The sequence below is a fragment of the Nymphaea colorata genome, chromosome 7 (assembly GCF_008831285.2).
Source record: "Nymphaea colorata isolate Beijing-Zhang1983 chromosome 7, ASM883128v2, whole genome shotgun sequence".
Lineage (NCBI taxonomy): Eukaryota > Viridiplantae > Streptophyta > Magnoliopsida > Nymphaeales > Nymphaeaceae > Nymphaea > Nymphaea colorata.
Window position 1 is genome coordinate 1,501,421 of NC_045144.1, and position 72,089 is coordinate 1,573,509.

The window sequence follows — 72,089 nt, forward strand, 5'->3', positions numbered from 1 at the left end:
TCTGCTTGAACAACGGTTGATACATCTAATTTTATATCCTTTATCATCCTTCAATAAAAAACCACCAAAATTCTAATTAACTCCAGTTCAAATATCTAGAAAAACGGATTTTGGTATTCCAGATACTCATTTTACAGATACTTTTTTTTACATTGCATTTATCGCACTTATTCTCATGAATCCACATTTATCACAAACAACAATAGTGTCACCTTTATACCATCTGCATTCTACATTAAGATTTTCTTTCCAACCGTAGCAGCATCCATGTGAATAGTGAATGGAACCAAATGATGCAAGAAGGATTAAGAACGAATCTTAACCCGTCTGCACTCACAACTAAACTAAAACTATGCTTAAATAACTAAAACTCAAGCAAATAACTAAACGATCAAGAATAATAGAGAAAATTAAGAAAACTTGCTTTTCATTTCTTTCAACTGATTGACTGTCATTACAAAATGAACCAATGTCCCTTTATATAGAGAAAGCGATGGATTGCAGATTTGGAACCATTTACAAGTACAAAAAATCTAACTAGATGCAATTACAAGATTTGGTTATGCTTTCATCTTGCATTAGGCTCCCCTAGTTGGAAAAGAGTCATCCTCGATGAGTTTAAATCTTTCATTTTGCCAAAATGATTTTTCACCTTAAAGGGCTAGGAGGTTTCACCGATCGCCTATGTATGTTAAAGTGGTAGCAATCACAGCTATATGCCACCTATCGCGGTGGTTGTTGTCACCGCTATATGTGCCTATAGCGGTGGATTTGGTCACTGCTATAGTTCTGTACAATTGGTAGCAATCACAGCTATATGCCACCTATCGCGGTGGTTGTTGTCACCGCTATATGTGCCTATAGCGGTGGTTTTTGTCACGGCTATACGCATATAGCGGTGTTTTTTGTCACCGCTATACGTTAATTTCACGGTACCTATAGCGTTGTTTTTTTTCGCCGCTATATGTAACTCTGACAAAAACCCACCACACACGTTATCAGGTCATTTGAGGCAAATGCCTCTTGTGCGCCCATTTCACTTGTCGCTCAGGGGTCTCTTTTTCTAGAATTTAACTAATGCTGGATAAAATCGGCCCATTTTCGATTGATCAGTATGTTGAATTAAACTGTGGAATTTACTAGATGGTTAAAATGGTAGAATTGTTGAACCTGTATGAAATATATACTCCCAAAATATATTATTTAAATTTAAGAAAGATATGCTTTTCCACCATTTGCATACTTATGAGGTAATAAATGCTTCATAATTTTCATTATAAAAGTTAATAAATTTTAAGATAATCGGAGTCATGGGTTTAACTAGAATATTTATGCTATTCGAGGCCCATTCAAATGTCAACGGATGTATTTATGGGAACACTTTTGGAAACAGGACATTTGCAAGGAAAATAACTCTCGGTGTAACAAACAACACAAGCAAAAAAAAGAAATAATTTTCTCCTTGATCACACTTTCTCAATAAACCTAAAAATTAGAATTCCATGCAATCAACAAGGATCACTTGCTTCTATTTTTCACAAATCTCATGTATTAGGAAATCTCGGTAAAAACGCATATCCTACATTCACCATATTTTCATGACATTTTCACGATTTTTTTGATGATCTTTTTACTTTTTATTAGTTTATCATTTATTTTATCCTTTTATATATTTTCGCATTTTTTATTTTTAAAAATTTCCAAGATTTTTCTGTAAATTTTCCTAGAAAATTTTGATTAAAAACCTAAAAAACATGCCTATATTTCCGACATTGATATATGTGACTAATGTGCAAGAAAAATTTGACAATATACTAGTTATACTTCAATGAGGTGAGGGTTGTCATGGCACTCAAATCATGTTGATATCATGAAACCATGCAGCTGCCGTCATGCCTAGAAAGAAAAAGAAAATTGTAAGTATATTTAACCAATATGAATGAGAGAGAGAGAGATTGAGAGAGAACAAATCCTGAAAATTGAGCCAGAGCAGGCATGCTTCCTGATTCCCTGAACATTAGCGGCTGACGAAGGTATGCTTGAACAATGAATGAACTCACGAATTCTTTCCCTACTGTGAAAAGATGTTACCTCCTGAAAAACTGCAACAGAAAAAAATAGAATGAACTTTTATCAGAAATAATTATCTAATGAAACCGAGGTTCATCTCCATTAGCAAATTCATAAGCTCACAACCAAATGTCAAGTAGCATGATCTATCAAGAAAGGGTAATTTTAAATGGAAATAAGTCATTGTTCAAGAAGACACTACCCCACTACACAATCCAGAATTATGTATTTAAAATCAGGACCATATCCAATGGCTTATATAACAAGAAACTAACTTAAGGTGAACACATAAAGTCATGGTAAAATCGATATTATATCCAATTCCTTGTATAACAAGAAACTGACTTGAGCTGCACACAGAAAATCATGGTAACAATATCGTCTAGATTTGCTAATGACCAACAAAGTGGTTGCAAATACTCAATTTTGGGTTCTTCAAGACCTAAATATCTAACTCAGCAAAAAATAGTTTCACATAACCAAGTCCCCGATGAAAGAGAAAGAACTGTACAAAACAGTACAAAAGTTCACTTGAAAAAGTGAGGACATTCATTGGAACTTTCTTGACGTTCACAAAATTTCTCTTCTACAAATTCCACAAGACAGAGAGTTGACCGACTTGACTACAAAACTCATGTATGTCTAATTGTATTTGTCCTCATCAGGAACCGCCTTCGGCCATCGTGAATTTTGCATTCACAAACATCCTTAAGTGATCTTATTCTTCAGACACCATACGATTTGTCTCAAAAGACCAATTTGTTTCATGAATGTTTTTGCTATTAGGCATTAAAGATGGTTATATGAGTTATCACCAATATGAACTAATTCCCAAATAGATACACTAACGTGCATATAAAGGCAGAAACATAAACAAAACTCCTTCAAGAAAAAATTGTTTACATCAAGTACAAAACAACAGCCCATCTACTTCCATTCTTTCAAAGCCAATTGCCTTTCTAATTGCAATGGCTTACCAAAATAAAACTCTGCCAAGTCACCTCTTCGGATAATTAATGCTCTCAAGGATGCCATGACTTTGACAGATGTTTTAAAAGATAGATATGCACTTGGTTTGCAAAAAAAATATATAGACTACAGAAGTGATGACTATAAAATGAGAGATAACTCAAACAGTAAACAAAAGAAAAGGTAATAATCATCATCACAACGCCATTAACAGCGCTTCAGTTACGGTCTAAAACCCATGTAAGTTTGCAAAAGCGTACCTGTGGTACAAGACCACCAACTAGGGTTGTAAGATTTGCACCCGCTTCAGTTAAAAAACAAAAAGCAAGCATAGCCGCCGTTATACCTTTTCATAAAAATTAAAAGATAAGAATAATAAGCATAAAAAGATGCATATTATCCAGCAATAAAAACAAGCAAAAGAATTCAATTCAATTAAAATATTTGCCTACATTCCTGCAGTGGACTGCTTAGTGCAAGTTGGGCGCCATAGTATACAACTCTTCCATATTCCATCAAAGTAAAACCTTATGTGCAAAAAGCAAATAGGAGAACATTGGGGAAAATAACTTTTTGTAATATCTTTAAAGGTGCATAAAATAGAAATCAAAAGCTAAAAAGTATAAAAAAATATAAATGACAAAGAAGCATAAAACCATATTAATACAAAGAAAAAAAAGAAAATTATTTCTGAATGAAGAGTGATCACCTGATCGTGATCGTTTTTCTCACTTTTTTGTAACAGCTGATTGCTCATTGATCTATTCTTTGAATGTTCATTACATATTTTTGTTTTGCATCTTTTTTTTGTTTCGTTTGTAGGTTTTTTTATGGGATTACACTTATGAAGTATTAACGTTTATTTTTTTGTTTTATCATTTTTGAGAATTTAAAAATTTACCATAACCACAATTTTCAAAATCGTCGTAACTGTACCGGTACCGTCAGTGTTGTACATATCGTACGATATGTACCGTATCATTTTAAAATTACGGTACGATACACCCCTGTATTGTAAATAGGGGGTGTATCGTTCATGTATCGCACGTATCGTGCGATACAGGGGCCGTATCGTACGATACGGGGCGATACACCCCTTATCGTACGATACATGATGATTTCGTAAAAGGGGGCCATAAACCTGCTTATTCGACTTCTTTTTAAAAAAAACCCTCAGTTCTTCATTTCTCACGCACAGATACTACAGTCAAAATTGGGCGATCGTCCATTTTCACCATCAAAAAGTTGATTTTCACCGTGAAATCAAAGATTAAAGGGTCGATTTGTGCGTGGGTGGTTGATTTTCGTTGGGAGGAAAGAGGTTTTCTTGATTTCTTCTCTATAAGGTATCAAATCTCTTATTTTACCATATATTCACATATTTTTATCGTAGATTGAAAGATTTTGATTGTTTTTCATTAAGTTTATCGTGGAATTTCGTTTTTTACTTTTCTTTGTGAAGATATGGATCCCACATGGCAACCGTGTGAAAGGGTCAAGAAGAATAACCAGTTAAAACTCAAATGCAACTTTTGTGAGAATACATTTTCAAGAGGGATTATTAGAATGAAATACCATTTGGGAGGGACCTCCAAAGATGTGGTTCAATGTGTTAGAAAACTAAACAAACCTTTGCCTCCATTTGTGCGTCAACAATGTGTAGATATGCTTAATGTTTTACGTCAACGGAAGAAACAAAAAAAAATGGAGGCACAGGAAGAAACTTATGAAAATGTTGATGATGAAGAAGATGATAGCAGTCTAAAAACAGATTTGGAGAGCTCAAGAGGTAGACATCGTAGAGGGAAAGGAATCACGTATGAAGGAGGTCGATCTGACATAATGGGAAGGAAGAGAAGAGGCACACCAGATATTAGGGCCAGCCGTGGTATGCGACCACCTAGTGGTAGAGTTCCTACTGGTAGGTATAGTGTTGATTCTATTAAGAGATTTTTCCCTTCATATACTGGTCCAGGTGGTCAGCCGCAGATTCGTACTACTATGACATCTAAAGATATGTTACTTCATGCACAAAGGATGGTAGGGAAATGGTTTTATGATGCATGTATTCCATTTAATGCAGCTAATTCTTTTCAGTTCTAAGCCAGGGCAGATGCAATTGCTTCTATAGGCCTGGATTCAAAATGTCATGATATCATCAGTTGAGGGGAAAAATTCTGCAGGATACAGTGACATAAGTGTCTGAACATTGCGATAAGTTGAAATTATGTTGGAAGGGAACATGTTGCTTCATTATGTCAAATGGATCGATTGATACAAGGTCAAGAACACTTGTAAATTTTCTTGTTTATTGGCTTAAAGGTACAATGTTCTTGAAATCTCTTGATTTGTCTGATGTTCCTAAAACTGCTGAGATTTTGTTCAATATTTTTTATAATGTCATACAAGAAGTTGAACCTGAAAACATTGTACAGTTTATTACTGACAATGCTGTAAATTATAAAGCTGCAAGGGATATGTTATTTCAAAAGTATAGAACATTTTATTGGAGTCCATGTATCACTCATTGTGTTAATCTAATGTTTCAAGATCTTAATGAGATGCATGATATGAAATCAGTTGTTAACCAATGCCAAAAGGTAACAAAATTTATCTATAATCATGCATATGTATTGAGTTTGATGAGCAAATTTACAAAAAGATATGAATTAATACGACCTGCACAAACTAGATTTGCCACTAATGTATTGACTGTGCAGAGTGTGGTGAAACAAAGAACACCTTTGAGGCAGATGTTCGCTAGTGAAGAATGGGCTGCATATCCACATGCTCATAAAAGAAATGCTTCTTTAGTTGTAGATATTATATTTAATAATGAATTTTGGGAATCATGTGTGAAGCTATTGAAGGTCTGTGTTCCATTAGTTAAAGTTCTCAGGTTAGTTGACAGTGAAGATAGACCTTCCATAGGGTACTTATACAAGGCTATGGATAAAGCAAAAGAGACAATTCGAGGCAACTAGAAAGGAAAGAAAAAGTTATATATGCCCATATGGAAGATTATAGATAAAAGGTGGACTAGACAACTTCATGAACCTCTTCATGCAACAGCTTACTATCTAAATCCTGCAATTAGATTTTCTCCTACATTTAAGAAGGATAGAGAAGTCATGCATCGTTTGTTGAATTGTATTAAAGTGTTAGTGACAGATTCTAGAGAACAAGATGTTGTGCACAATGAGTTGGATCTATATGATCCTTGTTTTCGGGACATGGGAGAAGATGGCGTTGTTCGAGCCAGGACAACCATGCGTCCAGGTAAATACATAAAATTTTTTAATTTACTTTGCATTTGTAACATTTGATTCTTTTAGAACTTTCACATTGATTTGTTATATGTTTGTTTAGATTTGTGGTGGAATAGGTTTGAGATTGGTTGTCCAAACCTAGCACATTTTGCAATCAAAGTCCTCAGCCAGACATGCAGTGCTAGTGGATGCGAAAGGAACTGGAGTGTACTCCAACATATCCATAGCAAAAAAAGGAATAGGCTCGAACATAAAAGGTTGAATGACCTTGTCTTTATTCGATATAATATGAGGTTGAGACAAAGGTAATAATAATATAGTTTTATATTTACATTTTTTGTACAATATATTTATATGTAATTATATATTAACAAGTTTTCTCTTATTTAACGTAGAGAATTACAAAAAAAATCAGCAAGGAAGCACACATTTCAGTTCGATCCTATCAGCTTGGAAAACTTTGATGATCTAGAGTCATGGATTGAGGAAGAACCAGCTACAGTATTTGATGATGAAAATCTTCAATGCTTCAACCTTGAAGCTAAAGCAATAGAAGGATTTGTTTATGAAGGAGATTCTGCTGGTGGTGAATATGTTAGTGAGGATCTTCAAATTCTAAACAATGAAGATAAAGAAGATGAAGATGAAGATTATGAATCAAGAATGACAAAATGAGAGTCAAGTCAAGAGTGCTTTCATTTTTTATGTATCGAACGACTTTTGAATGTGAATCTATGGTTGTTGAATGTTTTCACTTTCTGGCTTCTGCTTTGTAGAATGATATTGTTATAATGTTATGAATTTTGATGTCTATGAATGAAGAACTCGTAATTTTATAGCAATAATAAGTCTATAATTATCTAAAACATGTTTTCTATGAAGAACTTATTATTTTTTATTTTTACTGATTTTTTATGAATTTTTTCGTTTTTTTGTTTTCAAATTTTCCTGATTTATTATATTTTTTTAAAATATGATACAATTACGATACAATATGATCTTTTACGATACAGCGTAACATAAAGCCCGACCGATACGGCTTGCGATACGCTTTTTACAACATTGGGTACCGTAGGCACATCCATGTGACATAGATACTCTTCATAGGCCCACAATAGGTGTGTTTCATGGTGATATAGAGCAAGATTAACAAAGTTAATTAGAACACTGCAAGACAAAAAATAAAAATAAAATATGTAGTATATTACTAATTAGTAAACTTTCTAGGGATGTAGACGGTTTAGATTTAGGTTGGATCTAGCACTAGCTGAGGGCAACTTAAAGTCTCAATCAGCTTCTATGTAATTAAATTTGGATTCAAATTCTTAAAAATACAAATTTGGATGTAACTAGCAAACGATATCAACCATGCCACAGTGGTACATGGGTTATGCCCACGTACCAAGACCAGTACAGCGGTACGCCAATACTGGTGCAGTGGTATGGCAAGCAATGGTAAGTTTAGATCAGTTCTGGGTCAGAACTGAGCCAAACCATATTTTTTTAATTTTCCTTACATTGTAACCATATTTTTGTTAGTTTATTTATGTTTTATGAGATTATATGTAGAAATTATAAAAGGAACTAATAAAAATTATCTTATTGATGTGATGTGTATGTACACACACTCTTTTTTTGGTTGTACTTCTGTACTAAGATTTCTAAAATTGCCATACTTGCTTCCCCATACCTAGACCCGAACACATACCCGTACCTATGTGACATAAGATCTAACATTTATATGTAACCAGGTCGGATCTTTATTTGAACCCAATTGGATATCACTGAAATTCTAATAAATCCAAATCTGCTTAGGAGATTGATCTAGAATTCTTTGAATCCAAATAAATGGCTCCAAAATCAGATCAGTGATTAGATATGTCCCATATTCCCAACCGTTAATATACCATGTTTCATCGAGATTCATCTATTTGGTTGCATCTTTTGCATGTATGAAGCTGAATCATGTCACAGTAATATGTAATGGGCATCAACTATCAACCTTCCAACTAACTAATTCTCTCTCTTTCTCTCTCTAGCAGCGTGTATACATACAAGGGTGGGGAAAAACACACGTGGGCACATGTAGACACAAATGTGCATGCAGGCACAGGCACATAGACAGAGACAAGAAAGTAAAATGGTACTTGGGCATAGTAAACAACTTGCAGTTACATTAAGAAAAAGTAGGGTCCAAATACTACCTGTGGCGACACCACTGCCGTAGTACATAATTACCCTGAGTGCCGTTGACAGCAATAAGGTTTTCTTGGTATGTTATGTTCCCATACCAAGCACACCTGCTGTGACTGGAACATGCAAATGGAAAATATAGCCAGTGAATAAAATGTACAAAAGCTTTACTCTCTACATGAAAGAAATGTCATAACCATTTGCATACACATGGCGTCTACTGCAGAGTTATGTTGCAACAAAAACATAGACAAAATAGACGATTCAAGGGAAGCATCAAAAAGGGCAAACAAGTCTAGAAGAATCATAAATTCAGCCTCACTAGCACATCTGCATACCAATAATACTCTAATGAGGCTGTTCAAAAGTAGGAACCCAACCAACAGGCTAATAAAAAAACATTGAGGCAAGCAGATAAAGTCCATTTCTCAAAAGCCATTGATCAGAATCGCGCTTTTTGGTTGGTGAGTAAAGGGTTACGCAATGGAGCCAATAAATATCCATCCACTAATAAATTCCAATGTTAATGTAGTACATGAAAGTAGAAACATATGGCTTCCAAGGAACATAATTTTTTTTTGGTCCATTATCATAGAAATATTAAATTAAATGTTCCTTGCCCACAACAGCCGCACAAATTTAGTTTATTATTGTGTATTTTGATATATTTGATTGTTATACATACAAGTTCTCCAAACAAATTAAAAATATTGAATGAATGCCCGCACCAAAAAAGCTTCTGGCTCTGCTAGTGCTTGCTTGAGTTGCCAAGTTGCTCGGTTTCATCGCGCACATGGAAAGGCCATGAATAATGCTCCTAGGCAGAAGTAGTGATTGATAAGCAAAAGTAAAAAATTAAGATTTTGCCAGATGCGATAACTCTATGAGGTAGTGTGGTACTTGAATCATTTGAACTTGTTTGGTGGATCCAAATGTCAAACATAACAAAGCGAGATAACGCAGAATCTGGGAAAAGGTAGACAAGTGTTTGGTGCCAATAACTCAAATATGGAGTAACCTGTGCTTAAAAATATAGTAAATAAAATTTGCAACTATTAGCATGCCTACAGGCAATGCTATCTGTGTCGTACGATACAGACGCGTATCGTAAGATACGTATCGTATAGGTCGAAAAAACCTATACTAAACTAAAACTATGCTAAACTAAACCTATACTAAACCTATCGTGAGAATGAATCTTAACCCGTCTGCACTCACAACTAAACTAAAACTATGCTTAAATAACTAAAACTCAAGCAAATAACTAAACGATCAAGAATAATAGAGAAAATTAAGAAAACTTGCTTTTCATTTCTTTCAACTGACTGTCATTACAAAATGAACCAATGTCCCTTTATATAGAGAAAGCGATAGATTGCAGATTTGGATCCATTTACAAGTACAAAAAATCTAACTAGATGCAATTACAAGATTTGGTTACGCTTTCATCTTGCATTAGGCTCCCCTAGTTGGAAAAGAGTCATCCTCGACGAGTTTAAATCTTTCATTTTGCCAAAATGATTTTTCACCTTAGAGGGCTAGGATTTGATGAACAAAAGGTTTCACCGATCGCCTACGTATGTTAAAGTGGTAGCCCGCTCATTGCCCGAGGTCAAGTTTTGGGGGAGGCTTTTGACAAGGAACTTGAGCTTGGACTTGGTTCTGGAGCGATCCCGCACCAGATCCAGTTAAAGAAACTAGAAAAAGTGGGTTTGGGTCCGGATCCAGACCCTTGAATCTGGAGACCGGGCGATATAGGTCTGAACCGGGTCTGAAACCCGTTTCTGTTTGAAACAGTCACATAAAGGACCGGCCCGAACCATCGGGTACCCTGTTTCTCCCTTCCGCCTCAAGCAAAAGGGAGAAACAGGTGAGGAAGGGGCAGGCGTCCACCATCGCCCACCCAACACTTTTGCAGTGAGAAGGCGGCGGAGGGTGACCGACCATCGCATTCGGTCCACCGGCAGGCAGCAGTCCAGCAGGCTGAGCTGGTTCAAGTGGTAGGACCACAAGGTAAGTAATTCTAGCTTGTTCTCATCTATTTTTGCTTACATCCATGGGAGGGTTTTATCTTCATTCTTATTCCTAGCTAGGAATGATGTGCTGCTAGGGAGAGCTATGATCAAATGTACATTTTAATTCATGATGCATGCATCAATCGGTTTTTCTAAGGAAGAACCTAAGAATCAAGTTTTCAAAAGAGCCCGAAGGCCATGTTCCTTTCAAAATAGCTAGCTTAAATCTATTTTAAATTCCCCACCATGAGAGGAATCTGGGTTGTGGTGGCAGCCACCTCAGCCTAATTTCTAAAATTTAAATCAATTTTAAATCCATGTTAGCATCTAACTGGACCTATCTTATCCTATCAGATCAAAAGAGGGCAAATTGCTCAAGCATTGGGTGTGTTCCAAGGGAGGTAGATACAGCCACCTCCTCTCCTTCCTCATTCAATTCCATCTGTATATAAACTCACCTTGTGAGTGAAGGTATGGGGACAAAAATTTGGGATTTCTCTAACACCTTCTTTTAGTTGCAGCCCAGAGAAGGAGCAGCCAAGTACAGCCAAAACCAGCAAAAGGAAGAATAAGATAAGAAGCTAAGGAGAAGAAGTCGTTCAAACCTTCTCCCTTTCTCTATTTCGCTCTTTCTCGTTTCCTAGCATAGGGGAGAGGCCTCGGAGTGAAATAACTACTCACCTTTAATTATTAAAAAAAGTTATCCGTTGTCATCAAACCCCAAGACTGCTGGACTCGATGTGTGTCAAACCCAAATTTATTAAAAAAAAGTAATCCATGGTAATCAAACTCCAAACCTTATAGGCTCGATGCGCATCAAACCCGAATGGTCAATTTCAAACTCATTTAGCACATCGCACCGACAGTCATTTTGCAAATATGTCAAACTTAGAGGGTCATTGTCAATTTTCTCCTTACAATTCAAATAATTTGAGTGCGCTTCATCTGCATTTAAAAAAGAGTGGGGGTTGGGGGGAGGAGAGAGTGAGAGGGAGAGAGGGTTTGTCTACCTTCATCACATCTTTTTCATTCATCCCCCACGATATCAGAGATCCTCATGCGAGGAAGATGACGAGTAGCAGTATGTTTCCTTTCTGAATTCAATTTTCTTACTACCATTGTTTTCATTCAATTTGGTTGTGGCTATATTTCTCTCAAATAGAGGGAAACATTGCAGCATATTTGATGATTTATCAAGACAAGGATGATGAAAAGAAGGGTTCTCTAAGGAGAACTCTGGCCATTGATTTAGAGTAGTTTTACACTGGTTCATACTTTCTTTCATTTTTGCTAGTTTGGTTGGTGTTTAAATTAGTGTTACTTGAGATTCTTATTGGGTGAGAGAGATAGAGAGAGAAAGAGAGGACCCTTGTTTAGCTCTCGAATTTGCTAAGCTAGCATACTTTAGTGGACCCTTGTTTAGGTCGTATTTCAGTTTTTGAAGTAGACAATGGAGCTATTGAATCTGTTGCCTTAAACAACCATTTTTTTGTCGGCTTGTAGGTTATTTACATGTAAGGTATGTCCCACATCAAAGTTCAGCTGATTATGGAATTTTAACTTCCATTTCCTTTTTGTTTTTGGAGAAATGTAGAAGGAATTCGTTGTGGTTTATGGTTGTTAATTTACTTTAAGAGATTGCTTGCAAGGCAGAGCCAGAAATTTTTCATGAGAAGGGCCGAATTATAGTTTCTAAATTTTGACACATGCAATATCATTTTTCTAAATTTCTATATAGGACAATTATAATTTTCTAAAATATATATGTAAGTTTTTCTTAAAAAAGTTGAGGTAGGGCCAGGGCCCATGCGAGCCCCAGCCCCCGATTGCTTGCATTGCACTCATACAGTCATGTTTGAATGAGCTTGACCTCTAGTAATGTGGACGGGTGATATGACTAAGCTGGCTTATGCAGGGTGGAGATAGGGGTGGGCTAGCAGGGGCCAAGGCCCCCTTCAAGTCTAAAAAAAAAATTACATTAATTTTTAAAAAATTTCGTTCATGTTATATAAAAATTTGGAAAAATTATATTTTAACCCTTGTTAAAATTCAAAACTATAATTTGACCCATTAATAAAACATTTTTCGCTTGGCCATCCTAAAACATCTACATCTCTGCGGACATCGTCATATCGGCCATGAAGTTCACTCCTTTCCTCTAGGTAGTGTAGCTTTTGGTGTTCCCATCCACTTTTGCAACATTCTGAAGAGTTTGGTCCTCTCTTTCCTTAGAACCAACCTCATCATTCATTGTAGCTTCTACCACATCCACCTTTGCTCTGGAATTTGCTAAGCTAGGGTACTTTTGTAAACCCTTGTTTAAGATTTTGGTGGTAAGGAACCCTCTTCATCTCTAGCTTTACTAAACTCAAATCCAAGCAAGGATTATGGCTTATCATTGGTTGATCTAGAGAACAAGCATCTAGCACTAAGGTTGACCATAAGGTCGGTAATTCTAGCTTGTTCACATCTATTTTTGCTTACATCCATGGGAGGGTTTTATCTTCATTCTTATTAATAGCTAGGAATGATGTGCAGCTAGGGAAAGCTATGACCAAATGTACATTTTAATTTATGATGCATGCATCAATCGGTTTTTCTAAGGAAGAACCTAAGAATCAAGTTTTCAAAAGGGCCCCAAGGCCACGTCCCTTTCAAAATAGCTAGCCGAAACCATTTTAAATTCCCCACTATGAGAGGAATCTGGGTTGTGGTGGCAGCCACCTCAGTCTATTTTCTAAAATTTAAATCAATTTTAAATCCAACTTGGCATGTATCTGGACCTATCTTATTCTATCAGATCAAAGAGGGGCAAATTCCTCAAGCCCTAGGCATGTTCTGATGTTGAAAAAAAAATGGCATGGGCCAGTTCTTAAGGACCATGAGACAATGAGATCTTCAATGACCAATCCAATGCCTTATATAATAAGAAAATAACTTAAGGTGAACACAAAAAATCATGGTAACAAGAACTGCTAAACTTGCTGTTGACCCACAAAATGGTTGCAAATACTCGATTTTGGGTTTCTGAAGACCCAAAATGACTAACTCAGCAATAAACAGTTTCACATTAACAAGTCCTCGATGAAAGAGAAAGGACAATATAAAGTACTATAAACGTTCACTTGACAAAGTGAGGACATTAATTGGAACTTTTCGGAAGTTCATGAAATTTCTCTTCTACAAATTCCATACAATAGACAGTTGACTAACTTGACCACAATGTCTAATTATATTTGCCATCTGCCTTCGGCCATCATGAATTTTGCATTCACAAACATCATTCACATAATGTGATCTTATTCTTCAAGAACCATATGATTTGTCCCAAAAGGCCAATGTGTTGCATGAATGTGTTTGCTAATAGCACATTAAAGTTGGTTATATGAGTTATCACCAATATAAACTAATTCCCAAATAAAAATATTAACATGCATATGAAGGCAGGAACATAAACATAACTCCTTTATGAAAAATTTGTTTACAAGTACAAAACAACAGCTCATCTCCATCCATTCTTCCAAGGCCAATTTCCTTTTTAATTTCCACAACCCAGAAACCTCATGCTCCAATGCATTCATAGCTACATATTGCAATGACTGGCATCAATAAAACTCAGCCAAGTCACCCATTTCGGTACTTAGTGCTCTCAAGAATATTACAACCTCGACAAATGTTTTAAAAGATAGATGTGCACTTGTTTTGCAAAAAAGATATGTAAAGTATCGAAGTGATGCCTAGAAACTGAGAGATAACTCAAATAGTAAGCAAAAGAAAAGATAATAATCATCATCAAGTACGCCATTAACAGTGTTTCAATTACAGTCTTAAACCCATGTAAGTTTGCCAAGCATACCTGTGGTACAATACCACCAACTAGGGCTCTAAGATTTTCACCAGCTTCACTTTAAAAAAATGCAAGCATAGCAGTCACTTTTAATTAAAAATTTAAAAATAACAAAAATAAAGCATAAGAAGATGCATATTGTCTAGCAATAGAAACAAGCAAAAGAATTCAGTTCAATTAAAATGTTTTCCTACATTCCTGCAGTGGATGCCTAGTGCAAGGTAGGCGCCGTGCGCCATAGTATACGACTCCTGCGTATTTCATCAAAGTAAAACCTTAAGTGCAAAAGAATTCCAAGAACATGGGGAAAAAAACTTTTTCTAATTTCTTTAAAGGTGCACAAAAGAGAAATAAAAAGCTAAAAAGTATAAAAAATAGAAGTGATAAAGGATTACGAAACCATATTAATACCCAAAAAAAAATTATTATGGCTTTAGAAAATACCAATGGCGCTGGTGAGACCTCGACTAGGACTGCACAAGCTTGCTGCCGAATACCGGATATCCCTTACCAAGATCTCTTGGGGTAGGCACCGAGTAGGCTAAATAGAATTAGGCTATACAAAAACTCCCCTGCCAGACAACAACCCCAGCTAAATTTATCAAGTAGGACAGATGTACAAGTGGGCTTCCCGATACCCAAGTCACTCCTACTACAAATAATGCTAAGGGGCTCAAGGTTATTACAATTGCCAACGATACAAATGAGTACTCACCTCACTCAGCAAACATCCACCTACATCCAAACGATATATCCATCATCACACGCATGGCCTAAGGACACAAACCACATGCGTACACCCCTGGGTGGTCAAGTAGTACGGGAGTGTGTCGACGGCAAATGTGCCTAAGAGGACTCCCTGCTAGCTACAAGCCTCAAAGGCTGGCTCAAAAACAAGTGTACCCACCACGTGTCTATAGGGGGACAAGAAGGCTGGACTAGCTAGTCCAGGGACACTACCAAGGATGAAAACCAGTCAATAATCCTTGGCATTCAGCAATCTATCTCGTCCCACGCAGCTCGTTCCCACGCTCGCTAGCAAGCTGCTGTCTCGGTTTCTCCTTAGCACAAAACAGGAATGCGCACGTCACTGCTATAGAGATGAACAACAACCAAAACATGAAATTGGGAGAGAAATGCGTCACCGTGGAATGATTTGGCCCCTTGTATTTGATGTAAAGGGGGAGGCAGATGCCGGTCGGGTGCCAACGGTCACCCTTCTCCTCCAAAGTTCCCTGATCATTTCCCCAACCGATGCTTCTCAAATCTCAGCAACAGAGAACAACAAACAGATAACACGCAACTAGCCCGATCTATGCTAGGCTTCTCAGATGGCTGGGCGCTGGTTGCCCGAGTGCGTGACTCGCTCATGGTCCTCTCGCTGGGCTCGCTGAATAACCTCTATGATTTTTCCCGGATGCGCTAGGTGGCTTCTCGGCTATGGTAACCTCCCTAGAGAATACAGCGCCCAGGCGCTAGGTGGCTTCTCGGCTTCCAGGTGGCTTCTCGGCTTCTCGGCTGCTGTCTCAAGTGCTGCAATAGCGTCCTTGGAGATTTGTCCGTGTGCGCTGGCTGTTTCTCAGCCGCGATAACCTCCCTAGCTAAAGAAGGCCTCTTGCGTCTACGGCCGCATGCGCTAGTCGTCCCTTGGCACTAGTCGTCTGTCCTCGGCTGTGCCCGTCCGCATCACCCTCTCCCATCTGCGCGTCACGCTCAGCAGCATGCGACTGCTGTGTGTCACCTGGCATTGGCAGTGGTCGTCCTCCTGCAGCCACTCTACGTGCTGCCGCCCCGAGATCGGCCCTCGCTCGGCTGATTGCCATCCCTCCCTCGCCAAATTCGGCCAAGCACACGTCGTCCCTCTGTGGTCTCGGCACACCCTCACATAGCCTCTCTTGCTCAGTCGGCGATAGGGAATTCGCCCAACCGGGCATAGCGTCCACAGACATTGGACATGGGTGGTATTCGACAGCAGCCTTGACAAGCCTCGGCTTGGTTCCAAGAAGACTTGTATGAGATCTTCCCTTAGAACGAGCTTGTCCCCAAGGTTGACCTTGGCCTACCTTGTTCTCATTCTCACACTCGGCTGACCTACTTCGTCATTGAACCATAGTCCCGTGCTAACCATATGAGGAGAGACTTTTACTGTTTACATAGCCATCAGGACCCTTCAAATCATTGTCACAAAAGACGTGGACGGGTATAATACGGCGAGGAAAAAAACGAGTATAATACGGCGAAGAAAAAAATCTTGGGAATAAAACGGAAAAAAGACGGTAAATTTTTAAAAAATAAATAAATAAATCCTAATAATTATATAAAAATAAAATAAATGAAAAATTAAAAAAACATTAGAAAATGGCTAGATAAGCAACAAAAAATTTTAGGTACACCTCTGAAACAATTTGCCAACTTAAAAATTTATGCCAACTTAAAAATCTAGATAAATAAAGTTAATAAACTCTTCCGCTCAACCTGAACAACAAATCCCAAGGAAGCTGAGGGGGGAAAGGGAAAAATAAGAAAGCAGAGGGGGGGTGAAAGGGAATAATAAAAAGGAAAAAAGAGAGATTTTATCGAGAGACTAAGGAAAGGATTGCGGGAAGTTAACCCTCATTTTTCTTTTAAAAGACGTTTTTGCCATTAAAAGGAGCATTCAAGTTAAAAAAAACCAATTCTTTTACAAATATTATATGCGCGCCATCTTCAAAAAGACGTTTTTGCCATTAAAAGGAGCGTCTAAGTTAAAAAAAAACCAATTCTTTTACAAATATTACACACGTGCCATTTCTTTAAAAAACTCATTCTTTAAAAAAACGTGGAAAACGCGTATAAAACGCGTTTAATACGCGTTTTATACGCGTCTTTTATTTTTTACCGTTTTTTAAAAAAAAAACGCGTTATATTCCCGTTTTATACGGGGATGTCGTTTTTAACGTTTAATACACGTTATTTTTAAAATAACGCCGTTTTTTGTGCGTCTACGGCCGCATGCGCTAGTCGTCCCTTGGCACTAGTCGTCTGTCCTCGGCTGTTCCCATCCGCATCACCCTCTCCCATCTGCGCGTCACGCTCAGCAGCATGCGACTGCTGTGTGTCACCTGGCATTGGTAGTGGTCGTCCTCCTGCAGCAGCCAAATTTCAGCTCATTTGGATGCAAGGTCAATCCGCAGCAATCGATTGAGTGAGGACTGGTCTGGGCGACTTCTGCTGACTGTTACACAGCCTGAACCTGCCAGCAACCACCGTCTGAGGCGTCACTTTGATCCACTCCGAATTTTCCTGTGTTGATCGGATGCCAGTGCTTTTGGTGGCGTTGGAAAGCTACGGGTCTTAAGAAAATTTAGGCACCATTTTCGTGATTTTTGGACTCCGGAACAGTGAGATACAGATTTTTGAAGCGACAAAGGTCCCTGAAGCCAGCTTCAGCCCGTTTTCTGATTCACCAGCCTTGCAAGGAGAATACGCGTTCGCCGGCGCTTCCGGCGACTGCCACACCCCATCTGCATCTTCTCCTGGGGTTTACTCGTGCATCTGGTGACATTTTCAAGCACTTTCCATTACTTGCTCGTACTCATGAACTGTCTTTGATTGTGCTTGTATTCTTTTATTGGACTGAGCTGTGCGGGCAAGGAGCTACCCTTCCTCGACAACCTGTTTCCGAGGACCACACACCGTAGCTGAGGAGGAGGTCCAGCTAGCACTTGACTGGCCTGGACGTGGGAGAAGGAAGGGCGTTCGCTGGCGCCATTCCAGCGATTGCTTCCCCCTACACGACTGCACTTAGGGGTTTCTTTGTTCACGGTGACGTGCATCCCCTTCTCCCATTTTCTGTTGCTGTAAAACTTTTCGGTGACTACTCTTGCTCCCTTTGCTTGTCAAGGAGCTACACGCGGCTGCATTGCTTGGAGGCGCCACCCATCGAAGGAGCGAGGCTGCTGAATACGGGGGTGCAGCACGGCTGCTGGTTTTAGCCCCCGTAGCCAGGTTCCTTTCGCCTCACCCTATAGTTGCGAGGGTGGTTGTATTTGCTTTCATCCCTGCCACCGGCACCCCTGACTTGGGCTCCTCTTTGTGCACCTTGCACGGGACACAGCCCGGCAGTGGGAGGATTTACCCAAGGGCGCGAAGGGTGTGGTTTGTACGTTCTAGGCATGGATTGTTGAGTGAGATGGGAGAGATTTAAATCCATGTATCGAACGCATTTGTAATATTAAAGTCACCATACTCTTGAGAGTCCTTGTTGTGAGGTTGGGCTGGATCTTGTACTCCACCGGGCAAGCTAGGGCTTTGACATGCCGGGAAACACTTGTACTAGCCGTCCTTGTGAGGTAGGAGTAGCATCTCTGCATTTCCCGACAGTGGTCAGGCAGTGGACTTCGTCAGCCAGCCGTGACAGTGAGGGCGACGACCAGCTGGGCAGTTTTGGGCAGACGGCCACCAGGGCAGCGACAGCCGAGCAGCGCAGCGCCGCAGGCCGCGCGAGCGACGTCGGACGCCAGGGCGACGGTTATAGAAGGGAGACGACCAGGGATTAGCCGCAGGGCCGACGGACGACGCCAGACGAGTGGTGATAGTAGTGGACGACATCCAGCCGAGGCGCGGTAGGCAGGCCGCGAGACGCTCCCGGCCAGCGACAGCGGCGTGGGCGACGCGCGACGGTGACAGCGCGGACGGGCAGCAGGCCGACGTCCTGCCGAGTAGTGAGGTGTAGTCGGCCATTTCGGCCCGGCCACACGTGATAGGTGGGAGACGCTAGCCAAGAAGGGCAGCGTAGCTCGGGCGATTGGTCGGCCACAACGGGTAGCGAGCAGCCATTCTCACGCGATGGCTAAGGGCGCTAAAGATAAAGCGCCGATGGTTGCTGAGGACACCGAGGCGCATGAGGACGTGACGACCGTGGCGCGGCCGAGCGACAGCCACGAGGAGAGACGTACTCCTCCCGAGCGGCCAACACCGACTTGAATGTGTTGAGATCTGAGTTGAGCCAGCAATTTGAGACATTTGGTATGATGTTCCAAGATAACATCAACCAAATGATGAGCCGATTTGGAGCCGATATGGGAGCAGCCCTACGGCAAGTGCGAGAGAGGGTTGATCACTTGGAGGCCACCAGCCAATGGGCTAGGGACGACCCTAACCCCCACGGAAGAGGCATGACGCGAGGCCATTACGAGTTCGGGGAGCCCTCCCATAGGGACCCGAACATTGGGCAAAGATGGCCTCACGTTCCATCCCGAGGCCAAGACCGTCAAGGAGACTATTCGCTAGGGTGGCTAGCCGAGAGCCGGGGGGGAGCCATCACTTGACTCCCCCCGACCCTAAAAGTTGGGCCAACACGGACACCCCCGCGGATAAAGAAGAGAGGGGACGGTCACCCGGCGCTAGGAGTAACGAGGCCTATCAAACCGGCGGCATGCCGGCAAGAGCGTTCGAGAGGGGGGATTTCAGCCAGCGGGACCCCGGGCAGTTCGACCAGATGCCTTCCGAGCGACAGCCGCCGAGGTTGGGACAGCATGCGGGCAGAGGGGCCTTTAGGGGACACGGCCAAACGCGGGCAGAGAGGTGGCGGCAGAATGTTAGGGCCTTCGACGAGCTTCCTCCTCGATTCGGACCGGGTGCTCCACCCGAGCCAATGCAGGATTACCCCGGAGAGTTTGCTGGACTTGATTCACCTCGGGAGGCTCCTCCTCACCACGGTCACCGATGCCAGCCACTCTACGGGCGCGTCAACTTCAATCCCTTTATGGATGACCCGCGCGAAGAGCGGTTTCGCGCTATACCATGGATGCGTTTGGATTTTCCCAAGTTTGGTGGGCAAGACGCACAAGAGTGGACCTACAAGACCCACCAATATTTTATATGCCAGCAAGTGCCACGAGATCTATGGGTGTCAATAGCCGTATGCCACTTCGAAGGAGAGGCCATGAGGTGGTACAATTGGAACTATAGGGGTCTACCCGAGCCTCCTTGGGAAGAGTTGGTCCAAGAAGTCCTTGATCGCTTTGGAGAGTCCGCGTTTCATGACTACGAGATTGAGCTCAAGGCTTTATATCAAACGGGTTCCGTTAAGGACTACCAAGCCCGATTTGAAGATTTGTCTAGCATGGTGCACGCTTGGCCCGAGGGAGCCCTTATTTTGAGTTTTATTGGAGGCATTCGTGAGGACATCAAGCTGGAATTGATGACGGGCCGCCCTCAACGATTGAAAGAATGTTATAAGAAGGCGAATAAGATTGAGGAGAAGATCCGCCGGCTGGCCGCGTACCATCGGCCAGCCAGCCCGGGCACGCCTAGCCGAGGCCGGCCCTCGCTTTCACCTTCACGGCTACCCCAGCCGAGGCCTCGCACGCCCGAGCGCTATTCGCCGGCCAGCTCCCCGCGCAAGCCATTTACTCCACGGGTGAAAATTATCACACCGCAAGAGCGCGATGAGAGGATCAAACAGGGCATGTACTTCTATTGCCCTGAGAAGTATGTGAGAGGGCATAAGTGTCGGGCAAACATGATGTATCACGTGCTAGAGGATGAGGAGACTGCCGACAGCCCTAGAGGGGACCCTCCACCCGAGCATGACGACGCCGACAAGGGAGAGCCCACCGACCGACAGGCCTTGGTTCCACAGGCATATTTCTCTATCTCTCGGCCCCCTACGCCTAATTCTATGAGGATCGAAGGGACAGTTGGAGGCGTGAGGGTGATGGTCCTTGTAGATACCAGTGCGACGCACAACTTTATTAGTCGGCCGGTAGCTATATCTTCGAGTTGTAAGCTCAAGGCTTACCCTCCTTTTGAGGTAATGGTGGGGGACGGTGCCCGTATTCCTTGCCGTGAGGTGTGTGAAGACGTCAGTATCAGGATTCAGGACACGGACTTTCGGGTAGACCTTTTTGTCCTAGCTCAGTGTGGCACAGACATCATTCTTGGGGTTCAGTCGATCAAGATGCTTGACGAGATCACATTCAACTTCAAGGAAATGACCTTGAAGTTTCCCCGTGCCGACGGGCAGCATGCCACCTTGAGGGCTCTTGACGGACCGGTTCAGCCCAAGGAGGTCCTCCGAGCACTACAGGCCCAAGAGCCGGCCTACCTCCTTTTGTCTTGTGTGGACGAGCAGCCAGCCGTCCAAGGAGAGACGCCGCAGCCCGTTTCACTTCTTTTGGGGGAATTCACGGACGTCTTCCGAGAGCCCAAGGGGCTACCTCCGCCACGGGCTCACGACCACTACATACAGCTTGTCCCCAGTACCACAGCGGTTTGTGTTCGGCCTTACCGGTACGCCCACGCTCAGAAGAGCGAGTTAGAGAAGCAGGTTCGAGACATGTTGCGAGAGGGACTCATCTGACCCTCTTCGAGTGCCTTCTCTTCTCCGGTGCTTCTAGTGAAGAAGCACGACGGATCTTGGCGGTTTTGCGTGGACTACCGAGCCCTCAACGAGGCCACGCTCAAGGACAAGCATCCTATACCCGTGATTGACGAGCTCTTGGACGAGCTCTCGGGTGCACGATACTTCTCGAAGATTGATCTACGGTCCGGTTACTTTCAGATTCGGATGGCGTCTGAGGATATTTCCAAGACGGCCTTCCGCACCCACGACGGACACTTCGAGTTTTTGGTGATGCCATTCGGCTTGACCAATGCACCAGCCACCTTCCAATAGTGCATGAACGACATTTTCAGAGCCCACCTTCGCAAAGGGGTCCTTGTTTTCTTCGACGATGTCCTCATCTACAGCGCCACTCTTGAGGACCACACCAGACACCTTAGGACCGTGTTGGAGTTGCTCAGGGAGCACCAGTTGTATGCGAAGCAGACCAAGTGCAGCTTTGGTCAGTCTGAGGTCGCCTATCTTGGGCATATCGTCACGGTCGAGGGAGTCAAGGCCGACCCTGCGAAGATTGAGGCCATGTTGGAATGGCCTATACCTCGATCCCCTAGGGAGGTAAGGGGATTTCTTGGGCTTACGGGGTACTACCGTCGGTTCATCCGACGTTACGGGCACATAGCTTCTCCCCTCACCCGCTTGCTCCAGAAGGGTGGTTGGGAGTGGGCCAAGGACGCTAGAGGGGCGTTTGAGCAGCTCAAGGTGGCCATGACCACCACTCCCGTGCTATCCCTGCCAGACTTCTCCAAGACATTCGTGGTGGAGACAGATGCCTGCGAGGCTGGGATTAGGGCAGTACTGAGTCAGGATAGGCACCCCATTGCCTACATCAGCAAGGCCCTCAACCGACGCGCCAACCAGTTTTCTACGTACGAGAGGGAGATGTTGGCCATAGTCGTAGCCGTCGAGAAGTGGAGGCCCTACCTCCTTGGACAGTGCTTTGTGGTGAGGACTGACCACGTCAGCCTCAAGTACTTGTTAGCTCAGCGTATATCCACCCCCACTCAGCAGAGGTGGATAGCCCGACTCTTGTGCTATGATTTTTCGATTGAGTACAAGAGAGGAGTGGACAACTCTGCGGCCGACGCACTTTCACGAGCTCCTGAGGCGTTTTTCACCATGTCAGCCCCTACTACACGCCTATGGGACCGTATTCGAGCGGCTCAGAGGGAGGACGACACCTTACGGCTCCTCCTATCCTCCGTGCAGGCGAACCCGGGCAGCATCCCGCTGTACTCAGCCCGAGAGGGCCTTTTCTACCGAGAAGGCAAGGTCGTCATTCCGAAAGGGCATTCCTTATGCCAAGAGCTGATCCGTCACAACCATGACTTGCCTGCCATGGGCCACGAGGGGCGTGAGAAAACCCGAGCTAGGGTGGCCGCCGATTTTTGGTGGAAAGGGCTTAAAGCCGACGTTGCCCATTTTGTGAGGAGCTGCCCCATATGCCAGCGTGAAAAGTACGAGGCAGCCAAGACACCCGGGCACCTTTGCCCCTTGCCTATACCAGACCGGCCATGGGAGGACGTCTCCATGGATTTTATAGACGCCCTCCCTCGTTCAGATGGGAAGGAGGCTATACTTGTGGTGGTGGACCGGCTCACCAAGCACGGTCACTTTGCAGCATTACCGCATCTTTACTCGGCCCGTCTTGTCGCTGAGACCTACCAGGAGTGGATTGGGAGGCATCACGGCATGCCCCGCACGATGGTGTGCGACAGGGACAGTGTGTTCATCAGCGATTTTTGGAGAGAGTACACGCGGTTGGCTGGCACCAAGGTGCTCTTTAGTTCGGCCCACCACCCCCAGACCGACGGACAGACTGAGGTGGTGAACCGCACCATAGAGACCTATCTGAGGAGCTTTTCAGGGCACAGGCCGTCGACTTGGGCCAAGTACCTTTCGTGGTGCGAGTGGGCGTATAACACCAGCCCACACTCTTCGATAGGGATGACTCCCTTCCAGGCTGTTTATGGGCGACCCCCGCCCACGTTGAGGAGCTACGAGCCAGGTCTAGCAGGCGAGGACGACCTTGAGCGCAGCTTGTGTGACCGTGATGAGATACTGAGGGTGCTACGCACCAATCTGGAGAGGGCACGCAGCCGCATGCAGCAGCAGCACGATAAAGGCCGAGCAGAGCGCCAGTTTAGCGTTGGGGATTGGGCGTGGCTCAAACGCCTGCCCAGGGGGCAGAAGACCCTGTTCGGCCGACCGTACTCGAAGCTACTACCGAGGTACTTCGGGCCTTACCGGGTAGAGGCGCGCCACGGCAAGGCCGCCTACCGCCTAGCACTACCAGCAGACGCCCGAGTGCACCCAGTTTTTCACGTGGAAAGCCTCAAGCCGCACCACGGAGCCCCGCCCACGGACACTACTCAGACCCCGGATGAGCGCGCCCTGCCGCGGAGGCTGCTACGTAGCCGCAGGGTACGACGAGACGGCGAGCTTCACCGGGAGTATTTGGTGGAGTGGGACGGTCGCGAGGGAGGTCCCACTTGGGAGGACGCCAACGGTCTGGCCGAGACATACCCTGCTGTAGGAGCATGGGGACATGCTCCATCTAAGGGGGATGGATCTGATACGGGCCATCCCTCGGCGTCCACGAAGAGGGCCACAGCCGGCCACGCCAGGGCGCCGGGCCGTGCGCAGCCCACAGGCGGAGCAGGCCACGCGCCAGGAGGACGAGGTAGAGACCCCGAGTCAGCTAAGAGGGAGGTTACAGTTTGTGGCGGAGAGCATGACGTCGCCCAGGAGCAGCCGCGGGAAGCTAATCCCGCGGCTCGACAGAGGACACGGAAGACAGGGCAGGACGCGTCGGGAGGCTTGGCCTCCATCGCCCGGGCAGGGGCGCGGACAGGGGGCGCCGAGGATGGCGAGACGGCCGAGCAGGACCCGGCCGAGCAGCGGCCAGAGGCGGACGAGGCAGGCGGCAGCGGCGCTGGCTACTACCCAGTCTACCAGCAGACGCTCTCGGCGGGCTGGCCGACGGGCCTGCGGGCGACGCACCAGGCAGCCCGGCCACCGGCGGATGAGCGGGCGCAGCAGCGCCCGGCCGAGAGGTCCGGGCCCAGATAGGCAGTCAGGCGGCCAGAGAGAGCTCAGCGGGACACGCGTGTCCCTTTGACGGGACAAGCCCACCTTGTGACGCCTGACACCACGCTATAGGCGTGACACTGTATAGGGGGGACACGTTGGGAATAACCGGGCACGGATCCGGAGTTGTGAGGCGGGTCGGCCCGTCATTTTTGTAGACCCAGATCCATGCGTAGTCTAATGGATCCGGGCGCGGACTTTTCGGGGGATCCGGACAGGGGTCCGGACCCGCATTTCTTATCGTCTCAGTTTTAGACCCGGGTCTTTGAGGACCCGGGCGAGTCACCGCCCCCGACCCGGTTCGACAAGGATGTCGAACCGGGACGGTTTGGTCGGCCACCTCCCACCCGAGCGTGGGAGGCCATCGTCTTCCTCCTCTATACAAGGGGAGGAAGCCATTGTTGAGAGTATGCAAGAAGTGGATTCCCAAGAGGGCAGATTCCTGGAAGCTTTGCCCAGAAGGTCGCCGAATGTTCTTCCCGGCGGCAGCCCCCTTGGATCTCTTCCTTCTTCATCAATGAAATCGACATTTGCATCTTCTTCCTCTTCTCCCTGCTCTTCCCCATTTCCAGCAGCCATGGCCGCCGAGCTGGTGATCTCCATCGACTGACGCCCATTCCAGCGAAGGAGACTCCATCCGGAAGCCACCCACACGCATCCCGTCGATTCCTTCCATCCATCTGACGCCAAACCCACCGATCAATCCACCGCACGAGCCTCTATTAGCCTCCCATCCACCGGCGTTCATCCCTGCGTCTTCTGTTTTGAGCACAGGTTACTGTTCCATTGAAGAACTCCTCCCCCGTGCGAGATCTTGGCGATCAGCGACCACGAACGGCTGCCTACGGCATCCCTCTCGGCTTTGGGTCGCAACAAGTTGGTATCAGAGACATCCTCAACGAACTTACAATAGAGGTTGGTCATGCACTAGAGGGACTCTATATGTTGTGGGGAAAATGGGAGTGTGTCTTCGTGGCTGCCCAGCCCTGCACCGCCCACTCCGTGACAAACACGTCAGCAGACCCATTGTCATGGTTGGTAGAGGCATGTGCCTAATGGGAGTGCATGGGCCGAGCGAAGATGCTTCCCTGAAAATCGCCCTGTCGGCACGCACTCTAAATTGGCGACTTCATACTTTGTTTGGTGATTCTTTTGTTTTTGAACAAGGAGTTTGAATCTCATAAATGACGTTTGTTTACCTTAGGTATGAGATGCGAGGTGATTTGAGATGACTAAGGATTTTAGGTCCCAAGTTTTGAAGCTGGATCCCTCCCATTGGACGTGAAATGCGAGATTTTGACCATATAGTGAGTATCTCAAATCTTCCTTTTTGCATACCGGCAAAAAGTCGATGTTTGTTTACTCTGTAGGTCCTACATAAAAGAGATCTTAGATCAACCTCAGATTTGATATATGAAGCTATCAAATAAACCCATATCACAACTCTCAAAGTAAGAGTTTCAACAAAAGATTGTAACAAAAAATGCAGCATTTCTTTAAGAAATGAAGGTACAATAGTCTCATTAATTTTGTGACTATGAAAGAAAATTAAGTGCATTTACTTTTAGCATCTTTCTTACAAGGGTTGATATGCAGTAGAGATAAAAAGTATAAGGAATGTTTTTTCAGTAACATGTAATGCAGCAGCTGCAGGAATCACAAACTGTGCAATAGAACAGTTTAACGAGTAACAAAAAGATGTCCAATTTTTTGTGGTATAATAAAAAACCTAATTGAGTTTGGATGTATTTAGGTGGCCCTGAGCCCTATCCTTTTCTCTGTAACTGCAAAGGGATTATGCAGTTACGAAATTAAAACAGAAAATAAATTTATAAAATTAATGTTTTCGTTTACATTCTTACCATAAATCTCCATAACATAACTGTAGCTGGGATTGGGGACCTAGCTTCGGATTGGGGACCTAGCTTCTTTTCATCTAATGGTTGATCGTTGGGTAATCAACCTGCGCCTCTCAGAAGCAAACCCTAAAACAAATCTCTTTTGCTTCTTCCCTTTTTCTCTATGTTTGTCACAGGTGCTGTCTACTGACGCTGCTATTGAGACGTCGTGGGTGAGACGCTACTGCAATTTTTCTGTTGCTGCTGAGATTCTCAATTTCTAACAGTGGTATCAAAGCCACGGTTCTTTCAAGTAAGTACCTCGACAGTTATCAAGATAGCGTCTACTGAACATGAAAGCATGCTAGAATAAACAGTTCATTCTAGATTAAAAGCTAGAATAAACAATTCATGTTAGATTAAAAGTTTGAAGCATGCTAGTCTATACAGCTTGCAGTTTCGACAAGATTATAACCTGCGCTTATAGTTCCTGTTAATAGAGAACTAGTAAACACCTCCGGCATTAGAAGCAGAGCCTGCTCTCCTCGAACTATAGATAAAAACAAAGAGATAAAGAGATTTCTTCTGCTTTTTTTTTTCTTTATTTCCCTTTGACCTGATCGGACACCCATGCTTCCACTCTATTGAGGCCGTCTGTAGCCTTATCCACAGCCTGAACCTAGGGATCTGTCGTACGCCGGACGGAACCCAGCTGCCTCCCTGCTTTTCTTTTTCAGTCACTCGCTCCTTTTCGTTTCTCGTTCAGCCTCTCTGCCGGCCAGAGAACTGGAGGAACGCCGCCTACTTCCTTCCTCGGCATGCAGCAAGAAAAGAGGGAGGGACCCCGTCGGGTTCCTAGTTTTTCCAGCGGTAGAAAGAACGAAGGAAAGAAAGAAAGAAAGGGAGAGGTAGAGAGGGAAGAGCTTGAGAGGGAGAAGGGAATAACGAGAGAGACGCGTCGTCCTTGACCGGTTTTCGGTGGAATAACAGAGGACCAGTCGCCTGCGAACCGTCCTTTGTTTCTGTCGGCGTAGTGAGGTGCCAAATCTCTGCCGGAGTGCAGGAAGCAGGTCGCGGGTCGATCGAGTTAGCTGCCGCCAAGCTGGTTCCTTTTTTTTTTTCGGCACACCCGAAAGCCGCCACTGTCATCGGACACCTCTACCGCCGTCTGCTATGCAGCAGAAACAGAGGAGGGTGCCTTCCTCATGCGGGCGGTAGTGAACGGAAGGGGAAAGGGCAGCGGCGGCAGCGCGGCGGAAGCTCCACTGCCGGACGAAACTCCTTCTCGCGAGAAGAGAGAGGTGCTTTCCTGAGGAGAGAGAAAAAACCAGCGACAAATGAAAAAGGTATGGGGTTTGACTGAATTTATATGAAAATTACAAAATTACAAATTAGTCCACCATATTAGCAAAATTTTTGAAAAGGCAGTTACATGTTTCAGAAATTTATCCCGCAATGGTTTTGCTAAATACTTTTTCAAAAAGAGGCTTACGAAAGTTATTTTCAGTGAAAACCAGAGTTTTTCATACAAAATTGCATAGTGATACCCTTCAAGTTCGGCAGAAAACCAGGATGCTATGTACATTTGCCTCTTGGTACCCTTAAGTCTTGTTTAGAATTGCAGATAAAGGGTTCTGCATATAAATTTGAAAACAAAAGAGAAAATTCACCTTGTGTTGCTTCCTTACATGCCTTAGAAATTTATTGAGGATTTCCTAACATGATATTCATTGTGTTGCTTTTGTTTATTGTACTTTGCTTGCCATTATAAATTAATTTAGAAATGACTTCAAGAGTGGGAGCCTCTGAGTTGGCCAAGACTGAAAAACTCAGTGAAAATAATTTTCATGCATGAAAATGTAGGATCATGTTGGCCTTAACTCTAGAAAGGCTGATTTATGTGATCAACAAGCTCTTTCCCACTTTAAAAGACAAACTTATTAATGAGGAAATGAAGGAATATGAGGCTTTTGAGATTGATGACTTGATGGCCAAAACTATCATGTTAACATTCATGGAAGATGATCAAGTGTTTGAAGACTGTCCAACAGCCAAAGATACGTTAGATAGCATTTCATCCAAATTCAACACCACTACTACTATGCATGTTCAATTATTGTTAGAACAGTATAACTCGTATAAAATGAAGGAGTCAGATAGAGTTGTTGACCAAGTTAACAAAACGTTGGTTATGACTAAGGACCTAGCAGTAGTGGAAAATGTAATATCTGATAACATGTCCATACAATTAGCTATTCAGCAAGAACGTTTGACCAAGAGAAATGATGCAAAACTTATGACTGTTCAAGAAAAACCAACTAATATTCTTGCTCCTATAAGGACCAGAGATTTTAAAAAGAGAAGCAATGACAAGTTCAAAGACAATTTTGCAGAAACTCCAAGAACCTAAGGAACTATAGTGAAATGCTACAAATGTGGGATGCCTAGACATAACCCTTGGGTTGATTACCCCCGGTAAAGGCGCCGGGAATCAAAAAGATGTTTAAGTTAAAACGAAATGCATCAATGATAAACATAACCCTTGGGTTGATTACCCCCGGTAAAGGCGCCGGGAACGGTCGATCATCGTACCGACGGGCGAGTCCCTTTCTTTCCTCTTTCAAAACAAAAACCTCATTTTTCTGGAGCACTCCAAAACCAACCAATATTTTGGGATGCAAACACTATATATATATATTATATTATAGTTCGTTGGGTTTGGCCCGCCCCTGAAAAAGATCCTGGCTCCACCCCTGATGTCGGGAAAAGAGGAAAGAAACATAATTTTTTTTTTTGGTGAATGCAACTTATTAGATGTTTTTTGTGGTCTAAATACTATAGATAATATATGTGGATTCTATTTCTCAGCTTCGAAAGAAGAAAATTGCCTATTGTTTGCATTCTTTGATCAAAGCTGGTATTGGATGGCCTTAGAGGTGAAGTCTTCCCTTGGATCCATGCAGAACCTGGTAGCTGATATCTTTGCCTTGAAATGAAGACATGTGGAGAACTTTGGACTTCTTTGAGGCCCGCACACACAATTCAAGAAATTTCAAAGACTTAAGGCAGGCTATTTATTAAGCTTTTGCCCCTGCTACAACATAATGGGCAAGAATTAATGGCTTAATATACATTTTAACGACAAATCTGTGCACAATGTCATTCCAGGGAAACTTCCTTTCTTTATATAAAATTTGCTACCAATTTTTGTTATAGGACGAGCCTTTCACCCCTTTTCTCCCATTTGCTTGATAAGTTTTGCTTACATATAGACCCTGCCATGTCGCCATTCCCACATTTTGTAAAACTACTGTGTCCAAAACCATGCTACAATACCCGGACCCTTGCCAATGTGTCTTAGGTTCATGGTAGGCTTGGTGGGAATTCAGTTGGACCATCCCATAAAAGTAGTAAAGTAGCTGAAGTTGGCAGCCACGAACTTACCATGTGAATCAGTGGGCATTTAGGTAACCACCAAGTGATGGAGAAGTGGCCCTGCGTTGCTTTGAGTGGGTGATGCCCTCACGATGTGTGCTCAAGATAGCAAGCAACTTGATGGGAATGGTTGCTAAGTGATGGGCAGCATGACCCATTACTCATGCCTAACCGATCAACACTCTCTAAAGGGGCCAAGACAGCCCTAGGCCCCTAAGGGGGCGTTTGATGCTACACTATTCATCGAGAAAAAAAATTCAAAAATTTAAAAGTTTTCCATCGTATCAAACGGAGAAATTTTTTTTCGACCGTTAAGGTCGATTCGGAATTTTTTTCCCGGAAAAAAATTTCCACCTGGAGAGACGGAAATTTTTTTCCGGAAAAAAATTTTTGCCCGTTAGGGCATGCGAGCGCGTCTTCGTGTCTTCCTTCTCTTCCTTCCTGTGCCGCAGCCGCTCCCTCCTCTTCCTCCTCCCCTCCGTTTGCATCTTCCTCTACTCCTCCTCCTCCGCCGCCTCCCTCCGTAGCAGGACCTCCACCACCACTACGACCACATCTTCCAACGATGACAGCGAGAAAAGGACGAGTCGGAGGTCTGCCGCCTTCTGCGATTACTCCCAGGGACAATGGGTCTACGACCCGCAGGCTGAGCCCCTCTACGACCACACCTGCAAGGAGATCTTCAAGGGCTGGAACTGCATCGCCAACAACAAGCAGAACGCCCTTGATTTGACTAAATGGCGCCCTTGATCTGACTAAATGGCGTTGGCAACCCTACGGTTGCGATCTCCCTCGCTTAGATCCCCTCCACTTCCTCGAACATTTCCATAATACTAATATCGGTTGGTGCTTCTGAACTCTAATCTTTTCACTCTCTGAGTCCTAGAGGCGGTTCTTGCCTTTTTCATCGTTGGGTATGTCGTCCTTCCGGAAAATGCAGGTTTTGTCGGCGATTCGTTAAACAGGAACATGTTCGTCTCGCTTGTTTGCTTGCTCAGACGGGCTTCCAATGAGGTGCGGAAATGGCGGCCTGCCAAGGCCGATCGGGGGTTTACATTTTTTAGATTTAACCTTACGATTGCATACCATCGGACGAATCTTTTGGCCCGTTCCTCCCTGTAAGGAGCTATATTGTTGCTTTTATGAACTTGCATTGGTCCTCGTTATATTTCTCCTTGGGTTTACGGAAGGGCGCAGATTTGCACTATCGATCTTGAGGATTTGAAGTGCCTATGCTGCAGAGCGTGTGAAGCAACTTATCTGCTCGAGTAAGATATTTGAGATTTTTTAAAATCTCCCCTGAAACACAAAATTGCCAAGTTATTTTGCCTGTCAAATGTGGAATCTAGAAACGTCAAGGTCAGAATGCATTGTGGGTCAGATAGTCAGCCCAATGGATGTATCGCCATAAAGTAAGGCGTAGGTTTGTGCTTGGCTTTGATATTCATGGTAGCAAGGAAAACGTGATTGTGAAGACTTCCCTAAACTTTCAGATCTGAAATGCAATGTAGTGGCCTCAGAAATTTGGACTCATAATTCAAGAATGGCTTCCCTAGTTTACATAACTGATTAATCCACTGGGCTTCCAATTGACGATCCTGATCGGCTTGTCAAAGTTAAGGAGATGCTGAGAAATGTGCTTAGGGATGACCGAGACAAGCGCAGTGCCAAAACAGCGGTGTCAATTGGTGTAGCTGATACGGACAGGAGACTTCACCAAATGATGTACGCTGACCGTGAGCTTGCGGTGTAAGGATTGGCCTAAGCTCCTGTTTGATGCAGTGTGCACATTGATTGACATGCAGTATGTTGTTTTCCATGCAACTATTATGGCTGAGGGATGAGAAGCATTTCAGGTATCACTTCATTTGTTTCTGGAATTATGCCATTGTTAACTTGCAGTTTTCATATGGAAGACTTCTTTATAGCATATTGACATTCACAAAGTCAAAAAGCCAATCCAATTGAAGAACTGTTCTGGAACTATGAAAGAAACCCTTGAGCTAAATGTCAAGCTCTTTTGAGAGCTATGCTTCTGAGAACCCTGTTCTTGGGGAAAAACAGTGTAGCAGTATGTACTGTAGAGACATTTACTTCTTGCAACGGCTTCTTCTCCCTGTCTGGTTGAAATTAAATCTGCATCACTCAAGACTGATATGAGCATTTACTCATGGTGAAGTTCCATTTTATAGCATTGTGTATTGGTTGACCAAGCTTCTGCTCTTTCTTTTTTAATATATAGCATCTTTGTTCGAGTTCACAAACATAACCTACTTCCTAATTCATGAAATTTAGGAATAATACATTAGGCACATGGACGATTGCACCGTTAGTTCGGAAGCAGAGCGGCAACGGCTTATCCGGTGCTTAGGGGCAGTGATTTTTCTATATACTTGTTATTGGTATTTTTCCCATTCCATTTTCTCATACCATCAAACTCAGAAATATAGAATTGGAAATATATTTCTGAGTCATCACACACACACCAAAATTGGAATTGGAAAAAAATTTTCCATTCCATTTTTCCATTTCCTATATTTCCAGAAATATATTTCCAGGCCATCAAACTTTGCTTAGTGAAGGGACAAAGGGCAGTGATTGCCTGTTTTAAAGTCCATTAATGCCTTTGCATATGCTGTCTTCAAGTATTCTGCTGCTACACATTATCCCTTGAGATGAACAAAAGGAAAAAGGCTGGTAGCTTCCTTATGAACTAAGGATCTGCGCAGGACACTAGATTGGACAAAGTTAAAAGTCCAAGGATGTGACAAAGAAACCATACTATTTTGTATGTTATACGGGGCAATTTTGATATTTTAGTTCTTGTGTGCACTGAGGTATATATTGTCTTTTTGCAGGGCACATTAAGTTTCCATCTTGTTTGATACATATCCTCTCCACTTCGTCTTCTTCTTCCTCTTTTTTATGCATAGTTCACTATTTTTCATCATCTTCACATTTTCCTCTGTTCTTTTGTCAGGGATTGAGTGCAGGGGAACAAGATTTAGGAAATGCTTAGGTCTTGATCTGATTATCTGTTTTTAAGGTTTCATATTTTTGTGCAGCAAGCAGTGGTAATAGACCATTCAACAAATTTCAAGGTTGGGACCTATTTTGGTTCCCAAAAGCATTTGGACAATCATAAAGAATGGGAATCTGAACTTGAAAAATATGAGGTTCGTAACAACTCCTGTCTGTAGGCTTCTGTTTCTGGTCTGGTTGGTACTGTTGTTCTACATGCATTTTGGTTTCCTATCATCATGTAACATCCACATAAATCATGACGTGGAAATTTGCCTTGTTAAAATGAAGAAGCAGTTTATGTTTAAAAGGCTATATCTGAGTAAGATTTTCCTAACTTGTTTCTAAGTTAATTGGGAAGTCCGTCACTTGGAAGTGGGGGTTCACCTCTTCGTACTTTTGTGTATCTGAATAACCCCTTTGCTTGTAGACCTATTAGTTCTCACAAGCCTGTAGTCATCCATGCGTTGCTGTGATTGCAAATACTGCCTAAGACGAAGTTTTAGCTGCACCACTTGTTAGATGTTATGGCATCATTTTCTCTCTTTGTATAGAATAAGATTTGGTGATGTTGTAGTTATTCTTCCAGTTAGTCAGATGTAGTTGGTGAACAAATGAAGCAGCTTATCTCTCACATCCCTTCAGCTCATTATAAGATTGTTCATGTTTCGCTAACAAGCTCAATGAGTTGAACGCTTTGACGAGCTGAGTATGAGAAAGCGATATTAGACTTACTCCATGCTCATTAATATACATTTCCATAGGAGTCCTTTTCTTGGAAAACAGGCCAGCTTGCAGTAAGCTTGCTTTGAGCTTCAATTTTCTTTTAATGAGCTCATTGGCGTATGATGGGCAAGGTTGTCTTTAGTTCAACTTGTTTATTACCCTTGCACATTTGCCCATTGTGTTGATAAAGCAAAAGTTTGATGTGGGCTACAACCTTGTTCAAGCTAGGTACTGGTTTATTTTCCAGCTAGTTGCATGTGAGTTTCCCTTATGAAACTAAACTTGCTTAGAATTTCCCTTTCTCTTGTTCTTTAAGTCATGGATTTGCCAAAATTGCTGCCTCACTCAAGCGACCAAGTCAACTTTTCCTGACTGGGGTGCGTCCTACCTGAAAATCCAAGGAGTTGAGTGTTGTGGAAGTTGAAGGAGTTGGGTGCAATCAGTGACAGTGAACGATTTTTATTCAATTTTGGGTGTGCCCCAGACTTGAAATGAAGGAGAGTCTGGTGTAGTAAAAAAAATGTGACTAAGTCATGTTTTGTCCAGTAACTGGACCTAGTCAACCTTGATAGCTGTTATCATCATGTTAAGCAATAAAAAAATAAAAGAATATAAGAAAGAGATTAAGAAAGTTCCCTCTCCCTCCTCCTTCTCCTCTTTTTCTCTCTCTCTCTCTCTCTCTCTCTCCAATCCAGATTGTGCCATCATCAGGTTGCATTAGCCATGGTCACCTCTGCATTAAAAAATAAAGGAGGACTTTACTTTTCGACTCGTACAAGCACTATACATACATACATATACACACACATAAATATATATATATATATATATATATATATATATATATATTTCTTTGGGATTTAAAAAACAGAAAACATATAAAAAATAACAGAAGAGGTCTGAAATTATAATGTTTTGACTAATTTTGTTACACTATTGAAAACATTCAAAAATAATTTTTAAGATTCTAAAAGAAATGGAACATAAATTATACACTGAGAATATGCAAATAAGGATTTTCTTAAAAAGAGAAATATCATCATATTATAATTTTGCTTTTTTGCAATAATTTTACAATCTCGTGATAATTTCCGACTGAATGCATGTCACTTCTTTTTGGCAGCATGATATTTCAAAATATCACCATTTTTTTAAAGCTAGTACTATCTATCTATCTATTTATTTAAGTTATTTTAAACGATGCTGCAGCAGTGCACCTGACTGATGTGACTTACCTTCTTGGTATAGTATGGTGAATAGGTATGTTTTCCTATGGGTTTTAAGTGTTTGCCACTGTACCTATGCTTGTTAGACCGACGCTCGGTGCGACTGAATGCAACTGGGAAGGAATCGGGAGGCCGATCCCACCCAATCAATCATTCGATCAAATTACTTATGCCGTGAAAACCCTCTGATGATCCGATTGGGACAAATTTCAAGGTAATCTTCCTGTTTAGAAATGATTGGAACGAATGTCTACATGTTAGAGAATTGGGTTACAGAATTGAGAAAAGCACCAGGAAGGTCTGTCGGTACTTATTTTTTCCTGCTAGCCTGCCAGAAGTCGTGTACAGCCATATGGTCTACCGTCGATCTTCGCCCTTGAGATGAAATCTGCTGTTGAATGCTCGCCATTGAGAGACTCTGCTATGCAATTCGATGGTGGTCGTTGCCTCTCAGTTTCACCGTGGTCATGAAACTTGCACAATGCTCCACGCTCAACACTGCTGCTGGGAAAATCGGTGGACAGAAATGAAGCTGATGGGAGTCCGGCCACCGTCTGCCTCGATATCAGCCAATGTCGCCTCCTGGTGAAGAAGAACCAGCGGAGGGTTTTCTTGAACAGCAAGACAGCCACCCAAACAAGGAAAAACATGGAAGAGAAAGAAGAAGAACTCCCCGCGAGGGAGTAGAGACCGACTTCAAAGCATCATTAATTCTGGATAGGGTTCATTACAGAGTTAACGATCATTTATACTGTAGCTTGTTTCGGGATGGTCTCTGTCTGGTCTACAGATGGTACAAGAGTTGATACGAAACATAAACGATACAGAAGTAAACTCCACTGAACCGGGTCCAACGAACCTGTTCTTGTAAAGAACGCACCCATGCTGACCGCGTCTCAGTCTGATATGCACCTGTCTCGGTCCCACATGCTCATCTAGGTCCGAACCCACTGAGTGTAGGTCCGAACCCTGCTGCTGCTGTGGTGGCTAGGTCCGGCTGCTGAACTCGGACCAACCTGGCTGCATCTAAACCGATCTGGTCTGTGCTATGCTCCTCGGATGGCTGGGCGCTGGTCGCCCCTGAACTCGGACCAACCTGGCTGCATCTAAACCGATCTGGTCTGTGCTATGCTCCTCGGATGGCTGGGCGCTGGTCGCCCGGGTGCGTGACTCGCTCATGGTCCTGTTGCTGGGCTCGGTCTCTAAACCGGGCTGGGCTTGCTGAATAGCCTCTCTATGATTTCTCCCGGATGCGCTAGGCGGCCTCTTAGCCATGGTAACATCCCTAAGAATACAACGCCCACGCCGTGCGCTGCCGCTACTGCTGCTGTCTCAAGTGCCGCGATAGCTTCCCTAGAGATCTGTCTGTGTGCGCTGGCTGCTCCCACAACTGCAATAGCCTCCCTAAGCGTGTGTCGATGGAAAATCGTGCGTAAGAGGACTCCCTGCTAGGAATAAGCCTCAAAGGCTAGCTCAAAAACAAGTGCACCCATCCCGTGTCTATAGGGGGACAAGAAGGCTCACCTCTCGGAGCTAGTTTGGGGACACTACAAGGATGAAAACCAGTCAATAATCCTTGGCATTCACCAATCCACCTCGTCTTGTGCTGGGACCAGCTCGCAGCTCGTTCCCAAGCTCGCTAACCAGTCGCTGTCTCGGTTTCTCCTTAGCACAAAACAAGAATGCGCAGGTTACTACTATAGAGATGAACAACAACCAAAATAGGGAATTGAAGGAGGAAATGTGTAACCGTGGAATCATTTTGTCCCTTGTATTTGATGTAAAGGGGGAGGTAGTCGCTGGTCGGGTACCGGCGGTCACCCTTCTCCTCCAAAGTTCCTTGTTCACCTCCCCAGCCGATGCTTCTCAAATCTCAGCAACAGAGAACATCAAATAGATAACATGCAATCATTGGTCTCGCATAAACAGTAAAACAGAGAACAATCCGATATGAATGCAATCCCCAGATCCGAGTTGAACCCCAATTCGTTGTCGGAAAGTGGGGGATGCTGCCGTCGGAAGCACCGACAGACGCCAACCACTTGCTGCATCGACTTCAGCTTCTTCGTCTCCCGCAGGTGAAGTTTCTGTCCGAATCAGGGAAACAACAACACAAATATCAAACTCCCGACAAGTATGTAATCAACAAATGAAAGAAATATGGATTAAATCACCAGGAAGTGGAAGATCTCGGTCGATATTGGGGAAACAATGAGGCTTGGCCTCGATACTTGAACTCAAGCGTCTCTCTGCTTCAGAAGCCGCTCAGAGAGGTCCACTCGTTGAACTTTTTAAAAATCACCTAGAGCTCCGATTTCGATGAAAATTGGTCAGCACTGGTATAGAAAGAGAGGGTGGGCCGCCCAGATTTGCAGCAGCAAATTCGTTTCAGGGAGAAATCGCGCCCCTGATAAAGATCCATGTCGCCTGGGTCTTTCTTCTCCAAGCCTGAGTCACCCTGTTACACAGCCGATGACTTGAACTCGCAGATTTTTAGAAAATCGAGCAGAACTCCGATTTGCTTGAAGTTTGGACCATAAATTGGGCATGAGGAGGGGAGTGGACGCTCTAATTTTTAGCCAAATCCGACCACCAGAGAAGAAACGTGTTGAGGATGAAGATCTTTGTCGCCCATGACGTTCTGCTTCAGGACAGGGTCGCCCGATTTCACTCGATTTCGATGCAGAATTCGATCAATCCACCAAACAATCAATTACAGAAGCTTTGTAATCTGTTTAAGCACAAGCTTATTGAGTTCGTTCACCAGATTTTGCAGAATACCCCGAGTTTTACAAGAAATTTGGGGCACCGCCTGCTATCGGTGGATTTGTTCATCATCGCCGCCGGTTTGGCCTGAATTTCTTATGAGCTTCATATATCCACCGTCTCTGAACCGAATCACCTCAAATTTGGTGGAGAGGATCTCTGGCATGGATGATCCAAATGGTAACGGAAGCCCTCTCCGATCACCGGCCATTCGCCGAAAAAGTGAGCTCTATCTGACTCTGCTCGACGAGTTCTCTGATCCGAACTTGAGTTGGAGTTGAGCGTTCAATCACAGCTCGATTCACCTTTCATTGTTCTGATCCTCATTACTATAGCTAGACACATCAATCAGCTAGGCAGTGGGGTCAAAATCCAATCGATTAGAGACCGATCAGTCGTGGTTTCTCTCTCAGAAGTTAGACCGACGCTCGGTGCTCCATAATGCGTCTGAGAAGGAATCGAGAGGCCCGATCACACCCAATCCTTCGTCCAAATTACTTCTGCCGTGAAAGCCCTCTGGTGACCCGATTGATACGGATTTCAGGGTAATCTTCTTGTTGAGAAATGATTGAAATAAATGTCTACAGGTTACAGAATGGAGAAAAGGGTAAACTTCTTGTTGACAAATGATTGAAATAAATGTCTACAGGTTACAGAATGGACAAAAGCACTAGGAAGGTCTTTTTTCAAACTTGTGAAAAAAGATGACAGGATTGTCCTCGATGCATGCTGACTGCACCGACTCGCTGTTGACAGGAGTCGGGTGCGTGTCAAAAATGGACAAACAACTGCAATGTTTTCTGGCAAACAATGCAGTCTCTATGTATTGAACTCTTGGTTTCATACTCACCTTTGTTCTAATGATCATTAAATAAAGAAATTTCTAAGTTAGCAAACAGAAAGTTTTGCATGTTTGATAATAGAAATGTATTGGTCTATCATTGGTTTGGTGCGTGAGTATAGGGGATTAGTGAATAAAAGGTTGGTCGCTTTTGAAAATTGCACAATTCAGGCTGTCAGCTTTATTTTTTTTTGTTAAAGTTTATATCTATATCTAAACCCTAGATTTATACAAGAGTTTTGGTTATTTCTTGTTCTGGGGATGGTTCTTTTTGTTATAATATGAACAAGCGTAAATATTGGAATGGTCGTACTACTCTCATATAGTTGGTAGCAGACTTGGTGATCCTAGTCATGTGATTAATACGAACACATGGAGTTTAATTTGTTATCCTGGAACCGTGGAGCTGATCTCGCATGTACTTGCAAATTGACCAGATAGCTTCAATGATGTAATACCATGATTTCTGGGCTTATATTATTTTTTCCTCTCTTTTGAATTCTATTTTTCCAGCTTGAGTTTTAGCCAAAATGGTGTTATATATTGCATGATCTAATTTATTATTAGGTAAATTGCCTTCTATTTTGGATGGTTCTACAATGGAGAAAGCTGAAAAGCAAGATGACGCACTGGCCACTCTAGCACCTAAGGTATCATGAACATATGGGTGATCTGAAGCTACCTTTGCTCATAGTGGAGTTCAATTGCTTTGTTTCCAATAGAACCTTTGCTGTTTTATGATGCATAAATATTGCAGACGTGTGCATTCTTACATTCACAGCTAGGATTCTATGTGCATATATTGTGGAAACCATCATTGGCAGCGGTTCCAGCTTTTATATCAACCTTTATCCATGATTTGTCTTCGAACCTTGGGGATATGAACCTTGGCATGTTATATGAATATAGTTGATTAATTTAGGTTAGACTTGCTTTCATTACCTGTTGCCTGCTGATATTTTGGTCATTTGTCTAGTACAGACCCACTTGATTGAGGATAGTGTTCTTCACACAAATCTGATCAGTGTAACAAAATACTCTCCATTGAAGGAAATGTCTTAAGACTTGTTCAGCTGTTATAGTTACTGGAAATGAGTATCATTCATGAAGGAATATCGATGCTAGAAACTTCATGTAGTTATGTTCTCATCCTTCACCATGCTATCTATGGATCCTCCTGACCTTGCTTAGTGTGTGTACATGTAGTCTAGAGTGGCATGTGGACACACACAAACAGAATATGTGCATTCTCTCTCTGACCTGTCACACGTGTACTCTTATTTGTGCTCTTCATCTTGTCAACAATATATTTAGATATGTTCCTCTAGTCTGTGGAGGGAACACAGTAGCATTTGGCTGCTAAAGATTAAAAAAGGTTGAAAAGACCTTCAGCTATTGGAGCCTACAGTGCAAAATGCCCCTCATGTCAATGTCTTGATTTTTGAAGCTTGTTAATGCGGCAGCCTTGTGCATTTATAATTGGCATATGAACAATATTAATATCTAAAAATAGCTGTCAAAAATGTGATTTACCAAGTTACACATTGGCGTTGAACTGCTCTCTCTCTCTTCTATCTCTTCTCTATACATTCAGCTCTTGTAGCTCACTATATCTATATATTATTATAAAGTTGTGCATAAAAGAAGATCAGAGTGCGATGAATAATGAAAGTGATATTTTTTGGGCTGATATTATCTTGGAATGATAAAATGCCTTTCATGATTTCTGCAATTATTATGCGTTTACACCTGCTAGTGACATTCTTGACTCACTTTCATCTTGAAGCTTTTAGGATGGGTTTTTGATTATTTGTTGCTTCATCACTCACTTTCTATCGGTTATTACATGTTGTTTGATTCAAATTAAGCAGGTAAGGTCAGAGGAGTCATGGATGAACTTTGATCAGGAAGCACTGGTCTTGCATAACAAGTTAGTGTCTTGAACTCTAGTTCTATATACTTCATGTACTTCAGAATTGTCTAATATTTCAGGTACACGCATTTGCAGGCTGGCCAGGTACCCGAGCCAAAATTCAAGTGGTTGATAACAATCAAAAGATCAACACTGTAGACCTCAAGATCATTACCACAATAGTTGGTAATGACAGTAACTGCAAGCATGATGAGATGTGCATATTTTTTTATGGAGAAGCCTTGGTAGTACCATGTGCGAATAATTCCTTGTTGCAGGTAGCCTTGCACTTTGTTTGGGGTTTATGACATCTTTTGCCATTGATATCAGATGAAACTCTCCCAGTGTTCCTGTGTGGGCCAGGTTTTGGAGCTACAACTTCCTGGAAAGAGGCTGTGGGCCAGGTTTTGGAGCTACAACTTCCTGGAAAGAGGGCTGTAACCGCAAAAGAGTTTTGGAATGGTTTACAGGGTCAGCAACTGTTCAAGTCTCCGTAGCGGAATTGCCGTTATCTTTCTTGTGGCCATTCGGCACGATTAATTCATTAGAATTCTTTCTCATGAAAATTGGATCCTTTTGTTCATGTCATTGTAACAGGAATTGATGATTTTATGTACTCATAATCCTCTAAGTGACAAGGTTTTTGTTGTATTTACAAGTTTGATTTTTAATGGAATGATCAATTGGTGCGACCTCAAGAACATGCCCAGTACTCTCCTCTTCAGCCATGCCCTGTACCCATGTCAGTGTCTAATTTCAGTGGCTAATTTGAGGAATTACGACCACGAATTTAAGGTGCTAGATACGATATCGGTTTTGTCTTATTCCCAAGGTCCATAGACAGCGTATGAGCAAAAGAATGTCTGAGAATTTAGACCCGGTTTGTTAAACAATCAATTCGATCGGTTAAGACCTACATGACTTGATGTTCGCAGACCCATTAGTGGACTTCGTCCGAAAGCACAGTTAATGTTCGAGCTATTTCTATCTTTCATGGTAACTTGGACTAGGAAAGCCTTGCCCCCCCAAAACCATTGATTGGTGCAAGCCCGAAAGTGGCAAGTTTTTATGCTGCAATTTCAAATAAGTATTGAAAGTTTTGAAAGAAGAATATTGACTACTTAATTTTGCTTCTAACACAAGTAAAGTTCTTCCAAGATATAATTTCAGGTTGCAATCTAAAGCCCTTACAGGGTCGTCCGCATGATGTTCATACTTTGACCAGAGCTGGCTGCTCCTTAAATCCTACCTCACTGAGCCAGCCCTCTTGGATCTTGGCCTGTTTTTTTGAAACCTTTAAATGAAATTTATTAATGAAAAAACGGTTGGCCCTTAATCAAATATAATGCATTCACCAACTTCCTCATGAGAGATGAGAACCGAGTCATTTCTTAAGCTTGTTCTTTAATTCAGGCTATCAACATGTCCAAATTCATTTGGGGAGCTTGACATTAGTAACAAGGTGCGAGTGGTTCATGAATCTGATCCAAAATTAGGGTAAATTCATGGAACACTTGAACAGCCAAAAATTTAAAGTGGATTCATAGAACACTCATATCCAGTTCCTAATATCAAACCTCTTCTTAGCGAACGTATTCCTTTAAGAAGAAAACCTTAGCTGAGCTTCAGTGGCTATGATTTATAATGGAAGTACAGGGAGAGCTTTGGATACAATTTAGGAATCTTGTACGTTGCTTCAATTTCACAACCTCTCTAACCATTACTTTAACATAAATATGACAAATCCGTCGCTACATCTATCTGACTACTATATTCATGGCCCCAAACTGGTGCAATGGTTGTTGAAGCTTTTAAAAGTGTGGGAAGTCATTTTTAACACTGCATAGACACACATAAATGTCAAAAGATTGGATTAAAGATGACAAAAAACTCACTTGTTGATGGAGATGAAATTGCTTTCAAGGAAAGTTTCATCATTCAATGGCCACAAAGGGTCAACGCAATTACGGAGGGCCCTAGCCGATAGCTCGTCCATCCAACTTTGTCATAGCCTTTTTGGAGTAGGGCCATGCCGTATCTGTGCAAAACTGAAGTCCCTTGGGGGTAGAAAGAGTCTTTTATTTTGCAGCAGAAAAGTCCATATGAAGGGCAAGAGGTGCCTCTACATTAGGGAGTTGAAAAGATAAAGTCTCGTCGTTATTGACTGATGTCGATAATGCATACAAAAGATTATGGGGATGTTTGGATGACACCCAAAACCCTGGTTTTGATGCCAAACTTGGTTTTGCTTTTTTAAACCAATATTTTAGAGTATTTCGGGTCCATCAAAGCTGGGTTTCAGGAATGTTATGTTTTAACAAAACTTGGTTTTGTAAAAGAAAGTGCAAAAGACCTATGGGGTGTTTGGATGACAACCTAAACCAGGTTTTGTCTCTCGAAACACCATCGCAAGAATGTTTGGATGATATTAAAACTTAGTTTTGTCAAAACCCAATTTTGGCAAAACCTGGCTTTCATAAAGAGCTTGAAAAACTGTCTCCCTCCAGTTTTAAGGCAAAACTGATTTTTGCCTCTAAACTAAGTTTTGCATTTATCATGCAATGATTCCAAACATCCAAACTAAGTTTACAAAGATAGTTTTTTTAACCATGTTTTCAGAAAAATTGGTTTTCATAAAACCAAGTTTTTTTTGAGGGTGCCATCAACACTCAATAGGTTATTCAGAAACCAGTGAGTTAATAAACATTGTCCTGCTGATACCAGTCATAGACATTGATAAGATCGCCATGTTCTTGAGAAAGGATATACCTGAAAAGTTGAGAGTTTCCATCAAAGAAATAATCTGGTCATTAAATATTAATATTGAGTTTTACTAAACATCCATCTGCATAAACACATGCACTCCGATATATAAGGTTGGACAGACTTAAGGATAAACATACAGTATCATGCATTGAAGGTGACAGGTCACCCAGTCCCTTCTCACAACAAGACAAACTTGACACTTAAGGAGCTCTTCTTGAATCGTCTTCCTCGGGTCGCCTATAAGAGCCTGAACAATCAAATGGTCAATACTCAAAAGGGTGAAAACCAAGAAAGTAAGCAAGAGATGGGTCACCACTAGGATCTACGCTCGTAAAAAAGGAGTACATGGACTCTAATTTCAGCATTAATACAGATGGGTCGACTACTACTGCTCATCGAAGGTGGAGGAAGAGAGGTATGAGGCGGCGCGGAAACGGAGATGATGCTGATCCCTTTCCTCGGCCAAGGTCACGTGTTCCCGTGCACCCAGCTTTGCCTTCAGCTCGCGGCCATGGTGTCGCCGTCACATCGTCGTCCCCACGGAGTTCACCAATACCATCTCTGCCGCTTGTGACCATCCGCTAGTTCGTGTAGCCGGTCTCAACCTGCCTCCACAAGAAGACGACCCCTCATGTTCGTGAAGAATTTATTTTTCTCTTTTCAACACGTCATGATGGCTATAGTTTATTAATTATGTGATTTTACTAATGTTTGATCAAACACATTTTCAATTATGGGATCAAAATTCTAAATGTCAAACACAAAGAGAAACTAAAAACTTCTAATTCTAATTCGATGTGGAATTTTATTTGGAAAATTTTATTATTAAATCAAAGTTCAAAGTTGTCAAATGGTCCTTTAAGGGGTCATTTGATGGATTGGAAATCTGAAATTAGAAAAATATTTTTGGAAATATCTTTCTTATTCCTATTTTGATGTGTGTGATGACTGACAAATATTAGTTTGAAGAAAAAGAAATATATTTCTAGATTTTTTGAAAATTATTTCTTAGTTTGATAATAAAGAAATATATTTTCAGATTTCCAGAGTTGCATAAAAAATTAGAAGCAACCATGGTACAAAAAATGTCACATAAAATTTGTCAAAAATAAATCAACCACCTATCAAAATTGATAAATGATAATACTCAGTTTACATTTCTTGATCTCTAGTTTGAAAATTGCATATGAATCATTAACCACGACCAGTGATGCAATGAACGTGAAGATCAACTACCTATCAGTTATTTAACAACTATAATCTTAATAAATAATATAACATCAATTGGCAAAATAACATCAACCTGTAAAGGAGCAGTCAAGAGGGATAAACCCAAATTTCTAAGTTGCCGGGTTACTCAAGGGTTTAGATTTTGTCTTTGCAACGCTTACTAGATCACCAAAAAGTTTGTCTTCAGTCTTAGCTGGCTTCTTCGGCTGCAAATAAGCTGCAGCAGCTTCTAGTGGTGCAGGAAGCAGCAATTGCTGTAGAGGAGATTGATTTATAATGCTTCATAATGTGGGCCTACATTGTACATGATATTTAAAATTTTAGTTTGAAGTAAAGGCAAAAGATGCTTCCATTGGTCGGAATTGCCATGAGGAAAATAAAATAATGCTTGTTTAACAGACCGGGTTTAAATTCCCAGATGTTCTTTTGCACATATTCTGTCCATGGACCTTGGGAATAAAACAAAACCGATATCCTAACTAGCACCTTAAATTCGTGGTCGTAATTCATCAAATTAGCCACTGAAATTAGACACTGACATGGGTACAGGGCATGGCTGAAGAGGAGAGTACTGGGCATCTTTTTGAGGATATCGCACCAATTGATCATTCCATTAAAAATCAAACTTGTAAATACAACAAAAACCTTGTCACTTAGAGGATTATGAGTAAATAAAATCATCAATTCCTGTTACAATGACATGAACAAAAGGATCCAACTTTCATGAGAAAGAATTCTAATGAATTAATCGTGTTGAATGGCCACAAGAAAGATAATGGCAATTCCGCTACAGAGACTTGAACAGTTGCTGACCGTATTCCAAAACTCTTTTGCGGTTACAGCCCTCTTTCCAGGAAGTTGTAGCTCTAAAACCTGGCCCACACAGGAACACTGGGAGATTTTCATCTGATATCAATGGCAAAAGATGTCATAAACCCCCAAAAAAGTGCAAGGCTACCTGCAACAAGGAATTATTCGCATAAAAAAAATATGCACATCTCACCATGCTTGCAGTTACTGTCATTACCAACTATTGTGGTAATGATCTTGAGGTCTACAGTGTTGATCTTTAGATTGTTATCAACCACTTGAATTTTGGTTCGGGTACCTGGCCAGCCTGCAAATGCGTGCACTTGAAATAATAGACAATTCTGAAGTACATGAAGTATATAGAACTAGAGTTCAAGACACTAACTTGTTATGCAAGACCAGTGCTTCCTGATCAAAGTTCATCCATGACTCCTCTGACCTCACCTGCTTAATTTGAATCAAACAACATGTAATAACCGATCGAAAGTGAGTGATGAAGCAACAAATAATCAAAAACCCATCCTAGAAGCTTCAAGATGAAAGTGAGTCAAGAATTGTAAACGCATAATAATTGCTGAAATCATGAAAGGCATTTTATCATTCCAAGATAATATCAGCCCAAAAAATATCACTTTCATTATTCATCGCACTCTGATCTTCTTTTATGCACAACTCTATAATAATATATAGATATAGTGAGCTACAAAAGCTGAATGTATAGAGAAGAGATAGAAGAGAGAGAGAGAGCAGTTCAACGCCAATGTGGAACTTGGTAAATCTCATTTTTGACAGCTATTTTTAGATATTAATATTGTTCATATGCCAATTATAAATGCACAAGGCTGCCGCATTAACAAGCTTCAGAAATCATGACATTGACATGAGGGGCATTTTGCACTGTAGTGAAGGTCTTTTCAACCTTTTTTAATCTTTAGCAGCCAAATGCTACTGTGTTCCCTCCACAGACTAGAGGAACATATCTAAATATATTGTTGACAAGATGAAGAGCACAAACAAGAGTACACGTGTGACAGGTCAGAGAGAGAATGCACATATTGTGTTTGTGTGTGTCCACATGCCACTCTAAGTCTAGACTACATGCACACACACTAAGCAAAGTCAGGAGGATCCATAGATAGCATGGTGAAAGATGAGAGCATCACTACATGAAGTTTCTAGCATCGATATTCCTTCATGAATGATACTCATTTCCAGTAACTATAACAGCTGAACAAGTCTTAGTCATTTCCTGCAATGGAGAGTATTTTGTTACACTGATCAGATTTGTGTGAAGACACTATCCTCAATCAAGTGGGTCTGTACTAGACAAATGACCAAAATATCAGCAGGCAACAGGTAACGAAAGCAAGTCTAACCTAAATTAATCAACTATATTCAGATAACATGCCAAGGTTCATATCCCCCAGGTTCGAAGACAAATCATGGATAAAGGTTGATATAAAAGCTGGAACCGCTGCCAATGATGGTTTCCACAATATATGCACATAGAATCCTAGCTGTGAATGTAAGAATGCACACGTCTGCATGCATCATAAAACAGCAAAGGTTCTCTTGGAAACAAAGCAATTGAACTCCACTATGAGCAAAGGTAGCTTCAGATCACCCATATGTTCATGATACCTTAGGTGCTAGAGTGGCCAGTGCGTCACCTTGATTTTCAGCTTTCTCCATTGCTGAACCATCCAATATAGAAGGCAATTTACCTAATAATAAATTAGATCCTGCAATATATAACACCATTTTGGTTAAAACTCAAGCTGGAAAAACAGAATTCAAAAGAGAGGAAAAAATAATATAAGCCCAGAAATCATGGTATTACATCATTGAAGCTATCTGGTAAATTTACAAGTACATGTGAGATCAGGTCCACAGTTCCAGGATAACAAATTAAAGTCCATGTGTTCGTATTAATCACATGACTAGCATCACCAAGTCTTCTACCAACTATATGAGACTAGTACTACCATTCCAGTATTTACGCTTGATTATAACAAAAAGAACCATCCCCAGAACAAGAAATAACCAAAACTCTTGTATAAATCTAGGGTATAGATATAGATATAAACTTTAACAAAAAAAAATAAAGCTGACAGCCTGAATTGTGCAATTTTCAAAAGCCACCAACCTTTTATTCACTAATCCCCTATACTCACGCACCAAACCAATGATAAACCAATACATTCTATTATCAAACATGCAAAACTTTCAGTTTGCTAACTTAGAAATTTCTTTATTTAATGATGATTAGAACAAAGGTGAGTATGAAACCAAGTGTTCAATACATAGAGACTGCATTGTTTGCCAGAAAACATTGCAGTTCTTTGTTAATCGCTCATTCATTGATCTAACCCACCACCACTGAGGGCTTAACATGAAACAGTAGGGCTGAACACGAGCCGAGTCGAGCCCGAGCTCGGCTAGCTCGGACTCGGCTCGACTAGCTCGAACTCGGCTCGACTCGAACTCGACAATAACTCGACTACAGTAGCTCGAACTCGACTCGATTAAGCTCGATAAACTCGTTTGCTCAGCTTGGCAAGAACAACTCGTTTAAGCTCGATGCAAGAACAACTCGTTTAAGCTCGATTAACTCGACACCATATATTAACATCATTTGACACATACAAATGCTCAATAGTAGTAAATTTACAGGAACGTCTGTGGCCAGAACATCATTATAACCAAACTTAGAAACATTACTGGAATATTGAAGAATCTCCCTGGCCGCAACCTTATGCTCCATTCTCATAGACTCTAATGCACCTGGAGCACTTTCATTTCCTGCTTCTTCACAACTTGAAGAACCACTATCAATTTCTTCATGAGATACTACTTCATGCGGAACTCTAATTGGTCTTCCATAGTCAATCCGAAGTTTCACAATGCAAGCAATAACAGTGCCTGTATTTGTTCTCCCCTAACCGATCTGTCAAAATAAAAACAGAACAAGGCTTGATTTAGACCATCATGGACAAGAAATTAAAAACCTGCTCCAGGAAGACAAAAAAATGAATCCTGTCGAACTAGTTTAACAAACATAAAAGAATGTTACCTGGCAATTGAAAACACATGCAGCATTCTTTGGAGCAGATGCAATGTTTATAGCCAGTGTATCAAAGTCGGAACTCTTGGGAGCTTTGCCATCAGTTATTGGAACTCTTGCATATTTAAGATATCACCAAAAGCCTGACAACCATTGATCTGAAAAGATATCACCAACCACAAGAAAAAACTGAGCACCTTATTCACATTAGTAAATTTCAAAAAGTGGAACATACCTGTGAAATTTTTATAGTAAAAAAGAAAACATCATTTGGTATTTTGTGGTCCCAGATCCTTGACAACCTGGCAAAGGATTGCTTTTGCAGAAGCAAGTCTAAGATGGGCTTTATCAATATTGCTGATGGAAAAACAAGAATGAGTAGTAAATTTCCATACCTGCATAAGTTGCAGACAATATGCAACATATATCCAATATCACATGCAAATAGTTTGAGAGATGAAGCCAGCAAACCTCGATTCCATAGTTTGGGACACTTCACCAAAAGAAAGTATATCTTTAAGCAACTTTAAAAGGTTTCCAATTCCAGTGCGCAGAAGAGCATCTTCAGTGGGTAGGTAACTCTTCACTAAGGTCTTAATAGCAAATATCTGTAGTTCTTTCAGACATTAATATGCTATGTCAGTATGACAAAATAACATACTCAGCCTGAGAAAGAATGCCAAGCAGAAACCAGAAAAGAACATCACATACAAGATTTAGTTGTCTGTGCACACACTGCATGGCAAAATTCTGTTTGATAGAAACTCTACAATTTCCTCCTCCCTGGTTTCAAATATTAGCATGGCAATTTGTGCAATATAGCCCAAAGATTGCAATATGGCTGGTAGATGCTTTCCTTTATAGCATATCCACAAGATGCTGAACTTCAAGTATGAAACACCATCCCATATAAGAACCCAGAACATCATATTGCAAAAGAATGCTTGCATGTGGAACTCAAAAGCAATGTTCACGTCTCGCACAAGGTATACATGAATAGAAGTTAATAGAACACCAACCTTGTAAAGCAGTGAGAGTGACTTGAGGCCATCACCAATTGTTATTGCAGCGAGAGCTTGGACAGAGTACTTTGCTTGCTTTCTTGTGTCTTCTATGCACAGTTTCTCTAACAGTAGGTCTACAGAGCTGAGATGAAATAAAGCATATCAAACCAGATCATATTGGCATGTTCTTACTCACAATTCTCAAATGACTAGATTGTACCTGTCTAGTGTTGGAAGTTGATTTCTGATAGCTCCGCCAGCCTTTGCAAGAACAAGCAGTATGCCTTCTTTGATTGTTTCATTATCATCTTTAAGAAGGACTAGCTGTTCTTCCATCCCTCTAAAAATAGACGGAAAGAAACTAGCAAGAATCTGAAAAACAGAAAATCGATGAACAGTTATCTACCAATTTGACTGGAATCTGTTACTAAAGCACATTAGTCAGTTAACACCAAATCCAGAACTGACATGGCCACTTATCTCTGCATCTCACCTGCGTAGAATGCTATAGAGTTGGGGCCTAGCTCTCATCCAGTCAACAAAATTGTTTTGACTATGAAAAAGGAAAGTACTGCTTCCCTTTGACAACTTGGTTTTCCATGAGGACCACATATGAATCAATATCTTAGTATGCAACAACAGCACCAGACTACCAACAATAGTACATTACTACTAGACCACATACATGCAATAGTACATTAGCTTGTTGTTTATTTAGACCACATACATGCAAGAGTTTCATGAGTTTTTAGTCAAATGAGGAACTGCATATATCCATTTTATTGTTTATTTACATTGGGCACATTCTTTAAAATCAACAGTTCCACTGGTTGATTTTATATGCCTTTCAGAAAATACATATGGCAGAAGAAACTAAGCTAAGGCATGCCAGTCTTACTAGATATACCATCATACACATTTTCCAAGTTAAATTTGACAAGTACCACAAGTAATCAACCCTGTTTCCAGGGCCTAAACAAAAGGAATGTCAGCAAGTCCATTCACGATGGAGATTCCACTCCTCCTTTTCTTTTGAGATAGAGACAGTGGGAGCAGGAAACCGCAACAAAAAAAGGTTCATGAACAGAAATGGAAAAGGAAATGCAATATTGAACAGGAACATGTACATACCAAAAATTGGGCGAAGCCATAACTTTCTATGTTGACGGAAGAACTGCACAAAACACTGCATTTGCTGGCAAAATCTAGTCTGAAGACGATGTGTTAACATTCAAATCAGTTGTTATACACTAGATCACAGCTGTGTTAGGAATCCAACAAGAAATGGGGTAAAAAACAGATGAAATTGCTAGAAAATCAACTACAACAATAGCCGATCCCGTTCACGGTTTTGGGTGAAAGATCCGTCGAGATTATTCCTTTAACTCTTAAAAGAAACATAAAACCTATCACTCTGGTTTGGTTTTCTAAGTCTATCAACTACATGTTCAAGACGGGAGAACTAGAGTGAGAGAACTGGAGACGGAGAAGTGGAAGACCTCACCTTGAGCTGAAGGCGGAGCAGCCGGCTGACCTTGAAGGCTGAAGGCTGAAGTGGCCCACGGCCGCGGCCCGCGGACGACTGGTTCCTCCTGCAGACGTCGGAGACTCCAGATGGGAGAACTAGAGAAGAGAAGAGAAGGAGAAGTCGGACTGTCGGAGAGACCGAGAGGCGAGAGAGGGAGAGTCAGAGTCGGAGAGAGCTCAGAGAGGGAGAAGTGAGAACGAAAACGAAAAAAGGAAAGTAGCCACTCCAGGAAACCCTAAATTTTTCCCGCTTTCTCATTTGAACCGGTTTTAAACAACCCGGTTCACTAACTAATCGAGCCGAGTCGAGCTTTAACGAGTTCACTCAAAACTCAAATGAACTCGAACTCGACTGGAATAATTAAACGAGTCGGCTCGTCAACTCGAGCTCGACTCGTTTAACTAAATATATGGCTCGAATGTGCTTCCTAGTCGAGCTTAAACGAGTCGAGCTCGTATGCAGCCCTATGAAACAGATCCAGTTCCAGACAAATACAGATCCACTAAAAAAGTATATACACCAGTTGCAGATTGTGTGATAGTTGGTGGATCTAATGAAGCCGATCAATAAGACCTGATGCTGCCCAACCACTTTCATTGCTATGCGGCTAAGTCACCTGCGTGTGTTAGGCGTCCCCATGCGCATCGATGAGAGGCGTGTGGGTGCAGGTGCAGATTCAGGTCGGATTCGCCTCCGACGCAGATCCAACCAAATCCAATGTTGTCAGCCGCACGGGTCTAAGTTTGTCCATTTTTTGACACACACCCGACTCCTGTCAACAGCGAGTCGGTGCAGTCAGCATGCATCGAGGACAATCCTGTCCTCTTTTTTCACAAGTTTGAAAAAAAGACAAAAACCGTTCTTCTCAACTATTTATTCTTTGAGTTTTGATGGTCTTCCAAAGTTCTTTTAACAGAAAGGACTTATGAAATTCATGAATCTTTGAAGCATGACAAGATCCATTTTAAGAAAAGTCCTTGAAGCTCCTTTGGACAACCAACTATCATTCAATTGAATTGCCCAAATGTTTACTTTTAGCATTGGAAATATACAACGTCAGTACAAAACAACAATAATGCAAAATAATAACAAGAGGACTGTGATTCTTGCTAGAAATAAAAAACTGCAACATAGATAAACCAATCAAGAAACCAATACCTCGATCAAACAGTATGGGAAGCAACTCGGGTACCTACACAGGAAGATTGACATGGCTAAATAATTCATGCAACTACCAAACAGCAGAAATGCATTAGAAAATATATAAAAATTTAAAAGATAAATAACACAGAACTTAATGCATGTCAAAGGTTAACAGTTACATTTTTCATCCGTGAACTTTTAAGGACCATGATCATAGAATTGACCGATAACCATGCAAAATATGCATTTGGACAGACTTTCCCTTAATCGATAATGCTAGAACTAACATCTGGCAATGCCCACTATGGAGTACAGGTAAAGGTTTTTACATTTATTTGACTACATTAATAATTTCTTTGGGTGAAGTGTGAAAAAAAAAAACTTTTTATTGTAATGCCACAGTTTCGTTTAGAAGAATCAGGTAATTTCTTGAGGCAGTTAGTTGCTAACTTTCGTCTCACAGCATGTCATCACCATTGTTACAGGTGTGAGTTCCATGAAATCTTTATTAGCTAACTGGTTTACTTATCTCAGCCATTTCATGCATGAGGATCCAAGAAATACTTGTGTCACATTAGTTTGGATCATATTAAATATAGATGCATTCTCAGCTCTTATGCATCATCTTTCAGACTAATCAGGTTCACACAAGTCTAGTTCATTAGGAGAAGAGGCCTTTTTGTTGCTTGCAAAATTATTACTTTATGCAAGCATTTTCAGACATTGTATTACAGCAGCTCTCTGTTAAGGGAAGGTGTCACTGTTGTGCTTTTATTTCATCTTTTTCCCATGTTCAACTTATTTCTTTCACCAATTTTTTGGGACTTTTCATGTGTGTTACCTTTTCCTCGAACTTTCTTAAATGGAAACTCTAAAGCTGTTTGAATATACTTTCTAAACCACTAGAAATGCATTAATAACTTTTGTTTTTTGTAAGATGTGGGATTTATGAGAACATGGTACTATACAAATTTAAAAGTAAGTTATGTGTTACAGAGAGACGTGAAACGAGCGTCCGCCATTACCACATCACGAAAGGGAGACTCTTTTCGTGCCTTCCCGCTAATTTTCTTGGATGGTGATCATGAACAAATATTAACTTAACTTAAACAAATACCTTTATAGATAAATTGCACAATCCCATTGCATATAAGAATCTTAAAATTTGAGAATTATCAAAAGCGATGAGATCTAAGGTTATCAATCACCCAAAAGATAACTCACATCCGCTTCATTGGTTAGCTGATGGTGGAGAAGAGAGGTCCGATTCATGTCTTGTATCGAATGACAGATTCATATCCCCTCCCCTCCAATCACTGGCCAACTCGTGAAAATTACTTTTTTGAAAATTAAAAAAAAAGTTCCGGAGGAACTTTTCCAATTTGCCTCAATTGCTGTAAAATTTCCTAAATGTTTGGAGTATTTGAAAAATACTAGAAATGGAACACGAATAAATCAGAAAGCGGGAGGCCCAATTGTCGGTTTTATGCTCTTTCTATTCCTCACGCTGCTACGCATGGTTTTTCCCGCTCTGCTGGCTGACCAGTACGTTTCACCCTGCTCCGCCACCATCATCAACGGAGGAACGGTCGTGGAACGTGGTGAATTGGGCTCCGAGAAGAGAGGTGCGAGCACATGGCTGCGTCGAGGGTGAGGCCCATCGGCGCGACGATCGCAGCAGCGACGGCAACTGCTGGCGTGGTGTCTCAGCAGCGTGGTCAGAGGGGGGGGTGGAAAATGAGCGTGGGGAGAGAGGGAGCGCCCTGAAGAGCGTCAGGAGACGGATTCAGGCCGCGGATGGGGTCATCCCCAGCAGGCAGGTGCAGGAAGCGTCGCTTATGGGCAGCAGCAGGATCAATCTGTTGGACGTCCTCGTGGTCGGTGGCAGCGCCACCGGCTGCGGCGTCGCCCTCGACGCAACATTAAGGGGACTATGCGTGGGGCTGGTTGAGAGGGATGATTTGTCGTCTGGTACCTCTTCCAGGTCGACCGACCAAATTGATCAATGGAGGTGCACCATACGTTACATTTGTAGTTGTTGATGCTCTGTTTGATATCGTTTGTATTTCTCTGAGGGTAAGTGGAAAATGCACATACTATTATCCGGCGGTTCCTCTCGATATAGTTTTTTTTTCCACCATGATTTCCTTTTAATTATTCCCTTTTTTTATTATTTTTTGGAGCATCGATCGTAATTCTCGTTTATTTCGTTCTCGGACAGATTACGGGTTCTTACTAGCTCCCTGATTTCTTCGCTCATGTGAATTTTAGTTCCTGCTTCCTGTTTTTTGGTTGAAAGCGATTACAATTTTGTTTGTGTAACTTGTTGGGAATCGGCAGTTATTTTAAGAAGAAAACTCGCATATGTTACGAAGACTACAACTTATTTATTTTTGCGTGGGGTTAACTCATAGAGCACATAAAGGCACCTACATGTATACGAAGCAGAGCATTTCGTAATATTTTCTTTCATGCATTGGGTCATAAAAAATGGGGTGTATTAATTATTGATATGTCCTTGAAATTATTGATATCATCACGTGGGAATAACTACCAGCGAGATACCGTGATGCTATGCGAGATATGATGTTTGTTCGCTGGTCTTCATGAACAAGTGGATGCACAAACCTCGATGCGGTTGTAACGATGTCTATTTTTTCTGTACCTGTTTCAGTTTGTTTACAGCTGCGAATTTTCATTCAGACTTTTTCAGGTGTGCGTTATTTGGAGAAAGCTGTATTTAATATTGATTATGGGCAAATTAAGCTGGTTTTCCATGCTCTTGAAGAGCGTAAGCAAGTTATCCAGAATGCACCACATCTATGCCATCCTTTGCCATGCATGACTCCTTGTTTTAGCTGGTTTGATGCAGTATACTATTGGTTGGGTTACGATTTGGCTGCTGGTCCCAGAATGCTTCATCTATCTCGTTCTATCTCGTTATTACTCAGCCAATGAGTCAGTAGAACTGTTTCCTACACTTGCAAGGAAAGGTCCCAGTGGCAATCTGAAAGGAACAGTTGTATATTATGATGGGCAGATGAATGACTCGAGACTTAATGTCTGCTCTGTCTGGTGCTTCTGTTCTTAACCATGTAGAGGCAATTTCCTTTCATAAGGACGAGGTCTCTGAGCGAATAACTGGTGCTCGCATCCGCGACAACCTAACAGGTGCAAGGCTATGTCACTCTTTTCCAATGTCTTAATAAATAATATTATATTTACTATACTTTTGAAATTTAATGAGTTAGTGTCTTTCCTCCTTTTCTTTGCAGTTGCAACTGATGGTTATTATTAGGAATTTCTAAATAACTGTCTAATGACTACTTTGATGTGCAATTATGAAAATGACCAACCAGGAAAAGATCTTCTTCCAATTACAAAAATTACAATCATGACCCTACCTAGAAAAATGTGATCAGAGCCAACATCTTATCATTAAGAACCACTAAGCAGATTAAATGCCTTAATCTTGTTTCGTACAGTTGAATAATATTTATGTTAGGTGGTCTTTTCTGTCTAACCCCTGCTACATCTCCTTTCATCTCTCATCTTTCACCTTCTCCCTTCTCCTCTTTATCTTCTCCTCTTCATCTTTGTTCTCTTGCTCAGATATGCTCGTGTGTAGCAGTTTGCCCTAAGGGGCTGTGATGAGTGGTAGATCAGCGATCTAATCACTACTGACCATGTCATGGTAGTGATTAGATGCCCTAGATCTGGTCGTTGCAGAGCCTAAAGATTGTTGACGATGTGAAGATCATATTCAGAGTTGGTGTGACGCTACCATGTTGTTGCAGTCAAGGCAGGCTACTATAACTTTTCCTTTCATTTGAGGGTTCGTGGATGTAGGAAACAATTATCAGTGATGCAGAATTGTCAGATGCATTAAAACCTAGTCTTCGTTGGAGGTGACAACACAAGTGGTCGTGGATTAGAAGATTCACGAGTTTGTAGATGACAGCACAAGTGGTCATGGATTAGAATATTCACGAGTCAGAATTTTTTTGTGGATTAGTCGTGGTGTGACCATTAGCAGGCAGACAGTAGTCGGATGTGAATATATATATATATATATATATATATGTTTGTGAGAGTTCTTTCTATGAATATCTAACTGGATTTGTTCATTATTTCAATAAATTTATCAGATTAAATATTGTGATTCAGCAGAAGTTTAATCTGTCGTGAAGAGTTTTTCCATCAATTATCTATAATTTGTTATGTGTTGATAGTCAATACAATATTTTGATTACTTCTGTTGTGTGGTGATAGTTGATGGTTCATTTCTGATCAGCATTATTCTCCTATATATATTTTCTTTTGGCTGAATTCTTGGGGATAAATTTACAATGGCTGAAAATCCCAAACCTATTTTTTTTCCATGAGTTTAAAATTGGAGGCAATCCATTCTCTTATGGTTCTATAGTTAAGTTGAATTGTCTTAACTATAAAATCCGATCAAGGTCATCCATGATGTCGGTCACTAGACATTGAAAAAAATATTTACTTGAGGAAGATGAACCAGCAATCAAGACTGGAAAGTATGCTACTTGGGAAGAAGATAACAGTGTGGTTATGTCTTGGATAATGAATAGTGTTGAATCTTTTATTTCTCCTACCATTGCATATTACACCACTGCTATGGAGATGTAGGATTTTTTATGTGAGACTTATTCACATGATAAAAATATGAGTAAAGTATTTCAAGTAGAGGAAGAACTATACAAACTACAATAGGGTGATATGAGTTTGCCCCAATATTTTGCAGTTGTCAAGGCCACTTTTGAGTGACTAAAATCCCTTCAGCCCCTATGTAAGTCGTGCTATAAGACTCATTATAAGCAAAGTATAGTTTCCAAGTTTGTGGTAAGTCTTTCTCTAGAATATTCAGTGGCAAAGACATAAATGCTCACTGGGAGTGATATCCCTGGTTTGGAAAAGGAATATAACAGACTAAGTCGTCTGACTATTACTCTACCTCAACCTATCAATGACGCACTCGCATCAGCATTGGCGGTATCCAATGGGCATGGGTCAAGTTCTTCCACTGTCTATAGAGGAAGAGGTACAAGTCGGGGGATAGGAGGACGTGGCCGATTTCAATATACCCATTGTAGAAAAATGGGTCATCTTGTGAATAGGTACTGGGATATCTATGGTAGACCATGTGGAGGCTCACAAGGAAGAGGGTCTAAGACTCCATAGGCAGAGGTACTTCATCATCAGTCCCTACACGAATGGTTCAGACAGCAGCCGTTGGAGAGAATCTAACTACATCTGAGTCTTTATCTCTTAGCATGAATAAGGCAGAGTACGAGCATATATTATCTCAAAGAGTTGCTTCATCTTCCTCATCAGTCTCTGCCTCGTCTGGAATAGTTGGTTCTCCTCCACAATTTCACATGACTCAGGTACAGTTTGGATGATTGATTCAGGTGCATTAAAGCATTTTTGAAGCTGGCCATATTTGTTTTCTTCCTTGTCTAAGTTTGATCAGCCACGGTTTGTTAAATTAACTGATGGCAGATTCTCTCCCATTCTGGGAATTGGTGATGTTAACATCTATCCTTCCTTGAGTTTATCAAATGTTTTATATACTCTAGAGTTTCCTACAAACTTGTTGTCAGTGCAACAACTAACCTCTTGTTTGCAATGTAAAGTCATGTTTGACTCTAATTCTTGTGTATTTCAAAACTTACAAACTGAGAAAATGATTGGTGGAGGCCATGAACAAGGAAAGTCTACCTATTGTTGATGATTATTCTAAAGTCAATTGGGTGTTTTTGTTGAAAGAGAGGTCTGATGTCATATATATTCTGAAAAATTTTATTCTAAAAAGGGAAATCCCTAACCCTCTGAGGTAGACCTCAAATATGAGATAATACAATCATAAAAACAAATCATCATCATATGGTGACAAGACATAGTCATACTAGTTGTCAAGAAGACCCCTCATATTGACCACGACATGTAAATGTCACTCAATGGCCACGATAACACGTTTTCAATTCACATGCAAGACATCCATAAACATATCATTCTCATTCATTTCATTCACAAGCACATCATTCATATCCATTCCATTCATATTCTTTTTATTTTCATTAACTTCAGTGAATTGACAGTTCCTGTGGGTGCAAACACAGACACGTGCACACCGCAGGCGGCTTTCAGCCGAAAGACAACCCTCGTGGTGGCCCAAAACAGTATGGATCCATTCACCCGCTACAGCGGTAGAGTACTCATCCATGAATGTGTGAATTCTAATGAGAGATGCTCAGCCTTCCCTAAGAGACCCAGGTTGGGAAGGCGGGAGCCCAATGCTCCAACCACATCACACAACAGTACCCTGGGCCTTGCACCGCCTGCACTCCGAACAGGCGAGACCAGTGGCGAAGGCAGGACAAGTCTAAAACACATAGCCACATCCCACTGGCCTCTCATCTCTTATTCTTTCATTCTTATCATTATAATTGCACATTCACGAAATGACTGGCTAGCTCATGAGGTTGGTTCATTTCACGAATGCACTCACAGCTCCAATTCCACACGAGGGCCACACATATCATTAACATTCTTAGCTAGCCGTCATACAACACGGATACAACTACCCTCCAATTTCAATCAATTGCATTTTTGCCCATGGCAAGACGTATGCTACACATCACAGCATTTACAATCACACATCAGTCACATCTTTCGAAACTTAGCCAAACCACAGAGAGTAGTCTCAATCTGTGATTGGCTCGTAGCTGTCATAGGCAATTATCATTCTAGGATGCTTTCTAATGCACAATTGGGGTCGAGGAGATACTCGACTCAATACCCCACCTCATCTGTCCTAAGCAGTTATCAGTTCTAGCATGCACATGCAAATGCGTAATAGTTTTCAAAACAAGCTTCTAATAACTTTCCAAAACAAAACTTATCACATAACAAATTATTCGCATGCATACATACATTCACTCACAAACAATCATTCAATCACATCATAATCGTAGGATCCCATGATCCCAAACACACACGTTCACATGTTGGCTTCAGGCAGAGATTTACCTGGAATGCCGCCATACCTGTCGGGCGTCTACAAAACACTCAAAACACCTCAAGCTTCACGTCTGATCACTCAAGGTCTACGGGATGTACCCGGTGTACCTGCAAACATACACAAGTGGTAAATGACTAAATTCTCTACTGGGTTTAGCTCCACAATCAAAACAAATAAAAACAAAACCATTGAGGCATGTCATTGCCTCAAGAGGGTGTCGACGGGTAGTATCGTCCTACAAAGCTCTCAAAAAGGTCTCTTCCCAACTTTTTGAAGTTGCGACCAAACATCTAAATTCAAAGCTTCAATCAAACTATCACTAACACATTCTCAATTGCTTTCTTTAGTTGAAGCATCTTTCCAATAATACACACAATTCCCCAACCAACAAGTACTACGCACGTCGACAATGGCGTGCTCCACGAGTTCACAATGATGGTCCTACACCTTCTCAGCAAGGTCAAGTCTCTAACATGCTCCCTAATTGCTTCAAAAAACAGTCCATCATGCTTATAAGATCATTGTAGACATGGATCACCGTCCCTCCAAAACCATCCTAGAAGTGATCAGATCCACGTCCAAGTCCAGTCCATTTTTTGGGTCGAGACATTCGAAGGAGGACCGAATCTCTTTCCGTGAAAACAATATGGATGTGTTCGTTAACTAATGACCCTCAAAACTTTGGGTAGTGTTTGATGGCCTGAAAATCTAGAATTGGAAATATATTTCCTGGAAAAAATGAATGTCAAAGATTTTTCCGATTCCTATTTTGATGTGTGTGTGATAACTGAGAAATATATTTCCAGAAATATATTTCTGTGTTTGATGATAAAGAAATATATTTCCAGATTTTCAGAAAATAATTTCTTAGTTTGATAATAAGGGAACATATTTCCAGATTTACATAATCTTTTGATATAGTTTCTTAAACACACGGATAAATAATAAACGATCTACCAAGCCACGACCAGCGATGCAATGAACATGAAGATCAACTACTAGTTATTCAACAACTATAATATTAAAATGATAACAACACATTTTCAACGAACTAAGAGCCTGAGATGCAAAACATTTAAAAATATTGATGAACACAAATGAACTTCTAGGATTACAAACATCAAAATTGTAAACCACCACAAATCAGCTTCTAGTTCCACAAAAAAACTCCAGATACTAAGCAAGAGCTCCATTATCAAACACAAATTTACTGACTGAGAATGCCATAATCAAGTGCAAAATTTCATGTTCAAACTAATAAAACGCAGATCCTAAAATAGCATGCTCAAAATAAGGTCTAGCTGAACCTTCCGAAGCAGCTGAATTCATAATGAGAAGGTACAAGACAAGAATATGAGAATGCCTTTATAGCTTTCCGACAGTTGTATAAGGACAAGTTCAACAACTGAATACGTCAACCATTCAACTGACGCTTCTTCACCTGTTGCAACTAAACCAATGCAACTGCACCGGGGATGAAGAAGCAACTGGAAATTAGAATGGAAGTCACTGTTTATTGAACATGGCAATGAAGTATTCAGTTAAATAAGATCCTCACCTATTGCAGCATAAACAGGAAATTAGAATGGAAGTCACTGTTGTAGATTGCATCTTTGTCAAGATTAAGACAGAGGTACACAAACAGTAAAGTACAGCCAACAATCAAATGTTTTAATCAACATCTAGGCATGATGAAAGTGCTAATGACTGATCAACTGAAAATGAAAACACATACTCAGTGTGTAATTGGTTTACTTTTCCATTCTCCATTATCAATTGTTCAAAGTGGTTTATATGCCTCTCCATGTATTCAACATACATATTTTGTATAACATGTAACTAATCAGGTATCTGTGGTTACTAGTAACTAAAAACAATAATTAATGTCAGTAAAGAAAATGAAGTTCAAAACAACTGGCAGCGAAGGTACTTAATCATAGCTTTCCTTGTACAACTGGCAAGTTACTCCTTGGGCAGAAAATTCAGCTCTAGTGGAGTATCTTGTCTCACCAATTGTGCTCAGAGGAATTTAGACAAATGCAATGACTTGCTTGTGCTTGTTCGAGGAGTAACTTCTCAAAATTACCATGTTCTGCATGTAAACGTTTAGAATTCCACTCTAGATGAATGTAACTGGGCAGTTTTTGACATTTAACCTCTTGAAAGTGCTATAGAGCTTCGTATGGCCATACCATGCTGTCATCCTTTTAATTTATCATGTACTAAGCTTACATGCATTGCCATTTTACACTGTTCTGGCTGTAGTATTTGCCAAAGGGACATCAACTCTACACTTGTTATTGGCTGCTCTTGCTATGCTATCAATAACAACAGATAGCTAGAATCAAAACAAACAAAGAAAAAGATAGCTGCTCGATTTCTCAATGCCCTCAAATCATCTCTTCATCCACCGTCACCGTGTAAACCTTGTGGAAGGGGAAAGGAGGAGGTAGCAAACAGTCCCTCAAGATCAATGAATGAGAGCGTTAGCCACAGAAGCTCGAATTAGTTGTATAATTCTTAATATCAATACCACAAAGACTAGGGAAAAGGTAGCCAGAAGCATGAGTCTAAACTGTATAATGCCCAAAGGAAGAACAGACAGCCGTAAGAAAATCTACAAATCCACAAAAAAACAAATCTCAAAAGATCGACACTACAATAAAAACATCTTACTCAAGATCCGCACGCTCTTCCTCATCAGATGAAAAAAAAAATGCTCGAAAAAACTCACAGAAGAAAAAGGCGTTATGCCACAAAGCAGCAGATAGAAAACATCAGACGAAAAAATAAATGGGAATTTCACTAGGAATTAGACAATACTAATCCTATGACCAATCCCACTAGACTGCCGCAAATACAAAAATCCTCCAAGTAGAACAATCCAAGAAAATTTTCGACTAGGTGAGGTATGAACCAAGCAGAACTACACTTGGAGGATAAAAAGATGATGCAAAGGAGGGTGGAGAAGAAAACCTAGATCGAGTTCGTCATCGCTTTTCTTTGGGATTTTGATCTCTACAACAACATTTTATAGAAATTTACCAAATTCAGCAACCTAACCATCACGAGAATAAAGGTGGTAGTTTGAAGCTCAATGTACAAGCTTGAAAAGAGGACTAATACAATAACGAAGAAACATGAGATTATAAAAAACTCAAATTTACCAGGAAACAAGCAAGCAAGCCTCCAATCTCCCCCAACGTGAATCGGGGTGGGGAGAGAAAGAGAGAGAGAACTGAAAATAAATTCATTCCAACGAAACAATGGATGTAAAAAGAGAGAGAGACCTGACTGCTTGATGTAAAATGAATTCACCGCTGCTAGACGCTACGCTGGTGAGGAGATGCCCAAATCAAGCCGCTGGTGAGAACGCTGTGCAGGAGGAAGAACGCTGTGCTGGCGATGGATGCGTTTGAGGCAGCAGCAGCGAGAGAAGGGTAAAGGTGTGATGAAGGCAGGTTGGGTGAAAAAAAAAAACAGGAGGGTTTGGAGCCAGGGTTTCGACTGAGAGAGTGAGAGGGTTTTGAGCGAGACTCGTTTCAGCAGAATGAGAAAAACGCAAGGAGGAGTAACGAGCAGTGGTGTTGAGGCTGCGGTGGGGGTTGAGGAAGCAACAGGGTGAGGCACTGCCGAGGATGAAGATGAGAAGAGCATGACGAGGAGAGAGGCTGGACGCGAGGAGAAGCGCCAACGGCCAAAAAAAATTTTTCCCGCTCTCAGGCGGAAAAAAATTTTCGGAAAATATTTTCGGAAATGGGTTCAACGGTTACTTTTTTCTTTCCTCGTTTGATGGAAAGGAAATTTTTTTAAAAGTTTGAATGTTTTTTCTCGTTGAACAGTATATTTCCTATGCAACAAACGCCACCTTGAGGATCTTAAATCCATAGATTTGAATTGAGACCTCCTTCCATCCGACTTCAAAACATAAGTTTTTAGGGAGAAACCTGGATTTAAGATCCACATTTTTCACTCACGTGGAATCCACTGTTTGTTTCAACAGTGGATCATATAGAAAAAAGATTTGAGATTCGAAGGGGATCTCAGATCCACGGGCAAATAAATGCCTCCTAAGGGATGCCAATTCGAGTCGGATATCGGGAGTTTCCAAATTCTTTGTCACATAGGATACTGGAATCAAAACTAATTAGTGATTTGGATTCAAATCTATCATTGATTCTGAGTTCAAATTCAAAGCGAACCGGAATAAAAAAAACCTATGGAACTCCTCTAAATGCACATCTAACTTTTAGTGGTGCACTAAAAGGACAAGTTTAAATTTCTCTTGTATTCAATTTGAGGAAGTAAATAAAAAAGTTCGCAAGTATCTTTTACAACCATTTCATCTTATTTCTTATTGAATCAAACCAGTCTTGTAATTGTAAATAAGAGCACGTTTGAGTGGGTATACAAAATATTTTAAAATGCTTTGGGTTGGGGTGACCTTCGGTTTGGGTATCGAAAATATTTCAAAATGCATTTAACGGTTAGCCTGGAAGTAGTACTGCTCAACTTAGTAGCCCACTATGATTCTTATTATTTATCTACAAAACCAGAATTAGCTGTTTACTAAACCTATTAATCCTTCGATACTAAGTTTCAGTCTGAGAGTTGTAAATTCACGATGAGATGAAGTTACATTCAGGTATCAGGGATGACGTGCCTTCTGATTCTCTTTTTGGTCTTCTTCTTCTGTTGCTTCTTCTTCCTCCTCCTCTTCGTTTCCTTCTCCTTCAGCTTCCGTCTGACTGCCGAGGACGACACCCCCTTCCTATCGCTGCAAGTACCGGAGGAACCTGAGGCCAAAGTAGGTTTGAACGCTGAACCATCCCCGTTGCCTTCGCTTGTACCTGAGAGGGGCAAACAAGACGAGGGACACGAAGGTTCAAAGGACCCTGCAATGGCGGCCTCCCCAGACGATGTTGCGGTCCTGATCCACCCACTATACCCACTCTACTTTGGCTGGCCAATTGATCGGAGTACCAACTTCCAACCACTCCAGCAGCTGTTCCCAGGCTACCCCTTCGATGGAGTAATCATGGGCTTGGTGTTGGGTGTGCAGGCCACCATTTTGCTGGTCTGCATCTGCATGAAGGGCACCATTAATCTCTCCATTTGAATATCCGTGTAAGTAGTGGTGGTCTCTTGTTTTGCTGTTACCTCTGTTCTAATTTCCTTTCCCTTGTTGCTATCTTGCAGTTACCTCTGTTTTAATTTTCTTTCCCCTGTTGCTATCTTGCAGTTACCTCTGTTTTAATTTTCTTTCCCCTGTTGCTATCTCGCAGTTACCTCTATTCTAATTTTCTTTCCCTTGGATCATGTCACCTATGCTATGGAAAAGTGCAGCATGGCGAGAGTTTGACACGCAAGTTCGAGTTAGCCAGTACTTAACTGTTCCTTTGCTGTATATTATTTCGAGTGTATGTAGCATATCTTCGTGGCTAAAAATATGGAATGAATAAAAATTCTTATCATTAAAAAGACGTTTTTTTCCTTTGCATCCTTCTATTGCCGAATGCATTGGAAGAAGCGGCATATATATGGAAGAACCAGCACCAAAGGAATTGCAACACTGCAAACAGAATCAGCTTCCAACCATGCAATTGTTGCAACCTGGAACCACAAATTAGCCAATATAAATAAGTGAACATATTACATGGACCATAAAGCTAAGGTCTATCTTACTCGATTCATAGCATGAACAAATTGTATATATATCATAAATTCTTTGCATAGGTTAAGTTGATCTCTTACATATAAGAACTTGCAAGAAAAGATGAAGAAGTCTTACAAAATAAAGGCACTGCTTTCTGTCAACAAATATGAAGCTTACCGCTTTGTAGAAAATAATGAGAATCATAGTGGGGTACTAAGTTGAGCAGTCTACTACTTCGAGGCTAACTTTAAATGCATTTTGAAATATGTTCGATACCCACTCCGAAGAAGTGCCACCCCAATCCAGACTTTCACTTGGAGTGACCAAATGTTTTTTAAAATATTTTGTATATTCACTCAAAGGTGCTCTTGTTTACAATTATAAGATTGGTTTGATTCAATAACAAAGAAGATGAAAGGGTTGTAAAAGATACCTTTTTATTTACTTCCTCGAATTGAATGCAAGAGAACAAGAACATAGGTCGGATGATTTTCTTTTTAAACAATTTGAGAAGTTTTTTGCTAATTTGAAAGTTTAAGTATCCTTTATAATTCTCTTTTTCAATAACAAATTCACACTCTGTTTCTCCAAAGAAGAAAGTAAAGAAAAAAAAATAGTAAAACGATGAAAAAGAAAGATAAGTGACTATGGAGCGAACACAAAGTATTTGAGTGATGGCAAAATTTAATGAGAATGAATTTTTCATTTTAAATCAAAGGAGCTTTTTATAACAAAAAGTTGAATTTCTCCATTCATGCTTCCCCTTCATCCTAGAAACACCCAACTTACAATTTTCAAAACTTCTATATAAAAAAAAAAATCTAATACTGCTCTTTTGGCAACATCAAAATCAAGTGCTATTGTTATGTTTCGCAGCATATCTTTAATTCAATGAACCAAAAGTTTGGATAGGTTAGCACAATATCCATCTACATTTTGGCCATTGGATGGCCGGTCATAACCTCTCTTAAAATCATGTCTTGCTCATTCGAAAAGCTTTATACGTTAACAAGAGGATATCCATCACTCGGATGAGGTCCGAAGGCCCTCCTTTTTCCTTGCTTCCAGAGTTTTAGGCTACAAAGCGGTTTGGGCCCTTACCTTTATCAAACAAAATTACCTATACAGGGAAACGTTAGCACTATACAAATGACAATTTTCAGTCATTAACAGCAAATGGCTGACTCGGCCCTCCAAGAGAACAAGAAGAAAGCAGAAATGGAAAATCAAACTATAGACTGCTGTTAGTCTGCACAAAAGAAATCACCACGCTGCTTGTAACGGGCAGCGATGAACACACCAAAATAAACCGTAGCGTCCTCTTTTGCCACCTTAACTCTGGTCTCAGTGCCTTCTAACAGACATGCAATTACCCCACTTTCCTACCTTCAAGATGCTGACGGAGCCTCCGGATTAAGGCATCCATAGAAGAAAAGATAGTGATCTAATACCATATCCTTGCGATAAGGATTTTCTCAAGAACCTCTACCTCACTCTCGAACGCTCCTCCTCTTGGAGTTAGAAGAATTTTCACACCTTTAAAACCATCCCGAAAATAAGATTGCCCCGCAGCTCTGTTACAGCCTGCCACCCTTATAAGAATGATTTCAATGATCAGCATATCTGCTGAACCTCTACAGTTGTCTACACAAACCAGCCCAGTTTGAATCCATAAGCGCAACTTGCCTTCAGCCTCGTTCGACCATTTAATACCCACAGATGAGTCTATACAACTCCTCCAAATGTCTTCCTTCAGCTTGCTAACTTGCAAGGAGATTTCCTCATGCACTAGCTTGTTCTGGTACCACTGTTACAGATTAGAGAAAATCACCTCATGAGTTGCCTTATTTTGTTATGGAAAGACAACTCCTAAAAGAACGTTGAAGAAAGGAACGTTGAAGAAATGAACGTTGTCTTCTTTCCTTCCTCTCATTGTTTCCTCTCTTAGCTCTTTAGCCGTTGTAAACTCCAAATAAAGAGTATCACTGCAACGAGCAAAAGAATGTAACAGAAATAAAAAATTGGTGACTTCTCCAGTGGATGTAGGCATTCAAGCCGAACCACGTAAATCTTGCCCCTGTTTTTTCTTCTCTAGCTTGACACACCATTAGATTCAGGATTTTAACAACCACCACAGGTGCCAGCAAACAAGTAGAAAAGTAATCTTCAAGCATGTCCTCCCTCATTTGCTGCGAACCTTTGTTTGCATTTACCTCCAAATATCATGTGGAAACCTCCTAGAAGGAAAAAGGGAGATTCCAAATTTAGGTAATTCCGGCTTTTACCCAAGCACGGGCTTGCCTGTGTTGGAAAAACCACGGCCGGCACATGGAAGGGCCGGTAGAACTGCTACTTCTCACCGGCTCTTTCCAAAACTTTTTTCCTTTCTTCTCTTGCTTTATTTTTTGTTGACTCTTTCCAAAACTTTTTTCCTTTCTTCTCTTGCTTTATTTTTTGTAGAATCCATCAGGCAGAACCACAATGAGGACAAACGGTGGAAGCTGTGGAGCCACAGCTTGCCTTGTCATATGCTTCGAAGCTGTAACAGCCACTGCCAGTTATTACTGGTCTATAGTGCTCTGGGGTCGTGATATCAATATTCGTCAGTATCATTTACATATGCAATGTTGGAGATGCAGGTTGCCTTGCCGTGTCCTCAATTTACAAAGTCACTACTTCCCATTCAAGTAGTGGTGTGGAACCCCTCAATCTTTTATTCTGGGATCTCCCCACCATACTGAACTGAGGTAGCCCAGTTTCTCAATGCGATGAAAAGAGAGCTAGGCCAATCTACTTCTCTGCATTGGAAGCGAAACTACCAATCATGTGTTTCTTTATCCTGTTCACAATGACGCTTTGAGAACCTTGTTGATATTGTTTCTGATAATGATAGACAAGCTAAGGAAGAATGTAGTTACCAGAGATATATCATGACAGTAAGATGTTAATGCATAACTGCATAAGCCATAGAACTGGTGAACCGCCAACAGCAGAACCACCACTGCTTCTCAAAGAATAATATTTCTCTTAATTGCCAGAGCTTGTCCTTAGCCCACTCTCTATGGTAGTATCTCATCTATGAGCCCTTTCTTGGTCTAAATTGGCTGGCATCTGAGGTAGCATCTATGAAAAATTCTTTACCATTTAAATTTTCCAGAAGTTATAATTTGTCTCTCATAAAAGTAATTTAAAAAATAAGTTGGTTTCTACGAAAAAAATTCAGAATTTTTGTTCAACATGTTTTTTGACCGTAGACAACACAATACCTGGTAACTGCCACAACGAATGTTGGAAGAATTCTAATTGAAACACCACTATCAATATTGGAAGAGCCATCCAGTGGATCAAAAACAACAGAATGCCTGCACGATTTGCAACAGTATGAGAATTAACTAGATTAGTATACTAATTAGATAGTTTCAATCCAAGCAAAAGTTTGCAATAGACGGAAACAGACTTTCCTTTTTTTTGAAAGGGTTTCAATAGGACTTTACAAGGATGCGAAAATGGAAACAAGCTGGTATTAAACAACCAAAGACTTGAACCTTGAAGACACATGGAAATCAAAGAAACTATAGAAGCTCACTAACAGTGCAAGAAATTGGAGGAGGCATTATTCAATATCAAATTCTGATACCAATCTACGTGGCCATCCCATGCCTTCAGCAGAACTGTAAGTTGCTATTCAGAGGGAGGGAGAGACATCTACCATATAAGAGGCTCATTGAAGTGAATGGTCCACGTGAACATCCCATGCAAACAGCTTCCCCATGCACACACACACACACACAAACACATCGATAGAGAGAGAGAGAGAGAGAGAGCTATGCCTCATAATAGGCTCATTGAAGCAGAAAGTAACATAGTGGCAAATTTCATTTTATATATTTAACATAGCATAGCTGTAGAGTTGCTTGCCCAGCAGCAAAATTGTGCAAACACTCCACATGATTGGAAGCTTGATGGTTCTTGACGTTATTCTCAAGGAAAGTTGACTCAGACTCATCCGCCCTTTGCTCAAAAATCCCTGGCCGCATAAGTGGCTATATGTCACTCAAGTTATTACTGTAGAAGCAGAGTGACTGGTGAACTCTTGCATCTTCGAAAACTTCAACGTGACTTCCACCTAAAATTTCATCACATTAGTTAGCATACCAGCTATTTTCAAACGTGTAAGACATGTTTGTAAGGTGTTTGTGCACTTCTTGTACCAGACGAGCCAGTGCTTCTTGAGAATCCCGTCCTGTCTTTGAAGGATCATTTTAATATTGTTATGAACAGCTAGATGGTTGCACCAACTGAACCAGTTCCAAAGAGACGGAACACCTCCATGTTCAAAGAAGCAACTTAACTAATAAATTCCATGAAGCAGTTGGCGTTCTAGTACACAGGGCCATTGTTCAGCAAGAAAAGCTTCACCAGCATTTAGCAAACTTAACGCAACAGGTGCAACAAGTAGATCGGTAGGCTGTTTACCAATCGCTCCTCATCTTCAAAGAGATATCATATGCCCTGGTGCCATGAGACAGAGCAATCAACAGGATCCTTGTACTCAAACTCATCTGCTTGAACAGTTGATACATCTGATTTTATATCCTTTATCATCCTGCAACAAAAAGCCACCAAAATTCTAATTTGATCCGGTACAAATATCTAGAAAAATGAATTTTGGTATTCATTTCTCGATACTCTTTTTACTGATACTTTTTCTTTTTGTTTTTAAATTGCTTTTATAGCACTTATTCTCACGAATCCATATTCATCACAAACAGCAATGGTGTCACCTTTATACCATGTGCACTCTACATTAAGATTTTCTTTCCAACACTGGCAGCAAGCATGTGAATAGTGAATGGAACCAAACCAGGTAAAAGAAACACATACGAACACAAGAGAGACATGCTTCATCATAGTTGATGAAACCAAACAATGTTGACAAGTAAACCAAACAATACGTGTCTAATCCAACAAACACAGGGTACTACTTATCAGTCATCAATAACACTACACGCAGAATGCAATACTATGAAATATGAAGCAGAAATGCAAATCTCAGTCAGCTTAAGCTATTCTATCCACATCATGTCAGGTCTCATTCACCGATAGATAACATTATTTCAGAAAAGAAAACTTTGTAAGCTTATCTTTAAGAGGACAAAAATTCCATGATCCTTTTAAGGATCTCTCGTCTCTTCTTGTAGAAAGAAAAAATTGAAGGAAATTGTTTGCTTTAATTGCTTCCTCAGGGAGGTACTTAATCCTGATTGGTGATTCTAAAAATGGATTTTATCAACTATGATAACAAATAAATAACAGGGAATGACAAATGCAGGAAGTTCGAGCATGGAGGCATCAACATTTGTGTCTGAAACAAAAAACCAAAAATAGCATGGCAACCAGGGTTGTTATCCAAAAGGTTAAATATAAGCAATCTCTCATTTATAAACAAAAAACCAGGGTTGTTAACCAGGGATGCACTTAGGCATGATCTAGAAAACCTCGGATATATCAAGCACCACAAGTTACTATTTCGTATTACGTAACATGATGCATTATACACTACTGATAAGACCTTATTCACACAAGGGTTCCAGCATAAACAAGCAAGATAAACTGTGGCACAGGGTTTAATGCCTACCTTAGCAGCCAATGACAAGTTATCTCATAAGATTGTCATGTGGACATTCCTAAGGTGGTCTCTGATGCATGAGAATGCGAGATCAGACCAGCTTTATGCTGCCACATGTGGGACTTACTGTGTGCAAGAAATTTGACTCAAAGCAATGCCCAGAACAGTGAGTGTCAATGTTCCTTCAGACAAAAATTTGTTGTTCCACCAATTAGCCGCAGGTCCACAGCAAAACCATTGAGACAATTTTTGGATGTCTGGTTATGCATGTGCAGCTAGGCCCACAAGCCAATAATCAAGCTCAAGCAGGGCCAACCAGAACAAAGCTCAAGCTAGATTTGATAAACAGTAATTATTCCCAAGCTCCACTCATTTAGTCACATAAATTCGAACCAACTAAGCTCAACCTTGAGATGGCTCAACAACAAGCTTCTCAGGTTCCTACGAATGTTGGAGTTCATGTAACAGAGGAAAAGCAGGAAAGTAATGAAGCTTATAAAATGAATAAATAAAAAAAGAAATCACTTTGTCACAGATTATTTTGGAAAAAAAACAGCAGGAGAACTGAATGCTAAAGGGACAAAAGAACCAAATATGCTAATGAATTTCTGACACTAAAGAATCATTGGATGCTTGGTGTGATTGCAGAAAGACAGATAACCAAAGAAATGAAGATCTACATTTTCCTTGAACAGCAAAAGTCAAGGTAAAGGTAGGCCTTCTTTTGCCGGAAACTGATTGTGAAAGCAGAATGATAAAGGATGGGAAAAAGATACTTTCTTCAAGTTCGTATGCAATTTCTTCATGTTTGAAACCAGCAAAATTGACAACGTTCAACACCATTAACATTAGGGAGCGAAGTAGGAACTAAAATTCACATCAGCGAAGAAATCAGGGAGCTAGTAAGAACCCATAATCTGTCCGAGAACAAAATAAACGAGGAGAATTGCGATCGATGCTCCAAAAAATAATAAACAAAGGGAATAATTAAAAGGAAATCAGGGTGGGAAAAAAAACTATTATCGAGAGGAACCAAGCTGTGGTGGGTCCAAGCATCTATGCTTTTAGAGGCGCGAGCTTCAGTTCTTTAATTCTGTTTACGGTTGTGAGTGCGGAAGGTTACAAAGTTTTAGTAAAATAAAGGATCTAACTATAAGAGCCGCCCGTATTTTTTCTGAATCTTATATGTGCAGCGTATTTTCATATTGTAAATAACAATAAATAACTCATTTGTGACATCCTCGACAGACTAAAAGGCAGTCCAGTGAAACTAAATGACGGGTATGATACGCTCTTAGCTCTGCTTTTTAACTCAAACAAATATAGAACTACGAAAGCCTGCATCATGTCGTGGACTTAAATTTTAGGCCCATCGAGCATTTCGTTATATCTCCGTTCATGCATTGGGTAATAAAACAGGGTGTAGAAAGAAAGAGAAGCAAGAAACAAGCAAGATTTAACGTGGTTCGGTCTGCTCAGACCTACATCCACGACAGAGGCTCACACCTCCCTCTGTATTTTTTTGATTGTTTTTTTATTTTTTTGGGCCAAAGGCAATACACGTGATATATGAGAGCTTCCACCAAAATGCCTAACGAATGTGGAAGGC

At 41.4% G+C, this 72,089-nt stretch overlaps 1 protein-coding gene and 4 long non-coding RNA genes across 14 annotated transcripts; 3 read left to right on the forward strand and 2 right to left on the reverse strand.

Moving 5' to 3' along the window:
- Positions 1–19,581: 19,581 nt before the first annotated feature.
- On the forward strand, positions 19,582–22,023 carry LOC116257642 (uncharacterized). Its single transcript, XM_031634587.1, has 2 exons — positions 19,582–21,675; positions 21,751–22,023. Exons 1-2 carry the CDS (start codon positions 19,582–19,584, stop codon positions 22,021–22,023), a joined length of 2,367 nt encoding a protein of 788 aa, XP_031490447.1.
- An 8,477-nt stretch (positions 22,024–30,500) lies between these two features.
- LOC116257643 (uncharacterized) lies at positions 30,501–35,839 on the forward strand. 2 transcript variants are annotated; one of them, XR_007573820.1, is made up of 3 exons: positions 30,501–30,952; positions 31,051–33,286; positions 35,106–35,839. It is a non-coding gene; the product is annotated as an uncharacterized LOC116257643 (long non-coding RNA). The 2 variants fall into 2 exon arrangements; XR_007573819.1 differs by having other exon boundaries at positions 35,170–35,839.
- Positions 35,811–39,251, reverse strand: LOC126410213 (uncharacterized). The gene is made up of 2 exons (XR_007573818.1): positions 36,608–39,251; positions 35,811–36,487 (listed from the first exon to the last, which is right to left on the reverse strand). It is a non-coding gene; the product is annotated as an uncharacterized LOC126410213 (long non-coding RNA).
- On the forward strand, positions 38,277–41,294 carry LOC116257048 (uncharacterized). Its single transcript, XR_004173297.2, has 5 exons — positions 38,277–38,394; positions 39,258–39,340; positions 40,562–40,620; positions 40,699–40,880; positions 40,966–41,294. It is a non-coding gene; the product is annotated as an uncharacterized LOC116257048 (long non-coding RNA).
- Positions 41,295–45,178: 3,884 nt separating this feature from the next.
- LOC116257614 (uncharacterized) lies at positions 45,179–51,219 on the reverse strand. 9 transcript variants are annotated; one of them, XR_004173449.2, is made up of 13 exons: positions 50,981–51,219; positions 50,608–50,686; positions 49,697–49,848; positions 49,492–49,618; positions 49,184–49,351; positions 48,944–49,088; positions 48,708–48,829; positions 48,482–48,615; positions 48,130–48,355; positions 47,050–47,150; positions 45,794–45,852; positions 45,602–45,715; positions 45,179–45,504 (listed from the first exon to the last, which is right to left on the reverse strand). It is a non-coding gene; the product is annotated as an uncharacterized LOC116257614 (long non-coding RNA). The 9 variants fall into 9 exon arrangements; XR_007573904.1 differs by having other exon boundaries at positions 48,708–48,774; positions 48,868–49,088; XR_007573902.1 differs by having other exon boundaries at positions 48,482–48,630; positions 48,708–48,774; positions 48,868–49,088.
- Between the last annotated feature and the right edge of the window lie 20,870 nt (positions 51,220–72,089).

What these genes read in the sequence shown, in the direction of transcription:
- LOC116257642 (XM_031634587.1), top strand. Translation starts at nt 19,582, where the DNA reads ATGGCCTCACGTTCCATCCCGAGGCCAAGACCGTCAAGGAGACTATTC. An exon ending in AGAGCGAGTTAGAGAAGCAG is followed by an intron (nt 21,676 to 21,750) that starts GTTCGAGACATG and finishes CTTCTAGTGAAG; the next exon opens with AAGCACGACGGATCTTGGCG.